This window comes from Mytilus galloprovincialis, chromosome 5, assembly GCF_965363235.1.
Source record: "Mytilus galloprovincialis chromosome 5, xbMytGall1.hap1.1, whole genome shotgun sequence".
NCBI classification, from domain to species: Eukaryota; Metazoa; Mollusca; class Bivalvia; order Mytilida; family Mytilidae; genus Mytilus; species Mytilus galloprovincialis.
Window position 1 is genome coordinate 51,337,072 of NC_134842.1, and position 50,790 is coordinate 51,387,861.

The following is a 50,790-nucleotide window of genomic DNA, read 5'->3' on the forward strand; positions in this document are numbered from 1 at the left end:
TTTTAAAAACACGCATATAAGTCCAGGGAAATATCACACATGAAGATTATGAGAAGAACATTACAGGAAAGTGGTATATGTTCAATCCTTTTGCTTGTTTTTACCTTTTAAAGCAAGACAATCATAAGAATCTAAGATGTTGCTGAATGTTTAGAAAAAAATGAATGACGTGAGGGAATGTAGTATGAGTCAACGGTAAAAGTCTACAGATTGCTTGAAAGCAATCGTATCCCAAAAAGAGCTTCACAAAAACAAATAAAACATGAATGTGTATTAAAAGTACACAGATGCCCCACTCACACTATCATTTACCATGTTCAATGGACCATGAAATTGGGTAAAAAATCTAATTTGGCATTAAAATTAGAAAGATCATACCATAGCGAATATGTGTACTAAGTTTCAAGTTGTTTGGACTTCAACTTCATCAAAAACTACCTTGACCAAAAACTTTTAACCTGAAACTTCCACTTTCATTTTCTATGTTCATTGGACCGTGAAAATGGGGTCAAAAGTATAATTTGGCTTTAAAATTAGAAAGATCATATCATAAGCAAAAAGTGTACTAAGTTTCAAGTTGATTGGACTTTAACTAGATCAAAAACTACCTTGACCAACAACTTTAACCTGAAGCTGGACAAACGGACGCACGGACAGACGAAAGGAGGCACAGACCAGAAAACATAATGCCCCTCTACTATTGTAGGTGGGGCATAAAAACAAATTAGGCAAACATCAACCAACAACTTCCACTGAATTAAAGTCTGACTTTGGACAGGCACATATAGAATGTATCGAGCACAACCTTCCCTTTTAACCTAGGGCAGTGAGTGGTGTAACAGCATAACAAAGAACAAACTTAAAAGTTTAAAACTGGCAATCTTAGTCCGTTAGAGTTATATTTATACAATTTGAATGCAACTGCCACATGCATGGTTTGAAATCCCACACACAGCTAGTGAAACAGTTTTTAACAGTACTCCAGGAATACAAATCAAGCATAAAAATGTCAAATACCATTATTATACTGGACACAAAAAAGGAAAACACCTAATAAATTTATTTATTTTATCTTCTTTGAATGTTGTTATACAGTAGAACATATAAATAAAAAACACTTTTATATAATTTTAACTTCAATAAATGTATACACAACAAAAATCTTTATATTGAAGGTGTAAATCAAGTCAAATTAATGTTTATTTTTCAATTGTTTTGCAAATATTGAGAGTTTTATGAAGAAACAACTTGCAAAAACTGACAATGTGAAATACAAAAGAATTTGTATGTAACAGGATTTATAGGAAATGAAAATGATTAAAAACACATTACAATGTATCAACGTTATACATAAATATCTAATACATATAATAATCAAGTTTTGAACATCAAACTTACTGTTATATAGTTTTGAATATCAGCACAATCATACAATACTAAGAATTGGTTTTATTTGCAATAACAACGGTGTAAGGTGAAAATCTTCAATCTTGAACATAAATTATTGAAACTAATAGTCATTAAAAAATAATTCCAGATACATAAATAGCATCAGGATATTATTACAACAGTCACAGAAAATTATGGCTTTTTTTTATCACATAATACTACAAGCTTGTAAGTCATATTTTAAAACATTAACTTACATTAGTCAAATGTGACAAGATGGAATATCTAACAGATTTATCAATTTAATAACTGATATTGCACACATCCCAATTAACATTAGGTACATTTAAAAGAAAGAAAAAAAACCCACCCATGCAAGAAGGTACTTCAGCAGTATATACAAACATAACTGCCTTAAAGTTTACAGTATGTTAGAAACTAATATTTACATACATTTAGTATCAATCAGCTAGTAGAGAAACCTACAAATAACATATATACTGGTCCCACTGAGGAAATGACATGAAATTTAAATATCTAGATTCTAGAATGGAAATGTACATGATTCTATCCATAATGCATTCCATGTTTTTTTCACACACCAGCTGACAATGTCTTCCCAGTTGGCTGTAAATAAAAGAAAAACAAAGATCAAACTAAGACTGTAAAGTATTTCAAAACATCACTTGTTTTTCCAGTTTTTAACATTTTTAACAATATATTTGGGGATAATTGTTTATACTGACAGTACTCTTAGCACAGTCTATAAATATACTATTTTATATTAAAATGAATTATAAAATGCAATTTAGCCAATCAGAGTTAAGGTGTTATAATTTTATCCCTTAAAAATTAATACTATTTGATTTAAAGTAGATTTAGGTTACTCATAAATGCATAAAGCAACCAATAACAATCATAAAACACGTTTTTGAATTTAGCCAAGTTGTCATAGAACAAGCACCCCTTTTTTATTTATTGATTAAGTTGAACTATAAATGTACATTACCTTTATAAAGACATGAGAGGGTAACATTTTCTGTACTATAGGATCTATTGTCCCTGGATATCTAACCATGTTGACAGCAAGTTTTGGTAGCAGCAGATGTCCAGCCATTAAAGGGAATAAGTTGTACATCAAATTGTATGGCTTTCCTGGTAAGACTCGGAAGTGAATCTATAATATTTTGAAAATAATAATACTATTATCATGATTATATTGTGGATTCATTTATTTTCATTAATATGCAGAAATCTCTTTTTTGTGGTTTGCCATACAATAATATTGATTGATTGTTGGTTGCTTAACATCCAGTGGCAAATATTTCATGCATATTCAGAACGAGAACAAGTTCACAATAAATACAATAGGTAGGTTGATACGATAGAGGCCATCTGGGATGATGGTCGTGGAAAATTGGACTGCCACTGAAAAATGAGGGTATATTGGATAGGGACAGAAATTTTGCCTTGCAACAGGCCACCTACAGACCCCTCAAAAGAGTTGTTGCAAGGGTTCTTAACGTGCAAAAAGTGTGGCACTCCCTTTACAAGAGGCATCGGATTTAACATCCCCCTTCTGACCGGACCTGACTGCGAACTTGATACATCCCGCACAGCCAAACGGACACTCCACTTCGGCAAGCATTTTACTGCCGGTCGGGAGAAGACCAAGTGACCATATTTCTAAACCCCAGTCACCCTTGGGGTACCATACAATTATATAGAAATTGTGTACTTCATTGAATTTTTAAATATGTGAGTCATCTATAACCCTGAAATCAATGTTCATTGGTACCCCACAAATAACAATGAATCCACGGTTTTTTGTTGAAGGAAAGCACCTTTTAAAATGGCCACAGAAAGTCTTAAAATCATCCTTAATACCTTTTAAGAATTGCTTTTAAGATGTCTAAATAGTGTCTGCAAAGATTTAGAATTGAAATGAAGTACTGTTACATTAAAAAGACAATACACTACAAACATGTCAAATGTACATCAACTTGTCCTTTAACTTTTCTTATTGATAGACAATTATAATAGTAGAAGCAGAATTATAAGGCTTATGATAGCTTTTACGTGAGCCCTAGACCTTCATTGTAATAAAATTTGACCGTAATTTATAACATGATCAAAACTGTATGAATCAACTTAAATTTCTGTTTCAGAACATAGTAGACATTTTGATGAATATATTTGTTTGAAAATGACTAAAATAGTACAAACAAGAAAGTGTCCATAGTAATATCACACTATCATTTTCTATGTTCAGTAGACCTAAAATTTGGGGCCAAAACTTGAATTAGGTATTAAAATTAGTAAGACCATAGCATAGGGAACATGTGTACTAAGTTTCAATTTGATTGGACAACAACTTCATTAAAAACTACCTTGACCAAAACATAAAAGAATTGGGACAGACAGATGAACAAATGGATGGACTGAAAAACATAATGCCCCTAGGTAGGGTATAAAAATGTATAGCAGCACACTATTTATTCATGAAGATCATATCTAAGGTTTTTTTACAATTGTGCTTCAACTGATATAATATAACTTTTATAATGATTTACCTGCTTGTTACCAGAAAACATAAAGTTATCATTAGGTTCCATGGAAACTTCCATTTCCTGTGGATAGGAGGTCCTATTGTGTATGACATAACAGAGAGGGAGCAGTTGTTTCACACTACCATAAGCTGGTAGTCGTAGATCTACTGATATTGGAATGTGTTCTATGTTGACTACAGGTAAAGGAAAGGAAGTTGTTACAAATGGTAGCTCCACATCACTGTCCCATTTTCTATGAACGAAACAAAGATAAATTAGTTTCAGTTTCATAATAGTCCATGAAAGTTTGACATAAAGTCATAGATGTCTAACATTTTTTAGCTAAAAATAAAAGTCAGAAAATGTGACAAGAATGCCAATGAGACAACTTTCTACCAGAGACCAAATATATAGAAATACAACATTAATTAAATGAACTTTTTGTAAATGTTAACTGCAAAGAAATAATTTTATCAGTATAAAAAAGCAATATAAAATTTTTTGGAGAGTTAAATGTTGATTGTCTATATTGCATGTATATACGTTATCTCAATCAAAAATATAATAAATCATTGTACCTTCTCCATGAAACAGTGTAGGTTCCAAGTGATGTTGAGGTCTGTGATGTAGATTTGGTTATCAAACAAAAACACTCTGTTGCACACTCTTTCTTGTTTAAACACACTGTAAAATACAAAAGATTTTTTTTTATAATTTCATTTGATTTCCATTTTGAAAATAAAAAATGATTATTCATATATTTAACTTCAAGATTTTCAAAGTACAAGTAGAAGTAATGTATGTATAAATACTGTGATTCATTAGTATTCGTTGGATACCAATTTTCGTAGCTTTAGTGTGTACAGGTGACCCATAAAATTAAATGTTCAACAAATAACAAATTTTCTATAACTAATATGCAGCATTCAGTAAAAACCACATAAATAAATATCCATGTACATACAAGTTTTCTGTAATCCACAAAAATTGGTTCCTACCAAAATATATGAATCCACAGTAATATTTTTTTAAACTCTGATAAAAATAAATTGAATAAAGCTATTTGTTATCCTTTTTTTATTTGAGAAAGAATAAATCAGAACAGAATATTGACTATACCTCCTTGAATCTGTGAAACTGTTTCCTCGTCTGTACTCTGTATGTTTGTTGGCTAAAATTTAAATAACTAATATTTATTATATCCAAAAATTCATTCAAGAAATAATAATTTACAATTCTTTATCAAATAGCAGTCCATATTACACACTCAAAAAGTATGCAAAAACAGAGAGAAACCTAAATATATGTCTATGGCATACCATCACATTTCAATGTGTAGCTTTGTCAAAACCTTAATATTGCATATTTTCTAACAAGAATATGTGTTCAAAGGAGACAATACATTTGCCTGCTCATCGTATCATATTTGTTTAAACCACAAAATCAAAAACCCTAATTTGACAATCATTCAAAAACTTTATGACATAGAGAATGTGTACTCAAATTTCATGATAGACTAACTTTTTATCTAACTTCTCTACCAGGCACCTTAAAAAACTGAAGAATGAAAAAATATGTGCCTACTTAAAACTATTTTAAGGTTAATGTAAATCCAGGAAGAATCCTATTATGATCATATCATAAATGACACACAATAATCATATTTACCATTTGCAGTTGACTAGATTTAAATTCTACAGGCCATGGTGAAGTACATGTTAGCTCTGGTAGTAAAATAAAAGGTTCCTCTGCTTGGATATTCTCTATTTCTTCAAACTGGAATTTAAAAAAACAAATTATAGTACATGATAAACATGGCTGTGCATCTGGTACAAGCACAGTTTAGAGAAAAATGTAATGTCATTGATTATAACATATTAAATTTATCATAGGAATAGAAGAATGTGATGGTTTTGTCTGTCACCTCAATCTCTACAAGAGGTCTTTCCAGCAACTTGTGGACTTTTATAGCTGACTATGCAGTATGCTCATTATTGGAGGCCGAATGGTGACCTTTAGTTGTTAATTTCTGTGTCATTTGGTCTCTTTGTGGGGCATTGTCTCATTGGCAATTGTACCATATTTTCCTGCTTTTATAAGTTAAAAAGACTACAACATTTGTATGGATAAACTTGATTCAATCTAAACTACAAATTTACAGACAAATGCCAACTGCATATACTTTGCTTGAACCCAAAACACAATAAATTAATTTTAAATGTCTAATGAATACCTTTAGTTTTTCTACCTTTAAAATATTGGTCCTTTAAACCTTTTTTGTAACACAGCCTGATGCCATGTGCCTGTTATTCAGTAGATGTCATTTGTTGATGTGGTTAATAAGTGTTTCTCATCTTTCGATTAGACCGTTGTTTTTCCTGTTTGATATGTTTTATACAGGTAATTTTAGGGCCCTTTATAGCTTGCTGTTCCATGTGAGCCAAGGCTATGTGTTGATGGCTATACTTCGTCCTATAGTTTTTTTACTTGTTACATGGAAGGAGAGTTGTCTTATTGGTTCCATACCACATCTTCTTATATCTGTAAAGACTGTTCTTATTTATATATCTTTCAAACATTGGAGTTTTCCATGTTTACAAATTTGTACTCACCTTCATAGACTGGAGTTTGACAGCTACATCAAATGGAGACACTGTTGTCACGGTAATGAACTCTTCCTTCTGACAAGAACATGTGATCTGTGTCTGTTTATTTGGTACAGAGATAGAATATTCAACCTGTAAATATAACATTACCAGACTTTAAAACAATCCCAAACTGTTAAAAAACTATGGCAGCTATGTTGATGACCCATTGGTGGCCTTTAGACACTTCTCTGATCATTGGTCAGATTATTATCTTTTTGACACATTCTCCTTTTCAGACTCAATTCTATGTGAATTTAATAAAATAAAACTCAATCCTTGATTATCATTCAACTACTGTAAATTCCATAGGCGGATCCAGGGGGGGGGGGAGCTGGGCTGGGGGGCCCGGGCCCCCCCTTCATGGGAAAAATTTGGTTGATTATATAGGGAATCATTGAAGCATGACTGAAGAGGCCCCCCTCTTAGGTCAGTCAGCGGGCCTCCCCTTAGGAAAAGTTCTGGATCCATCACTGAATTCTGAAATTATTGTAAGTTATATGAATAGCGCAAAATTGTAAAATATGTAATAAATCCTCTCAATTATTTCAGAATTTAGCGTACTGTGGATTCATTTATTCCCATGGGTACCTATCAGTCAGGGGCATTACTTAAACAAGTAACAATTAAAATTACCTATTCAAGTTATGTTGGAAACGAGGCTATTTTAAATATTACTTATATAAGTAACTTTTCTGAATATTATTTTTATAGGTGTCCAATAACACAGATTTTACTAGGTTTAACAATTTTTCACAGTCATCTGGTTATTTTTCCCATGACATATTAAATCTAATCCTTCTGAAACACTCATTAACTTTCTGACGCACTTATCTTTCATACCGACGTTTCTTGGTCAAAGATTGGTATCTTGGGACAATTGAATTCTCATTTTCCTCCAAAATCTTGAAGGTAGACTGATATAAATAGATAGATACTTGTGAATTGATTAAGACTTGAAGTTATTTATAATTTGTAACCCAAACCAAGTACACATGTTCCTTAAATAAGTTTTAATACTAATTTTATTAAAAATGTATCAAATAACTTATTCGAGTAATATTTTTGTCATAATTTTTAAAGTAACACTTCATCTCTATAATCCTCTCAAATATAATAAATTCCTAACTTTATGATATGAAATTATGTAAAAACTCATCAAAACTACATTTAGTCTATGTTTTATTGAAATTTAAAATAACTCTATTAAGTAATTATTTTATTTTCAAAAACAAAAATTACTTATATAAGTAACGTTAAAAAATTACTTGTTTAAGTAATGCCCCTGACTGCCTATTGTGGTGGATTAAGTAAAACTAAAATGCTTGTGGATATTTAATTTCATGGTTTTGCTGAAGTCTGCATATCAACCTATATAATTTTGTGGTTAACCTTTACCCACAAAGTACCCCAAAATTGGTATCCAATGAATAATAATTAATTCACAGTATCATAATGTTGTAATGTAAGAAAATAGTCTGTTCCCCTCTTGCTGATGCTACTTAACTTTTTGTTGGTCTAATAAAAGTTAATGTTGAAAATCTCAAATATGTAAATTCAGAAACATTCAGGTTGTATTAATGCAAATAAAGCAACTAGGTGAGTATGGCAACAATAACAACTTGTATTTTGAAATATAGGCTTGTGTGTACTATTTTTCTAAATCACAATAATAACATTTAATAAAACATTTTGGTCAACTCTTGAAATTAAGTCAGAAACCTTGTCAGTGTTTGTCTTTAGCCATATCTTTACAACTTTTGTCCCTCAGGAAATTCTATATCTTATACTGTATTACTTTTAAAAACTAGATGTGTCAAAGCGACACGAATGGCCCCGTCTCAAAAAGTTGGAAAATCTGCAATTTCAATTACACATGTGGAAACAAAAATGATGGTAGTCTCACATATCAAGAATCAGCTCAAAATATGGAGGCCTATAGAAAATAAGTCTGTATAACTGTGATTTTCAACACGTTTCAAAGGAAGGACGAAAGACACCAAAGGGACAGTCAAACTCATAAATCTAAAACAAACAGACAACGCCATGGCTAAAAAATCTGAAGGCGTTTAGAAAAAAACTCCATATAACTGTGATTTTCAACAATTTATCAAAGTCCAAAGCCCGTAATTTCGTCAAAAATTAGTGGAGCGGAAAAAACTTCAACTTGATCTGTAACTCATCAAGTTTAACTCACATACCAAACATCACCCTTATATCTGAATGCGTTTAGAAAAAAAACTCCATATAACTGTGATTTTCAACAATTTATCAAAGTCCAAAGCCCGTAATTTCGTCAAAAATTAGTGGAGTGGAACAAAACTTTAACTTAATCTGTAACTCATCATAGTTAACTCACATACCAAAAATCAGCCCAATATCTGAAGGCGTTTAGAAAAAACTCTGTATAATGCTTTGTTGCGGAATGACAGAATTTCGGACAAGGGTAAAACTACATGTATATGGCACCGACAACTTCGTTGCGGGGGCCATAAAAAACTATTTAGGAATACTAGGTTGACATATTGCATTAACATGTCTCTATTCATAAAAAAAATATATTCATTATTGGTAGACTCCAAGTTCAAAGCCTAGAAGTCTTTTGATTATTTTGTGTTGCTGGATTGATGTCTGATTGAGTTATGATCACTTCTCCTTTTTTCTACTTCTCATATTTATCTGTGATTACTGAGCTCATCTAGGTTTAATAAAGACAAAGTACAGTAAAACTTTTCAAGTTGAGAGTCCAATAAGATACAATGATTAAGTCCACATGACATAACAAGAGTTCACACAATGAAATGTCTCGCTTTTAATACTGACCATTGATTTTATGTTGATACTGTGGATTCATTTATTTTCGTGGGTATCAATTTTCGTGGATTGCTGTAAACTTGCATATTCGTGGATATTAGATTTCGTGGTTTTGCCAATCTCTGTAAACAAAGTTTTTTGAAAATATATAATTCGTTGATCATTTAAATTTGTGGTTCACCTTTACCCACGAAAATTGGTATCCAACGAATAATAATGAATCCACAGTAGTCCTAAATATAAAGCTTTATTACAACTATCCCATAAACTTAACATGACCCAGAAAATGAGGTCATGTTCAGATAAACCAAACTGGAAATACCTGTACACCTTACAATCATTCTGGACACCAAATATTCTTTAAAATTAGATGAACTAGATACCATTGAGCTGGGAGCCATCTCTGTGGGCCCCGCTGTCAATAACATGGGGTAAATAAGTTGTATGGATAATCTGATATGAAGCATTATTTGAAGTTATTACATAGTCTCATGTGTGATTTTATTCTAAGATTTCTCGAGAGGAAGAGCGGACACAATTTCTTAAGAACAGCAAACGGATGGACAGACCGACGGACGGACCTTTGACACACACTCTGGTGTCATGTACAAACCGACAGACAGACGGTCAAGTATAAAGTATGAAATATTAACGGTTCTCGAGAGGTAGGGCGGACACAATTTGTTAAGAACAACAAACGGATGGACAGACTGACGGACTGACCTTTGACCTAGGATGCATACATTATGACACATTCTCTGGTGTTGGTTAATATATATGTTAAGTTGAAAATGTTTGTCAGGTATAAAGTATGAAATAATAACAGCTGTCCTCTCAAAATATAGTGTGGATCAAATTTGTTAGCGATGGACAGACCAACAGACAGACAGACCTTTGACCTAGGAAGTTGTACATACATCATGACACACCCTCTGGTGTTGGTTAAAATGGATGTCAAGTATAATATTTGAAATCATAACGGTTCTCAAGATATAGAGCGGACACGATCTTCACCACAGGACACGGGGTTGTCAACTGAAACCAAAGTTTTTTTGACCTTGACCTTTGACCTAGGAAGTTGTACATACATCATGCCACACCCTCTGGTGTTGGTTAATAAACATGTTAAGTATTAAGTATAAAATCATAACGGTTATCTAGATATGGAGCGGACACGATTTTCACCACAGGACACAGGGTTGTCAACTGAAACCAAAGTTTTTGACCTTGACCTTTGACCTAGGAAGTTGTACATACATCATGACACACCCTCTGGTGTTGGTTAAAAAGGATGTCAAGTATAAACTTTGAAATCATAACGGTTCTCAAGATATAGAGCGGACACGATCTTCACCACAGGACACAGGGTTGTCAACTGAAACCAAAGTTTTTTTTATCTTGACCTTTGACCTAGGAAGTTGTACATACATCATGACACGCCCTCTGGTGGTGGTTAATAAACATGTAAAGTATAAAGTATAAAATCATAACGGTTCTCTAGATATGGAGCGGACACAAAGTTAAAGTGTTACAGATGGACGGACAAACTGATCACTATAGGGCGACCCGCCTAAAGGCGGGGCCCTAATAATTGCACATAGTACAGGAAGATTTAAAATTGATCTATGAACCATGAAAATCAGGTCAAGATCAAATGAAACCCGTCAGATAGAATTTAACACCTTACAATCATCACATACTTAACCTTTTGCATACAGTACAAATGTATCTAAGAAACAAACTACCATAGATACTCGAGTATAAGTCGATCCGCTTTTAAGTCGGATGCCCTTTTCAGCTTTAAAATCTAAGGATTCAGTCTTGACCCGCCTATAAGTCGGTTCAAATTTGGACCCTTTTTTTGCAGCAGAAAGTAACTGATCATCGGCAAAATCAAGAAATTAGATTGAGATTCATGTATTGAATGAATGTTTGTTTCTTTACAAAAACCTCTTGATTGATAGTTTCACCTCTTTAAGAATGGTTTACCATTCCTGATTTTTTTTCTGATAATTGAAGATTATCTCTGATTTTGAGAATGCCTCATTCATATTTCAAGTGGATCTGACATTCTGTGACTTGAAAGAAAATTCTTCTCCCATAAAAATAAGTATTATGATGCAAAAATACAGCAATGATGTCCCTGTCTTCATTAAGTCTTGTAAAGTACCCTGTACCCTTTTTATTTGGTAAACAGAGATGTAGGAGTACAACTCGACATGGTTGCGTTATTTGCTAACTGTTGATGACCATACAGGGACCTATAGCTGTTGACTTCTATGTCACATGGTCTTTGGAGGAGAGTTGTCTCAATACAAAACCACATCTTCTTATTTTTCTTTAGTCTTTAAGCGTCAAGAACATTCCCTTAAAATTTAAATTAATTTAAAAAAGTGGTTCCCTATTCATAACTCGAAAACCACAATTTTTTAGTATTTTCACATAATCAAGAACCATTTTATTACATCTATAAGCGCCACTGTTGAACTCCTGAACAGCAAAAGTGAAGAAAAAAAAAAACACACATAACCAGTCTTTAAGTGTCCAGGATTTTCGCTTAAAATTCCAATTTATTTAAAAAAGGGGTTCTCTATTTATCATCCCAAACCACAAAATTTTGAATTTTGTAGACAACCAAGAACTTTAATTTTGAAAAGAGCCATCTATCATTTGGAAACTGAAAGTCTGATGGACATAGGGCAGACTTCTGTTTTACCCTGGACTCTGATAAGGGGATGTATAAAAATACAGAAGGTTAAAAAAAACAATTTTAAAATATAACATTTAATATTTCTTATGATAATATTAAAATGACAGTGTTTATTAACTTTATGTAATTCTGGTAATTTTGTCTTATCATGTGTCTTTCTTTTTAAATCGTATTACACATTTTTTTATTGATTAAGACATGATTCATACAGGTCTAGGTCTGTAAGACTGTTTTCATTGTGCTGTAGATTCCATATTATTCCTTGGATACCAATTTTCTTGGATTTCATTGTTACAGTTGAACCACGAAATTAAATATCCATGAATATGTAAGTTTTCCTTCATCCACAAAAATTGGGAACCCACGAAAAATAAATGAATCCACAGTATACAGGTTTCAGAGTTCTATGATATAACAATTTTATCATGTGAATTAAAGTATTAGTAACTTCTTTATGAAGCATCAGTTCTATGATTTCAATGAAAACTAAGAAGCATTCAGGCTTTAAAATTCTTTCATAATTATATTATGGAAGAAAGTTTCAAAATAAAAATTCTCTCTCTTGAAAGCGCCACAAGTTGCTGATTGGTTTTATAACACAAACTACGAATAAACAAATAAACAGGTACACTTTCTGCCGCAATCAGATTGAACTTTTTAATACAAATTCCGTTGGAATCTAAAATTGTTAAACATGTCCCCGAATCATCAACCACAATTATATTTCCAAATGTTGTAGAGACCAGATCATACGGTCTGGTACATTTAGTGTATTTCCACTTCACTTTCCCATTCTGGTTCAAATCTACGACTTCATTTTGGTAAAGACAGGATAAGATTGTATGCCCGTTTATGTTTTCTGTAATTCTGTATCTATTCAAAGAAACATCCTCGCCCCACTTATATTGGCCTTCACACTTGAATTCTTGCATTCGTCTTCCATCTTTGGATAAATAAAGAAGGTTCGGTTGAATGGAGCACGAGTTTCTAATATAGCTAATACGTGGACAATCTTTCAGATAAAGTAATGAAATCTTTCCACTTTTAGTTGCATGCAAAGCCAAAGGATAATTATTACTTTCTGGCAAGGTATATAGTACCTTTGGTTCATCTTGTGAATTTATCATCTGAACAGAAGCATCTTTTCTTGAAATGAAGAGTAGATCCTTAGATTCTGAAATTGAACTATCTACAACAGACTTAAGGTCTGTGATTGTTCTAGGCTTTTTCTCTAATTGCATTTCAAACACACTTAGTTTATCTCCCACCCAAGTCTTATCCTCAGTTGCTGCTAAACTGCTTTTACTATCAATATATCTGTGCAGCTTATCAGAACAGTCTAACTGAATCTTAACTTCCATTGGTATCTTGTTACACTGCATAGATCCCACAATTTGTGTCATATCATTTATCTCCCCTGCATGAAAAGTTTCAACTTCCTGTGGAAAAGCTACTTCATGATCAAATTGACTGATGAATTCAGAAAAGTTTTCAACATCACTTCTAATGACTTTTATATTATCTTTTAATTTGGATTTCGTAATTTCTTTCATTTTCAGTCTGCATTTACTTTCATCTGATTTCAACTTTGACCTTTTCTCTGAAATGTTTTGCTTGTTTTTCTCCAAATCGTTCTGTAAATCATTTTCTAATTCATTGGTATACTCATTCAATAACTTCTTCAACATTTCAGCGTGTTTTAATAATTTAGTCTTTTCATTGTCATACTTTTCTGCATAAAATAGATCTAAATATTTCAAAGCATTGATTTTTCTGGATATCAACGGTAAAATATCTTCTTCAAACTGAGTATTTAATTGATTTAGTTCCTCCATTTTTTTCTCATGAAATTGATCAAGGGTCTGGACTGTATGTTTTCCATGTTGCCCCGACATACATTCTGGACAAACAAATTCCTTACAGTCCACACAATGATTAGTGTACGATCGATTATGGTTATGACAAGAAATATCAACAAGGTTGGGTCTCCATCTTTCAAGTCGATGTAATTCCGATCCTCTTCTTTCCAAATCTCCTACACGCTTAATTTCATGCTTGCTGGCATTCTCAGTCTCATTTTTACCATGAATTTTTTCACAGTCATCACACATTAAAATATCGCAAGTTGTACAAAGCAAGTTTGTTATTTTTTCTTTTCTGCATTGTGAACAAATTGGGAACTGAGCTTCCTGTCCTGAGCCAGAAGCCATTGTCCAATGTGATTCTGACAGTTCCATTATAGTAATGACAACAACACACAAAATAATAACATTATAAAATGAATTTTATCTCTGATAAAGTATAAGGTTCACATTTTGTATAATGGATTGGGACATTTTGTTCTTCCTGTTTTATTTATAGTTTATATGCAATTTAATTTATCTGATAAAAGTTCATATCATTGTGTAATCTAATGCAAATATGCAGTAAAATTTTATTTTTATGAAAAATTTGTATGATCTCACTAATAAAATAATATACAGAATTTTATTGTAAAATTTGTCCAATTTTTTTTCCCCAACAGAATGAATTTATATTTTGATTCTATCTACACAAATGTATATGTTCACACAAAGAAAGGGCAATGCACAATGTTTTGTTTTTACCACTGGCAAAATAAAGACTGTCATCATGTAACTAGAATCATTGCATTCTTGTCCAGTTTTGCCAATTCTGTTTTCCCCCAGATTATAAACTAGAGGCTCCAAGGAGCCTGTCTTGCTCAGCTGATATTTTTGTTTACAATTGATGCATGAAACAATGCAAAAATAGCACATTTTTAAATGAATCTTTGTGGATTAAAATCTAATTTTTCCTATGATTTTAACATCTTTCAACCCATTTACCTAAAATTTTGAAAGAAACATTCAGAGCTCTTTTTTAACCTTTTTATATCCCATAAATTTAAATGCATTAGAAGCTACATATCATGTTTAGACGCATATTTTGCAAAGATATGTAAGATATGCAGTCTAATGTTTGATAAAAGAAGGGAGTCAATGAGATTTATCAGCTCTCCAAATTTCAAATCAATTGTAATATTTATATCTTATTATGATTTGATCGTTCTTACAAGTGTTACTTAACTTTTTATACCTTGTGTCTAATGCTGTATTTTGTAATTTCACATGGGTTATCTTTAAAAATATAAAAATTACAAAAAAAAAAAATTCAAGTCTGATTACTGGACAAAAGGCTATAATTATCACTGAGTATAGATAACTATAAACATTGATAATGTGTGATGTAGTAATCTGATAAAATGTTTCAAGTGCATTTTTTAAATATTGATAATTTACATGTTTGTACTGTAATGTTTACCTCCTGTTTAAAGTGTTCTCTGATAGGGTTTGTACTAGACTTTATACATTCTATACTTAGAGAGGGTTGGCACATGACAACTGGCCTTTCTGTCATCACACTGTTATCACAACCTCTTGAATGAATACTTTATATTGAAAATGATTGAAAGTAATAACTGTACATTCTAACCTTGAAAATTTTGATTGGTTTAAACAGATATTTATTTCAATATGAAATTATATAAATTGACAATATGTTATATCAATTAAACGAAATCATCAGGTTCCCCTTCAAAAATTTATTTCAATATGATTACCTTGACAAAAACTGTTTTACTTCCTGTCTGCATGTTCTTGATGTACATCTTTCTACTGGACTGAAATAAGGAAATACAATTGGGTCACTTTTGCATAAATTCTATAAAGCATTTACTATCAGTCTTATTTTACTGAATTCAGTATACATGTACTATTAATTCAGAAATTATTCTGAGGGTTTTTATTAATGCTCATATTGCAACTGGTAGCGAACGCAATAACAAAAACTTGCTTTCTATGATCTGATACATGATTTTCCTGAATTTGCAATAATTAAACTTGCATTTTTGTCAATTCTTCAAAAATCCTAATTATAAATGCACCCAATAATATCTGATCTTTCAGTATAACAAAAAAAAGTTATCTTTTTTAAAACTTTATTGTATTATAACCCAATTTGTAACTTCTCTTGTGTCCCCTTGACATAACATGAAACCAAACTTTCTAATAGACAACTTTAGAATTTGTGCACTTTCTAATGTATCATTATCAAATGTGCATACCTTTACAACAAAGTTTGTCAGTTTTGTACATAGTTGCTAAGTTTATTTTTATCTATATAACGAAAGAAACAGTAGAAGTTTGTAGAATTCATTTTTATAAAAGTAATGTTACAAGAACATATAAGAAATGACTTACTGCAAGCAACCAATTCTAATTATATGGTCTGTTGTTAAGTTATGTGAATTTAGTATTGAAATAATACATGTAATATGAATTCTGATGAGCAGGTTCTGTTCATGGAGAATTAGACTTACCATTTTACCAGCCTGTATAACACCTATATTAGCTTCCATTCTCTGAATCTCCAAGTTACCATCATATTCTGCCTTGTCCATACTTATATGAGCTGGAAAAATTAAAACAGTTCAAGTTTCTAAATGTTGTATTAGTATTTTCAGGGTTTTTTTTATGTTGCTTTGCTGCTTCCTTCTTGCCTTATAACCCAAATATCATTTTCTTCACACAAGAAAAAGCTATTTAAATTATGCCCTATTGTAAAATAACCTTGTATAAATTTTGAGAGTGTATAGGTTGTTGGGATTTGTGCACATTAATAAATGTCAATTTTCAGTGGCAAATCACAGTGTGAACTTTTTAGAGATGGAGTGCAAAGTAATATACCAAAACAAGAAGTAAAATATGAAAATAATGTGTCATCTCTATAAATTTCACAAAAAGTTAACTTTGTGTGAGATTAATGTTTATGACCCCTTCTGTGGCCTATGAATTATGAAATTTTCAAACTGCATTAGTATGAAACGAGCAAAGATACTGAATAATAGATATGGGCCTCTTTGTACATATACCAAGGGGAAACTTCTTGTAAAGCATTAATACTCATTGTTTCATTGGTTTTACTAGAAAAAGGGAATTTGGTGAAAATAAAAACAAGATTTTTGTAGAAAATCCACAGACTTTAATACAAAGAATTTTGTTATAAAATTTAAAACGCAAGATTACTAACTTTTTTTTCTATGATGTGCTAGTGTTTATTGTTTACAAAAAGTCCTCAACAACCTTTAAATTCCAAAACACCTCGTGCTGAGTCACTTAAGTCGAGCACACCCTAGAAGGTGTACTTGAATTGGTCCATATTTATTTGTTTTGACCAATATCTAAATTTATAAACTTGTTTTAAGGAAATGCATGCAATAGTCCTGTTTATCGCTATTTTGTGCATTTTTCCTTTGATCTTTTTTGTGATAATTTTCATATCATGCTACTCGCTTGAGATGGAAAATTATCGCAAGAAACTAAGCAGGCACGTGGCGTTGCTAACGAAATGACATGAAATTGACAATGTCGTCATAGGTAAAATAGCGATAAACAGATTATCATTGGTCATCTCAACTTGATTGCCTTTCTCGCTTTCACCGTGCCGGCTCAAGCGAGAAAATCAATCTCGTTGAGATGATCAACAATAATCTATAAATCTATCAAACATTGAATTGCCAAATATGAAAGTACAAGGGGAAAGGCTGTGGATTTTCTATAAAATTTTCATATGTTTAGCATTGAATCAACACAAAGGGTACATAATTCTTAATGCAAATCAAAATCTTAATAAAAAAAAGTACACCTATAGAATCTGTAAAAAAATACTTTGAAAACCATAGATTCTATTTTGAAAATGTTAGCAGAATGAAAGAGACATGTCATTGTTATTTAAGAATTATCTAATTACAATGTACTACAACTTATAATTTTGAGTAAATTTATTAGACATACTGGCATTTAAATATCAAGTAGGTGAAGATAGTTAAAATATGAGCTGAAATCAATATTTGTTTTATTTCATTGGAACAAATTTTGGACATAAATTAAAACGGATGATTTCAAAATCATTAAAGATTTTTTTTCAGAAATCCATTTTTCTCTTTCATATTGGACATCTATATTATAAACATGTACCTGTTTGTTCATTTGTGGTATTCTGGCTCTGGTCTTTTAAACCAAACGATAACCTGTAAATAATCAAATTCAAAACTAACAAAATTATGGAACCTCAAGGTGGAACAAAATCATAAATCAACTGTTGTTGAATACAAGCTGTCACAGTCTGCACCAAAAACTTTTTCAACTACTAGTCCGAAGACCAATATTCTGACATTTTTCTTATTTGGCCAAACAAAGTTTTGCAAAAACTTACTAGTCCGAATGAAATTTTACTAGCCTGGGGCATCGGACTAGTGGCTAATCGTTCTTTCACAAGAGTACGATAAAAAAAAAAAGATGGGTTTTCAAAATATTTTATGTGTTATCTATGTTGTTATGCTGACTTATGAAAAATATAAATTATTGTTGTTTGGTTGCACTTTCATTGATATGCTCCACATCTACCTTGATTCATTTTAGTATTAAACAAGAATGTGTCCATAGTACACGAATGCCCCACTCGCACTGTCATTTTCTATGTTCAGTGGACCGTGAAATTGGGGTCAAAACTTTAATTTGGAATTAAAATTAGAAAGATCATATCATAGGGAACATGAATACTAAGTTTCAAGTTGATGTAACTTCAACTTCTTCAAAAACTACCTTGACCAAAAACTTTAACCTGAAGCGGACAGACAAACGGAGGCATAGACCAGAAAACATAATGCTCCTCTACTATCGTAGGTGGGGCATAAAAAGAATAATTGAAGAAAACCTGTACAACATGAATTCATCTTGTAATCAATCCATTGTTGTTTTTGAAATAATTTTGCTACAAATGTTATATTTCTTAAAGGCTTGCACAAAATTTGACAATTTTCGTACAATTAAGCTAAAACCATATGCGGTTACAAACATAAGCCATGATGTACTGCAATAATCTTTTAATACATTTTAAAATTTAATGCAAAAATCTAAATGACAATCAGAATGCTTTATTATTAAATAATCCTACCTGACATCCATAATATCCAATGATTCCTTATTTTCTACATCTATCACTAGTTGGTAGAACTCATTCAGTAGACATGGTGGCTCATGGTGTAAAGTAAAGTTTACATTTGCTGGTCTGTGGGTCACTCTACAAATTAAAACAAGTTTTTAATATTCAACAGTTAATTACTATTCATTTATACTTAAACTTTGACCCTTTAAAGTGAAAGCATTTATCTGACACTCATCATACTGTTAACAGAAATTCATTGACAGATTGGGTTCTGCTTAAAGTCCAGCACCAAATATGACTATAGATTATTGCGTTGCGTTGTGTATTTGATCGTAAGCTAACTAAGGTGTTAAAGATAGAACTACGTCTGCCATTATCCGTTTCTATTCAATACAACATAAAGTACCGTAGATACTCGAGTATAAGTCGATCCGCTTATAAGTCGGATGCCCTTTTCAGCTTTAAAATCCAAGGATTCAGTCTTGACCCGCCTATAAGTCGGTTCAAATTTGGACCCTTTATTTGCAGCAGAAAGTAACTGATCATCGGCAAAATCAAGAAATTAGATTGAGATTCATGTATTGAATGAATGTTTGTTTCTTTAAATAAGTACATAAAATTGATGTTCATCCTGATAATTTATTATGTTGATAATAATAAAGATGTATTCATTTCTTGTTTCTTGTTTTTATTCACTGTTTTGCCTCATGTTGTTTACGTAATGCATCAATGATTTTGTAGTGTATGACCAAACACCTATTGTTTGAGAAAAACGAATATAAACCAACATGAACCTGTACAAAATAAAAGTCAAACGAAAAAAATAAATTAATCCAGTTAATCATTCATAACAGATCAGTCATAGAATAAATAAACTGAGACAAAGGATAGACACCATCAATTAATGGATTACAGAAATCAAGGGACACTAACTAATTAACCTATTAACCTGTTACTGACATTTTTCACACCTATAGTGAATACAACTCTTTGTCACTTAATTAGGGGTTATTCGTGGATTATACTGGCTTGTCAATCAATGTAGTAATTTTTAATAAAACAATGATAACACAATTAGTCGGTTAGATACATTCTTTTTATATATTTAGTACATTATTATCTTCTTCTGATTTCTGGTTCTTGGCTCTTCCTTTGGGATGATACAAAAACCATGTGGCCATGAAAAATCAATACACAAAACGGAAACGGTGGGAAATTCAACACAAATGTTAACAGAGAACAAATAAAACACAAAGACAGTATTGTAGTCATTTATTTTCAACAAAAGCTATTTATTTAGAGATTTATGTAGGTTTGGATATCACAAACGTAGTTTTGGTCAGGAAATTCACATCAGACCACCTTTTTTGAGCTTTGATTTTTCCTCTGGTCTCGGGATCTCGCTTATAAGTCGGTACCCCTCTCTGGATTCTGAATTTTACTCCCAAACTTCCGACTTATAAGTGAGTACCTACGGTATCACAATTACGCGATGTCACAAAGATAGTGACCTTACTGCAAAAAGGTATGTTAATATTAGCGCAATTCTTTACAATGACATGTATCCAGGTTGATCTCATGAGATATACACATTAACCCTGCTTTGTTTTAGAATATACCGAGTCAGATTTGATATACAATGTATGCTTTCTCACAATGTAACAGGAAGACATGTCATCTTTCACAACAACAAGACATAACCACCAAAGCATTTAGTTTGACAAAGAAAAAATAGTCAAATCAAACCTGCTCAAAATTTATTTAAAATGAATAAAATATACCCGAAACAAATTTAATAATCTCTTAATAAAATTAGGCATGCTTCTTTTGTAATCAATAAACACAGAAATGTCTGAGAATCTGGTTATAATTTGTGCTATAAAACCCCACTTACTTGATGGCAGATTTAACATCAATATTATCCCACTCCAATGGCCCCTGGCTGTTTACATGTTTTGGTAAGATAGACAGAGCCGTCTGTAAGGGCGTGACAGCATCACCACCCCCACCAACCCACTTCAACTTTCCTAAACTTCCTGTCTCTGAACCAAACTCTAAAACAACTGCTGTTATCTGAAAAGAGCAAATATATTCTTGTTCTCAATTTAACTTAAAAACACCAAATCATCTGACAAGGTTACTAGTTCGTTTTGATGAAAGATAATTTAAAATTATTGTTAATCAATGTTATAACAAGAATGTATCCCAAGTACACGGATGCCCCATCCGCACTATCATTTTCTATGTTCAGTAGACCTTGAAATTGGGATAAAAACTCTAATTTTAAATTACAATTAGAAATATCATATCATAGGGAACATGTGTACTAAGTTTCAAGTTGATTGGACTTCAACTTCATCAAAAACTACCTTGACCAAAAACTTTAACCTGAAGCGGGATGGACGCATGGACGGACAGACCAGAAAACATAATGCCCCTCTACTATCGTAGCTGGGGCATAAAAAACAACATACTACTTCAATTCAAAAACACACAGTTCATCTTAAACTTAAAATAGGTCATAGCCAGGTAACATTGAATAAACTATAGCTAATGAGTCAAGACATTTCCAACTGATTTTTATAGTTTGTTCTAATGTTGTACTGTTACATCACTGTCCAAGGTTAGGGGGAGGGTTTGGCACTTGCAAACACTAATTCAGTGGTTGTCATTTGTTGCTGTATATCATTATTTTTCGTTTATTGTTTTGCACATTAGTCAGGAAGTAAGATTCTCGTTTTAGATACAAGAAGATGTGGTATGAGAGCCAATGCAACAACTCATCGTTTTAGGGCCTTTTATCAAAACTTCATCAAAAACTACCTTGATTAAAAACTTTAATCTGAAGGGGGAAAGACCGACCAATGAAAGGATGCACGAAAGGATGGACAAATTGATGAATGAACGAACGCACAGACCAGAAAACATAATGCCCATTAATGGGGCATAAAAACCAAAACATCCTTGTCCTTCATCAAAAACTACCTGAAGCAAAACTTTAGCCTGAAGCGGGACAGAAGGACTAAACAAACGTACAGATCAGAAAACATAATGGCCATAAATGAGGCATAAAAAATAAGAGTTCTATGGATTCATTAAAATTTGTGGAATATGCAATTTTCTGGGTTTATTAATACATTTGTACATGTTAACCACGAATTCAAATCTTCCACAAAGGCCTGAATGCTGACTTTGGCAAAACCATGAAAAACACAAATTCTCATTAATCCACAATAATAGGTACCTATGATAACTGATGGATCCAGAGTGCGTTTACTTTTCTGCATTGGCTAGAGGTATAGGGTGAGAGTTGAGATCTCACAAACATGTTTAACCCCGCTGCATTTTTGCACCTGTCCCAAGTCAGGAGCCTCTGGCCTTTGTTAGTCTTGTATTATTTTAACTTTTAGTTTCTTGTGTACAATTTGGAGTTTAGTATGGCGTTCATTATCACTGAACTAGTATATATTTGTTTAGGGGCCAGCTGAAGGACGCCTCTGGGTGCGGTAATTTCTCAATGCATTGAAGACCTGTGACCTTCTGCTGTTGTCTGCTCTATGGTCGGGTTGTTGTCTCTTTGGCACATTCCCCATTTCCATTCTCAATTTTATATCAAAGAAAATCTTTGAATTTGAATTATGAATTTCTGGAACATGGCAAGCAATTTATTCTTATAATATAGAATTGAGATATAAAGAGCTTATGTCTAAAGAGTTTGAGATAAAAAGATTTTAGATATAAAGAATCAATTGTATTTGCAACTTGTATTTATAACACTGCTTACCTCTAGCTGTGTGTCAACATCATCTTTCACAGGTAGAAAACTAAATTTATAAGATTTGGGTTTTCCTGGTACTAAATATAGATCAGCCCCTGTGCTTTCAGACTCTGATGCAGCTGATACACCATGGCCATCAATAACAATACAGTACTGGTTGTATAACTGTAAATATTAAAAGATTGTTGTTTGAGCAATGTCCAGTGTAAATACTTCATAACTTCTGTAAACCCACTAATTTTCATGAGGGCTATTCCAGAAAAAAATGTATGGGGGGGGGGGGGGGGGGGGGGGTTGGAAGGCACATTATATTAATAATACATGGGTGATGGGTATCAGAGCAACTTTTCACACTATAATGCATTAAAATTCTCAATTACAATTGTCTGGGTGGCGGGTGCTTACAAAAACTGCCTTCCAACCCCCCATACATTTTTTTCTGGAATAGCCCTGAACGATTTTTATGATTAGAAAGATAAAGCAAAAATAAATAGTTCACTGTTGCCAATATGTAAAGCTTCAATCATTAATTAATCAAGAAAATGGCGAAAAATTAAAATGTTCTTAAGTCAACTACAAAGGGTTAATGGTGAAACAAAGTATCCATAAAAATCCACAATATCTTTGTTAATGAATTATTATATATTTATCACAATAACTAAATGAACTTTATCTTTAATATGACAATCATATATTTACATACCTGGTTACTGAAGAAAACTGACAATTTTGAAAATCTCACTGGAAATTGACAACTTGCTCTGAAAATAACAAATTAAACTTCTTTTAGTAATTAAAATAGATGTGTGTCATAAGTATTCAAATGAAAACAAAACTATGTATTTCATCAACAATCTGTTTCTTTCAATTAATTCCATTCTGAAAATTCATATGTCCATTGAAGGCATTAAACAAATTATTTGAAATGTCTGATCACAGCCTCCACTGCAAATAAATTACTTGCTATAGATCTAGAAAATCTAAACTTATTTTAAAACTAAGCTTTTATTTGCCATTTCTTTGTGATTAAATTTGTGGATTTTTGCACCTATAACACCATTTTCTTCCAGGTTATAGATGTCTCTTTGACATTGTATACATTTTGTATTCATATTGTGTCATAGATCAAATCTATTCATTCAGTGTATGTTTACTTGTTTTTGTTATTCGTTTTATCGAGTTAAACCATTTCAATTGATATTCTATAGTGTGCCTTTTTATGTTGTAATATTACACTAATGTTTCAAGTTAGGGTGAAGGTCAACCCCTGTAAAAATGTTTAAACCAGCTGCATTTGTTTAATAATTAATACATACCACATCTTCTTATATCTATTTACCTGAGAAACACATCCAACTCTATTTCTTTATCTGCAGACACAGTATCAACAGTAAATCTAGCTTTACATTCAACTGTAATGGTGAAAAGCAATTGTTATGAAAGATATGTGTGGATTAACGATATTTATTGCTCATAATATCATTATGATGTACAGCAGATACAAATGCAAAAAGACTCAACAGTTAAAAGTTAGAAATAAAAGTAAAATTAAAATAAAAGTTTTATTTCGCATACTTGTGGTTATTACCGGTAGTTGGTTGCTTGTCTGAAACATTTGAAAGAAAACAAAATAAATTTGAAACCACAGACTGCCTCAAGATGATAATCATCATCTTAAGTTTGTTCCATACCAATAGACTTCAGAGCAGGGTAAGAAAGATGAATCGGAAATACAGCTATTTATCATCAAATTTTTCTTAAATGAATATCATTAGATTTATAAGATATAATCTGCATCTTTAATACATTATTTATCTAATAAAACATTTCCTTTATATATTTGCCATAGTCTAGAGTAACTCTACAATTATTTTTTTTAAATAATATAATTTTTAATTGATGCAATACTAATTTTTAGCCCATTTTTGGCAAAATTAAAACAAAATAAAATTGCAAACTTTAATAGTCAATGCATTTGTGATTTTAGTAATATCAGTAACTAGAGTATATATAGTCATATGGTGGGTAAAATTTTATAAAATATGTATTACAGAATTCTATGACTTTTTTGGCTAGGTATAGAATAGTTTCATACCAAAAGGAACAATATTCTGCATTTCTATGGTGAAGGTACAGGGAGTATCCATTGTAGTCTGCCATAATCTTCTAGCTGCTTCTGATCCCTGAGGGTCAAGACCTGGCTCTGGTTCAGGCTGGTCATTCTGAAAACATAATCACAAAATTGAGAATATAAATGGGGAATGTGTCAAAGAGACAACCCTACCAAAGAGCAGAAATCAGCTAAAGGCCACCAATGGGTCTTCCAACCCAGGAAAAAATCTACACCCAGAGGCGTGCTTCAGCTGGCCCCTAAACAAAAATGTGTACTTGTTCAGTGATAATGGACATCATACTAAACTTCGAAATATATAAATGATTTAAAATTAAAATCCATACAAGACTAACAAAGGCCAGAGGCTCCTGAAAATATCTTATACCTTTACTCTTTCAGAAATAAATACTGTTACATTTATTCCAATGGAACAGGGGTTATTTATTTATTTTGCCACTTGAAGTTGAATTTTAAAACACGAAAGAACACCTAATTCATTCCACAATAATACTTTTACTCCTGCTGCTTCTTACAGTAGGTCAGTACCAAATGTCTGGGAAGATTATTCCAGAAACACGTGTTACTAGAAATAAGCTGATTTACCTATAGAAAATACATGCAAAAGTTGATAACTAAAAGTATTAGGAAAGTAAAGAATTTCAAAAAATTATAAAGTTATCTTACATATCCTAACGTCCATAAATAGACAGGTGAATAAAAACAAAACTCTATAATCAAAGAGCAGAATGCTCTGAGGGATACGATTGCCATATAGTTTTCATTGACACATGTATAGCAGTTCTGCTAACTTTTCATTAAGCAAATTCGTGAGATTTGGCCAAAATAGAAAAGATCAAAGAGGAAAAAATTGATCCAAGGATACTGCTGCAAAAAAGCATGAACATGCGTGAGTCTCACGCATTTTTGGCAGCCCTGGCCTTGATAGTCCAAATAATTATGACGTCTTGAAAGGCTATATATATATATATTATATTTTTTTTCTTTGAAGCCTTACTTCGACGTCGAAGTAAGGCTTCAAAGAAAAAATTATAATAGCCTTCCAAGACGTCATAATTATTTGGACTATGGCCTTGAAGGCATAAAACTTTGCTCAGTGCTTGGAGCATAAAAATCATGCTCGAAACAAGAAATCAAGCAATTTCATTGGTTGATTTTCGAGTATGAGTACAAAAAAACTGACTCGAAAGTTTTATGACCGCAAGGCCTGGTACAGCTGGATAGTATTACTTTCAAAACTAATTCAACTGCACATGCAAAGGTATTATATAAATCTGAATAGTCACTCAACTTTAAAAATAGCTAATCCTGAATACAAGTGTACGAGCAATGTACTTATTGTGTTTTATTTGTGTGCTATCAATTCCAAGTTTACTTTCCACAGCAGTCACTGAGAGAGAGAGAGAAGGTATTTCATTTCATAGTTCGAGATTACTCTGATGTCCGACGGCTGATTTGCCAGACAAGCTGGGACCGTGGGGGTCTTTTATGCTAGTATACTTAAATTACAAACTTAAATAGTCCCAGTCCCATATTTTATATCAACTATTATTGGATGCCGAATTGAATTTTAAATAGGTGCCGATTTGACTAGATGCCGATTTAACCAGGTGCCGATTTGACTTGTACCGACTATTCACTTCGTATCTTATCACCGTTAATTCTAGGAGGAACCCCATTTCCCAGTCCCATATATTATATCAAATATTATTGGATGCCGAATTGACTTTTAAATAGGTGCCGATTTGACTAGATGCCGATTTAACCAGGTGCCGATATGACTTGTACCCAGTAATCTCGGACTATTCACTTAGTATCTTATCACCGTTAATTCTAGGAGGAACACCATTTCTAACCCTTTAATTATTAATTTCCTTTGGGTCAGTGGGCATGAATCCTTCGGTACACACTCCTCTGTTTAAATTGAGATCGTTCTTAATATAATACGACATTTATCGACATCTAACGAGTTAATTTTTCTTGACGATTTTGACGGGAAATACTTCTGAAAGGGAGACAACTCGAAACGATGATATGGAAGACTCCATTTTTGGCTAAAGGGGTGTTATAGGTAAAACTTCATTGATTTTAATTTAAATGATGCATATGATTTTAAATTATGCAAATACAATATTAAACCCTCAATAGCAGGCAGACATAGAAAGAATCCAATGAGTTTCAAATTAATTAATAAGCGGGGAATCCAGAAAAACCACTCAATCTGATACCCCTTGAAATCAAGAAAACTACGCATGCGCATTAATACATAAACAAACCCGCGACGTGCGATTTGGAACAAGAACGTTTATTTAATTTATGATATGATGAATGAGTCTCAATTTCTTTATGAGAGTACAGTATTAGTTTCATAACGGTAAAATATAGAAAACTCCACTTCAGTTCGTATATGACAGAAATAGAATGTATCGGAATTCAAAGAACTCTCGCATTTATCAAAACTGGGGAATTCCCTCTGACGTGTTTCTAAATTTATAAAAACACTACATATAAATACTGCTTAATTCTGATTTTCCGTGTTGTTAAAAACACGCATATAAGTCAAGGGAAAAATCAAACATGAAGATTATGAAAAAAACATTACAGGAAAGTTGTTTATGTTCAATCCTTTTGCTTGTTTTTACCTTTTAAAGCAAGACAATCATAAGAATCTGAGATGTTGCTGAATGTTTAGAATAAAACGGTTGACGTGAGGGAATGAGCCCTGAGTCAACGGTAAAAGTCTACAGATTGCTTAAAAGCAATCGTATCCCAAAAACTACTAAATGATATTAGACTAATATTATACATATTTCAGTTCTTATAAAAAATAAATTCAATTGACAATGTCAAGGGAGATAATTCTACTCATCTTTTGGGGACTACCTGGGATGATGGGACCTTAGACAAATTATACATCAGTTTTATTGACATGCTAATTGAGATCATTCTTAGTTATATTTGTATGTACACATTGAAAATTTTGCTTATTCTGTAATAAATGATTTTTTTTCAAATTGAAAATTCATTTAAACAAGAATGTGTCCCCAGTACACGGATGCCCCACTCGCACTATCATTTTCTATGTTCAGTGGACCGTGAAATTGGGGTCAAAAGTCTAATTTGGCAATTAAATTAGAAAGATCATATCATAAGGAGCATGTGTACTAAGTTTGAAGTTGATTGGACTTCAACTTCATCAAAAACTACCTTGACCAAAAACTTTAACCTGAACGAACGAACAACGGACGGAAGGACGGACGGATGCACAGACCAGAAAACATAATGCCCCTCTACTATCGTAGGTGGGGCATAAAAATATCTTTGTCCTTTGGACTTTATAGATAGTTGTTTCACAGACACTCATACCACATCTCTTTATTTTGATATCTCAAAATCAGTTTAAACTTTGCTGATATATCGTTAGAAAATGCATTCAAAGTTAATATCAGCTAAGGTTGAACTTGATAACTTTTCTTGGCTAAATTTTGGCAAGATGAAATATTTTCTCATGTATCTTTACCCAAACTGAAGAACTTAGAGATTTCAAACAGGGAAATGTGGATTTTTAAGCCATCAAACCCCAATGTTTTTTTTTTTTATCAGTAGTGATATTGAGAACAACAGTGTCTTAGATTAGAATTTTACTCACAGACATAACTTTGATCAGATTCATTTGGATTCTTGTCTTTTCTTCCACACTACATTTAGAATCTTATAAACAGTTAAGGTCTATGCCATTTCAATTACAATGTGGATTTATGTAGTATTATATGAAAAGATAAATCTAATTAAATTAATATAAAAGCAAATCTATCTTTTTTTCCCATTAAAGAATCCAAAATATTTAAATGTTTGAATTCAAAAATGGTTAAAGGAGGCAGGCTACGTTTTTTGCCATCTTGAATTGGAAAATATAAAAGTTTCAGAAGACAATATTGATCTCATGAAAATACAATTAACTAAATTTCTAGTGTCTTATCACCATTTCTAGAAAAGATTTTTGGATTTAAAATATTATCTATTCAAACTTTCATCTTTTCAAGAGTAACCAATGCCGCTCTTTTTAGTTTGAGCCATTTTTTCTAAATAGCTGTTTCCTCAATCAAAGCCATTTCTATTTTCAGTATTAAGGATACATGTTCCTATCAATTCCATGCAATTAGAGACATAATCTTGCACTTTAGCTGTTAGGTAGGCACATTTTAAGGAAATGTCCAGTATTGAGGTCAGTAACAGCCACCATCTTTCTGCTCTATAATCCCACATAACTTTGTTCAACAACCTGAAAAATATTAAAGTCAACAATTAAAAATAAGAATGTAATTCTATTTGAATAAATGCTATTGGTACCATGTAGCTGAACAAAACTACTGCAAATTAAGAATAATCAATGTACTTTGTGATGGGTTCAAATTATATAAAGTGGCATTTTAAATAAACAAGTGTTTATATGTTCCAGATGTCTGTATGTTGCACATATTTTACCCAATAGATATATGTAAATTTACCATTTTTGGTCAAATAAGTTAATAATGATATTTCAAGTTATTAAAAAGTTGATGTCATGAGACCAAACTATGTTTCCTATATTCTTCAATAAACTAACATAATTATTGAAAGAATTGAAGAAGTTTACTATGGTTATCATTTCAAAAGACTTAGTATATCTCATCAAAAGAAGCATATAATTCTAATAAAATTCACTTGCATATCTTATAAGCATTTAAGAAAAAAATATACCTAATATTATTTTTTAAGAATATGGCAATGTGTATCATTTGTTTGGGGAAACTCCTAAGTAAATTAATTAAGAAATACAATAGGAGGTGCAAAATGGCATAAAGAACTTCGGAATTTTAGAAATATTCTGACAGGTCATATGAATATATACTTACATCAAAGATTTACTGTAGTCCTTGGCATGGAAGTATTCCTCACCCATCTGTACCACTACAATGAAATAGAATATATTACTTTAATATTATTTGAGGTAATCAGGGTTGACCTTAAATTTTAAGGAGTTTTGACCTTAGTACACAATGTGCCTATCTGTCATAAACAAGTACATATTTTTCCTTGGATATTGGAACATACTCTTGAAGAAATATGGAGAACTGTACATGCATCTTATTTATGCTTTATTTTTGTGAGTTGTATTTTAAATTTAAACCTTCATTTACTATGGACTCATTTATTTTCGTGGATACCAATTATCGTTGATAAAGGAAAACATGTATGTTACTGGATATTGAATTTCGTGGTTTTGCAAAGGTCTGAATTTGTTACATTTTGAAATTTGTCATTTGTTGAACATTTAATTTCGTGGTTTACCTGTACTCACGAAATCAATGAAAATTTGTATCCAACGAATAATAATAATAAATCCACAGTAACCTTTTGTAAGATCTCATTTAAACAAATGGTTAAACACTTTGAGTGTTACTTAAGTAACTGTGAGAATTATTTGATATGGTATTGTTTATCATTGTTTTCCAATGCATAAAGTATAAAAATCTTACTTAGATATCTCTTCATCCTTGGAGACTTGTATTTCTTGAACTGAGCCACAGCACTACTCAGTAATGGTATAATCAACCACTGAAATATATCATAACATTTATCACTGTAACAAACTTATTTTTGTTAATCGTTTTATTGCATGTGGTTATTTCTACCGGATTACACAATATCTAAGAGAGATTTTTCTAATTTTTTGGACTTCATTTTAAATAAATATTGAGATGCCCCAAATTCTTTTAAACACATGTACATAGGCAATTTTCTAATAGAGTTTTGATTAAAGAAACACTTAAAATATGCTCTGACTAAAATGAATTTTTGCCATACAATCAGCATACTGTTTCAATTTTTTATCACAAAAAAATTTCAACATCAAATACAGAAAATTTGGCAAAGAACAAAACAAGTGTGTATACTTCCATTTTTATAAAGTCTCTGTTTTTAAGAATCAAAGAGATTTAATTTCAATAATAACAAATACTCATTGCATTATAGCATACATACACCTGATGTTCAGGTGTTGTCGGTTGTTGATGTGGTTCAAAAGTGTTTCTCATGTTTTATTTTTTACAAAGATAAGACTTGATTTTTCTGTTTGAATGCTCATTTTTAGGGCTCTTTATAGACTGCTATTCAGTGTGAGCCAAGGCTCTGTGTTGAAATTTTTGGATGGAAAGTTGTCTCATTGGCACTCATACCACATCTTTTTATATCTATCTATGGTCTATTTCAATTCTTAAACATGTTATTCATGGACTCTTTGTGAGTATTTCATGCTTATAAACGATTATTTCTAAAAACATTACTGATCTGACACCTACCGAATGGTCTTCCTGTACTTCTAAACTCTGTAAAGCTAGAACACCATCCTTTTCTCTTTGTAGATCTGGAGCCTCAATACCTATTTAAAATTTAAGCATCATCAAATATTCAATTTGAACTCTATGTAGTATGAACTTTTACATGAAAATATAACGATCCTGCCACATTTTTTTGTGCCAGCACCAAGTAAGGAATTTCATAATTGGTTTTATGAGCAATTATAACATTTTATGTTTGATCTATTTGCCTAATATTTCTTTAATAAGATCATAAACAGGATATAATACATTAAAATATGAGACTAAATAAAACATGCTTGTGGTTCCTATCAAATGTATGGAGATTTGATAAATGAACAAAAATGTTTGTGATATTGTGATAGTTTATATCACCATTTTACAAATATATTTGTACATTCACAATTTCAATTCACAAATAATGGAAACATAGGAGGTATTTTAATTAATGCTGAAACAATGATTTCAAAATCTAAAATGCAAGTTTTTATTTTTGCGGAACATTATACTGTTGCAAGTATTCATAAAAATACGAGAACACCCCAATACATTCTGAATATACAGTATAAAGATACTAACTCTGGTGTCCCTGTCTCCAAGGTCTTTGTCCATAAAAGTCTAATTTATACAGGTTTTCTAATGGATCAGGATGAAGAACCTGTGTCAAAGGCTGAAAACAAATGTTACATAATGTTCAAACAATGTAAGAAGTAACTGAATATTTTTTTAACAATCTCCTCTTTGACAACTAAATAAGATTAAATTATTATGGTTTTATAAGTAAATAATACCATACATAGACAGGTTGGTCTAACTATTATTTTCTTGCAGAACAAATGTTGAACTTTGCTTTTGAAACTTTTTAGCAGATATAATTTGAATAGACTGTCAAAATACATAAGAATAAAAAGAGATGTACGTGTATGGTATAAAAGTATTACTTAAACAGAGACCAAACTATGTAAGACTAAATGATATCAGCTCTAGGAGCATATAAAATTGAGAATGGAAATGGAGAATGTGCCAAAGAGACAATAACCCGACCATAGAAAAAAACAACAGCAGAAGGTCACCAACAGGTCTTCAATGTAACGAGAAATTCCCGCACAAGGAGGCGTCCTTCAGCTGGGCCCCTAAAAAATTATATACTAGTTCAGTGATAATGAACACCATACTAATTTGCAAATTGTACACAAGAAACTAAAATTAAAATAACACAACACTAACAAAGGCCAGAGGCTCCTGACTTGGGACAGGCGCAAAAATGCGGAGGGGTCAAACATGTTTGTGAGATCTATAATATGTTTAATAATTGGTAGTTTTAAGATAATTTTGTTATGATAGTAGACTTTATCTATTCTTCTTTTATCTGAAAATCTATGGGTAGTAGGAACACATACCTTTTATGTAAAAAAAAATGTTTTGAGAAAACTAATTTTTTTAACACATATAAAGTTGTTTTTTGACTAATCAGCTTAGCTAAACAATTTCCTTCTTCTAGTATCTTGAACTAGGACAGTTTTATAACTATTAAAGACTTGGTTTCTTTACCTTTTTTTTTTTAAGTATGTGACCCCTAGACTTTTCCTCTTACCTTACATAGTCCTCTACACAACTGTTTTCTAGCGACAGCATGATTGGCAGCTTGTTGGTAGTAGAACCCTGGACCCTTCCTCTTACCTTACATAGTCCTCTACATAACTGTTTCCTAGCAACAGCATGATTGGCAGCTTGTTGGTAGTAGAACCCTGGATGTTGAGTTTGTATGGCCGTTAATCCTAACTTGATTGCTTCATCAAATAAGTCTCCAAAAACTTGAAACCTAAACATTTATTCAAACAGGGTAATATTTGAAACCAAATATATATCATAAACATGTACTGCAAACTTAAATTTTGCAAGTGATTTACTTTTTTGTAATTTTCGAGAAAGAAAATAACGTTGTTTATAACTCATTACGAAAATGTAAAATCTGTAATCTTTCCTTTTTTAAATATACCAAGAAACTAAGAAAATAAATCACTGCAAAGTTGGCTAGAATTGACATAAACTCGAAATAAAGTTTCTAGAATGCATAATTCTAAACTTATCTTAAAATGTACATGTATAGATAATCACAATAACCAAAATATATGTTTCAACTCACAAAACATGTTTAACCCAGCCACATTTTTGTGCTTGTTCTAAGTCAGGAGCCTCTGGCCTTTGATAGTCTTGTATGTCTTTTTAATTTAAAGTTCATTTTATATATTTTGGAGTTTGGTGTGATGTCCATTTTCAGTAAACTAGTACACATTTTATTTAGGGGCCAGCTGAGGACCACCTCTGAGTGCAGGATTTTCTTGATGAGTTGAAGACCCATTGGTGACCTTTTGCTCTTTGGTCAGGTTGTTGTCTCTTTGACATATTCCCCATTTCCATTCTCAATTTTATGTTATTTTTAAAGTTGATATACTAACTGTTTTGACATCCATGCACTGTGCTCAAATGCTAACTCAGCAATTCCAATCTTCCCTTTAAAGAAGTCAATATGTTTCCTAAACTGTGCTATAGCATCTAGAGGAGCATTGTGTTGGAAAGATAATCTACAAATCTGAAATGAAAATTTGCTTTTTTTAAAATACCATTTATTGGAATTTAAGACTATGTTTTACACAACTTAAGAAAAATACTGTTAAAAGAAATCACCAAGCAATTGATTTTTGGAGTGAATAAAAGAGATGTCTGGTATAAATAAATCAGACCTAATGACAAAAAAACAACCTTTCTTCTTCAATTAAAAAACATGCAGTTCGTCTTAAACTTAAAATAGCCAGGTAACATTTTATAAACCAATGAGTAAAGACATTTCCAACTGATTTTTATAGTTTGTTCTAATGTTGCACTGTTACACCACTGTCCCAGGTTAGGGAGAGGGTTTGGCACCAGCAAACACTAATTCAGTGGTTGTCATTTGTTGCTGTATATCATTTTTCATGTTTATTGTTTTGCACATTAGTCAGGAAGTAAGTTTTCTCTTTTTAATTGTTTTAGGGCCTTTTATAACTTGATATGTGGTATACTAATTTTTGAAGGTTGTACAGTGACCTATTGTTGTTTTAACTTCTTTGCCATTTGGTCTCTGGTGGAGAGTTGTCTTATTGGCAAACATACCACATCTTCTTATTTCTATAATGATAAATGACTATAATGTTAAAAATCTAAAGTACAAACTTTGTAGTTGATGAATCCTGCTATACTCTTAATCTCCAACAAGTTGGTGTCATGCATTCTAAGTTCCAGTAAGTGTCCATAGGCTTGTTTATAGTTCCTAAAATATAATCAGATGATTTATAAAATATGTACATCCCAATAGTAAATTTCATATATTTCCAAGAATTTTCACTCAGATTTTTTTTACTGCTAATTATATAATGAAAAGGTATTTTCTATGCTCAATCCAATAACAAAATTACAAATAAATAAATTTAGGTCCTACATTAATATTTAAATTTTCAATTATACTATATTCAAATTGTGTTGGTACTTATTTGTACTTGTAGCAAACTTACTGTTTAAAGGTTACATGACAATAAACATTTGAATTATAATTGAATGAATGAATGAATATTTTATTTGCGAAAGCATAAATAATATGCTATGGCAATACATAAACAAGTATATACAATGTGACAAAACAACAGACAGCAGAGAACAATACATAATATAATAAAGGTACAATTAATTCACAATACATGATCTAATTTTCCAAGCATATTTCAGATAGTTACACAGTTTAGTTGTGATTGATTTTGATTTTGCTTGAAGTAAATGAAAAAGTTTAAAATTATTTGGCCAAGAACAATAATATTTTGGCAAATGTTCTTGTCTCACAGTTCTGTAAGCTGGACATACAAGTATAAAGTGGTATTCATTTTCTATACAAGCCATATTGCAGCATATACATAGACGCAGATGTCTAGGAATATTTTTATATCGCCCTAATTCCAAATTCAGTTTCAAAGTACCACTTCTCAATTTTGTAAGTAAGTTACTATTAATAAAAAAATCTAAATAATTCTCTATTACAAAGTCTGTTTTGAGGTGTTTATAAATACATAGTTTTTCACAATCATTTATTGATGCATACCAAGTTTGTAAATACTGGTCCTTTATACGAGTTTTTATAACATCTAACTGTATATTAACATAATTCTGTGCAGTCCAAACATAGTTCAAACCAAGATTAAACAATAAATCACGAACACTAGACGCCCAGTTCTTTTTACCCTTGTTTGCATCTTCTAATAAAAGTTGGTAAACATCATAAACAATAGGCGGCTTATTTACAATAATATGAAGCCAATATTTCAAAATAATTTGTTTTCTTGAGACATACATAGGCAAATGACCAAGTTCACCACATAAAAAACTTAAAGGAACATTTTTACCTAGTTTTAAAACAAATCTACAGAAACGGTTGTGTATTTGCTCTATATCATTTGCACGGTGGAAACCCCATATTTCAGATGCATAGTTCAATACGGAACCAACCATACTATCGAACAGTACACATTCTTGACTTGTGGATAAAAACACATGTTTTAAAGAGTTCAGAAGTGACGAAAGCGCTCTTGATCCCTGTTGAGATAATCTTTTTTGGGTATGTAAAAATTTTCCATTGTAATGAAGTAGCATACCCAAATACACGTAAGAGTCCACTATCTGTAGTTCTTTACCCTCATACACGAAACTGAAGTTAGCTGGCTGCCATCCATTTCTAAAAACAACAACTTTGGTTTTGTCTGTATTTACCTCAATGTTCTATTTCTTACAATAGATTGATAGATTATCTAGTAATTTTTGTAACATTTCAGGAGACTTACTAAACAATACAGTGTCATCAGCGAAAAGAATTAAGTAAATTAGAAAACCATTCAGTTGTACAACGTCATCACTAGCATTTACGGACATATCTTCTATAATATCATTGATGAAGAACAAAAATAATAAGGGAGACAATGGGTCCCCTTGTTTCACACCAAGTAAATTGTTAATTGCGTCCGAAAGTAAACCACCAGATCTAACTCGTAGCTGGACAGACGAATAAATAGATTTGATCATATTAACGAATTTGCTACTGACACCATTTTGTAGAAGTTTATATAATAAGATCCGTCTGCTTAGTTTATCAAATGCTTTACGGAAATCCACAAAGGTACAAAACAGTTTCATTTTACGTTGCAGGATATGTGTAATAATTCCATGGATAACAAAAATTGCATCTATAGTTGAACGGCCTGGTCGGAATCCAAATTGGTTATCAATTAATTTTTCCTCATCTTCTGACCACGCCAGTAAGCGACTTGTTAATATAGACGTAAATAGTTTAGATAAGACACTTACTAATATAATAGGTCTATAGTTGTTTGGGTCCGTTAAATCACCACTTTTCGGAACTGCAATTACAAGTCCTTCTGTCCAGAGTTCAGGAAAAATCCCATTTTCAAATACATTATTAAAAAGTGTTTTTAAGATCGGCGCAAAAAATAGTGGACCCGCTGAGAACATTTCACCTATAATGCTGTCGTTACCCGCACTTTTCCCGGATTTCAATTTGTGTATTGCTTTAATAACTTCTTCATCAGTAATTTCAGAATCTAAAAAGTCAACGTGGGATTCACTTATTTGTATATTATTTAGTAAGTCTAATACTTCGTTGCAGATATCTGGTGGGCTGTCCCCAAGAATAGTTTCAAAATGGTTAAACAGTACATCATTGTCTACTACACAGCGTGATTTAGTCTTAGGTTTTATGGTTGACCAAAATTGCTTAGGGTTCGTTTTGGCAGTTGCACATAATTCAATTCCTTTCCGACGCTTAAATCTTGCCCTGGCTTGTCGTTTCGCTTTATTAAATGAATTTCTGGATGAAATATAGAATGTTCTGTTAATATCTGTCGGATGACGCAGAAAAGTGTTCCGAAATTTATGAAAATTCTCTCGTTCATTAGCGCACTTTTCATCAAACCATTCATTGTTTTTACGAATGTTATTCTCATTTTCATTTATCAAAACAGATCTTCCGAAAACTTCAAAAGCACTGTTATAAAGTATTTGAGTTATCTCCCTTACCGAATCATTGACCTCGTCCAAGGTAGAAACATCATTCACTAGTGAAAGCAATCTGTCTTGTTGATTATGTAGTAATTGGATATAATCAGTGTTTTTATTGTTATCCCATTTGATATACGTGTGAACTTTTGGTATATTGTGTGACGGACGATTGTTCGTAAAATCTAGTTCAAAATAAAGTGGCGAGTGGTCTGAAAACTCGTTCAACTGTAACACTTCAAAATTACTAATTAACTCGTAATCACAAGGAGAAACAAGTAAATAATCATTAACACTTCTTCCGTTAGACGTACAGAAAGTGAAATTACCGTGTTTGTCGTTTCCGAGTCTTCCATTAGCTACCGTGAGCCCAGTGTCATAACACATCTGTAAAAGTTTACGACCAAAAGAATTGACGAATTTGTCCATAGAGCACCTATTTGAAATAATGGGGTTTTGCACCTGCTCAACACTCTCAACATATTTATCTAAATTATCATTAGACAAAAAGTCGTTTGCTTCACCTATACGACTATTCAAATCACCACAAACAAATACAGTCCCTTTTTCTTTTAAATCTACAACAATACTTTCAATTACTTCATGAAAATCATGTTCACATATTTGATAAAAATTAGATTTTTCATGAGGAATATACGAGAAACACATATAAATATCATTATTAATAGCAAAAAAATCTCTTTTTAGTTTAATTACAACAATTCCATAGTTCAATTCTTTTTCAATAGAAATACCATCACACAAGTAATTTTTACAAAAAACAGCTATACCTCCTTCATTTCTAGTACCTATATTTTTACAACGATTAATACAAGAAATGTTAACAAAACCATTAATATTAATTAAGTTATTTTCTTTTAACCAAGTTTCACAAACGAATAAAATATCGTATCTATTAACTAAATTAAGAAAATCGTTATCATCATAAATTGATACAAGTCCATGCACATTCCAACACAAACATTTTAAGTTTTCAAATTGTTCTCTGTGTAAACCCTATGGAGTATATTCTTTTCCACCAACGAAAATCTTGTCCTTTACAAAGTAGGCTTTTACATCTTGGTCACGCAACTGTTTCATGATAGGTAGTTTCTCTTTCCTGCGTTTTTGGATCTCTAGAGGGAGTTGTTCCGAAATTCCAAACTCTAATCCTTTTAGGTATTTTGCTCTTTTTTTGACGTTGTCCCTATTCTCAAAAGATGAAAATTTAACAAGGATTGGCCGGATTTTGTTGCCCTTTTTACCTAAGCGATAAGCATCAGTAACCACAATATTAGATGGATTTTCAATTTTCAGTTTTTCCTCACAGAATAAGTCAATGGTATGACGACAATTTTCATCATTAATTTCAGGTATATTATAAAATATTAAATTGTTACTCATTGCTTTCATCTGGACTTCAAGTAATTCATTTTGCAATCGATCATTCTCCCTTTTCATATCATTAAGCGATGCACTTAGTTTTTTATCAACAGTATTCACACTAGAGTTATTGGTTTTCAATTGGCCTGAAATTTTATTTAATTCCGCTTTAATATCGGTGAAATTTTGTTTGTGGTTGTCATATTCATTACTCATTAACTGTGTGCTCTTTTCGACTTGGTCTAGACGGTCATCTATGGATTTGGTACCTTTTTCCAATCGTATAACCTTTGCATTTAAAGAAGTTACAAACGAGTCAATTTTTTCTAGTTTATCAAGCTTGTTTTCAAACTGGTCCATCCGACGGAATATTTCGTCAACCCATGTAGGACGCTGTTGCGTAGATGCTGACTGGGTAGGAGGTGATATATGTTGCATGTGATGCATAGGTGGTGGGTACATCCCGAGGGTTGGACTGGAGCACAAGTGTGGGTTTTGTGGCATGAACCCAGCGTTCGGGCCAGGGTTGTAGGTATATACAAAGTTTGGATCTTGTGAAAAATTTTGTTGGCTCATATTAACACTTGTGTTCATTGTATCTAAAACATTAGAATTAGAAGGTGTATTGGGTGGTTTGTTTACATTTGTAATGTCACCTGAACTGTCACCTGTGTTGGCACATGAGTTGTCTTCAGTAGATTTACTTTTATTCTTCTTTTTACTCTTTTTTCTAGACGGTTTTTTACTTCCAGAGTCATTTAGAACACTTGTATCACTAGTATTAGTCCGTTTGACGCCTTTTCCAGACCTTTCTCCAGGCATTATCACACATTTTTAGAAAAAAATTCTCTCTGTTCAAAAAACACTACTACCCGCCATTATGTCACATTGAAATATTTTGTTTATATTTGCACTACATATTCTTAAATCTGTACTATAAACTTCTATTGTGTAATTTTTTAATTTTTTTAACAGCTTGCAGATTCCTGATAATCTTGCACAATACCTCCAGGGTAGCTATCATCAATCTTATTAATAGATGTACTAGGTACTTTAATTTTACTTTACTAAAGTTGTTAAGAGATTTTTCAAAATAAGGACATTTTGGCAGTGAAATCCTAGCTTATTCTCTATATTAATACTTACTTGATAGCTGTGTGACTGTCCTGCTTTAGTTCATTGAAAAAGGCAATCTTAAACTGATGTCTCACAAACAGGAGCTAAAATTACAAATACAGTCTTGTGTCAGCTCAAACTTAAAAAATTAAAACTGCATTTATTTTTGTCATAATTAATATAAAAGGCAGAGAAGCATTAATCAAACAAATCAGGTTTGTCACTCACACATAAGAATTTTACTATTTTGTGCTTTCCTAAAGTACTTCCATTTTTTGCAAATTTTAAATTTTACGAAAAAACAAGGCCTTCCCACATGGATGTAAAATCTCAATCAAACCATGAACTGCAATAAACTATTCCCTAACCAAAGTGGAGATATCTTCTTATATAGTTACCTGGTGTGTAGTCTTGTTGAGGAAGTCTCTATGTGACTTGACTTTTCGTGCTTCACTATGATAGTAGCTTTGGGCCAATTCATAAAAAGCATTTTCTAATCTGTAAAATATAAACTTTACTGTAATATATCCTAGAAAAATAGTAAATATTAAATGAATGAAGTTTTTAATTAGGTCACAGTCAAAGTACTGTAAATAAACTAGGTCACAGATTTTTGTAAAATTTTACAGCATTTGCTTGTTGATCTATATCTAAACATAAAAAAAAATTGCAGACGTCACTAAATTTAAAAAGTTTAATGTGTAAACAAATACTTTGGTCACATTAAATGCATTGTCAATTTTTTTTTCATTTTTTTGCAATATGACTGTTTACAAATAAGGATTCAATGACAATATTTGCTATTTTAGAGAACTTTGAGCTAAGGAAGCCAAGTCATATTATGTCTTTGCTGTTGCACATGCCATATAAAAAATAAATAGAGCATTAAAGCAGATGATGCCCCTACTTGCATATAATGTTTTAAATGAGCATAACTCCAGAATGGTAAAAGTGAATCCACCTAAATCGAACTTGATCTGAGTTTTGTAGTAATAAGCAATGTGTATAATTTTCATAACCAATTTCGAGACATATGTACGGACAGACAGACAAGGGTAAACCTTAATGGACCCTTCACTAAGATGAGGGCCTAAAAATCCTTTCTGTTACACTTAGATGATCTACATTGTACAAAGTCAAGGGTTTATTGTTTTTCTGAATCAAGTAATGGTTCATTTAATCTCAGTTCTCCGATGACAATCATTCAATTGTGACCTCACATCTTACTTACTAACAATTCATTTCATTTTAAAAGTGTTTTATCATAAAAATGAATGAGGATACTAAAGGAAGAGATGACTAAAGCAAACAAAATAAATGTAAACTTCTGTCCATCATAAGAGATAAATACTTGACATTTTTAAGTAGAATGACTGAGAGTGCATATATATATGAAGATAATCAAGAATTCATTAAATATGTAAGAAGAATGGATATATATATACACTATGGAACATGTCATTTGATATAAAAGATTGACCCTGACTCCCAGATCAAATACCAAGGTATAACTACACCATTCTGACTTTTTTCAAGTGGAAAACTATATGTCTCTTGTGGAGAGTTTCCTCATTGACAATCATACCACATCTTCTTATTTTTATATGTAAAGTACAGACTTTGTTGAAATAATTCTACTCTGAATTACCATTGCTAGTGTTAAGTAAACCACTGTGGAAAAGATCGAGTGGTAATGATGTAGATCTATGTAGAGGCTACAATATTGAACACTGCCCTTGTTATACTTTCATTTATGAACTCATCATATTTGTATGATACGTGTACATATGGATTATGCAGAATAATTCTACAGAATGGTACATATGTATTTCAGAGTGAATCACACCCAATTGCCAGCCTTTGTAGTGAAAATCACCACCCAACAATGTAGAGTTTTAACTGAATTCCCTTGTGTGTACTGTACATGTAAGACTAGCTTGTACCGTTTTGCACAATTTTATTATTTCAAAGTTTGGATCAAAATGGGCCAGTTGTTCAGGAGATGAAATTTAAGGTAACAAGACAGCAATTAACAAAGACAATTGCAAAAAAATCCAGCAATGACTGACACTTTCCTAAATGGGACAAGAGAACTAAACAAGAAAATTAGCAGACATAATATAATGAAGCAGTTCAAATTATACTGTCACTTACACAAGAATCTTAAGCCTGTTCAAAAATATATTGTTTGAGTTTGTGTCATTATAACATACACTATTGCAAGTTCAGTAATTTGTGTGTGCTTTTATTATTGTGATAGATAAAATGCTATTAAATTTTAGACTGCTAAATTCTATATTTGGGAATGAGATCCTATAGTAGTCAGGGGTGTGGAAATGCTATGCCTGACTCGCCCGACTCGTACATTTGAACAACCGGACAAGTAATTATTTTTGTCTTGGTTGCCTGTGGACAAGTAAAAAAATATACAAAACAAAGTTCAATTCCAACAAAAATATAAAATTGATTTCAAAACGAATAAAAATGTTTAATTTATGTAAAAGAAACCAATGGTCAGCAAGTAAAAACCTCAATGTTCATGATGATAAATATTACATAATACCGGAAATAGATCGATTACCAAAATAAATTAAATAAGTATACGAAACCCGAGTCGCGTAAAACTGCATTGGCTTTGTGCATTGACCCAGGATCATCGATTAGGTTTTATCCATCATTTACCGGAAGTGTCATTTCTTTAAATTTTGTATTAAAATTCAGATTGATAAATACTTTTAAATAAAAAGCTGGGCAAGCAAGACAAAAAGAGTAATAAGTTGAGTAGAAAACATAAAACCCAAATGGAGGACACAAGAGTATTTAAAATAAAAAACAGAGAATTTCAGACATTGTGGACATCAGATTGCCCCTGGCTATCTAGGATGGAAATTCGCAAAATAAATTAAGTTTTTGTCTTATTTATTGATGAAAGGTCAATATTATTTGTTGTCAAAGTGGTAAATTAAAAGGGACGCTTTAATTGATCATCAAGACAATAATAAATAATCAATAACAAGAGAGTCAGTTGAGAGAAACACCACAACATCAATAGTTTATCTATTATTTACTAGTTTACATTTCTTCAATTACTGTCCTCTCCTCAAATTGAGTATATGTACCTACTGGCTACAATCTTTATTCAAAAACTGCTGCAAAATTGTCCTTTACATGTCATTTCATTGGTTGGTTTGCTGTTAGGTTTCTGTCCCATTGATGTTAACCCATTTCTTACTTTCCTAATTTTTTTTACACATATAGACAAATGGATTTCATTTGTTTGTGAGGCACAATTTTAACAGTGATTAGTAAGAATCACATATTAGCTAACAAGAAATACTTCAATATTTATTGGGATCATCAGGGCAAGTAACCTTTTTTCCGGACAAGTAAAATTTATAGTTTTACTTGCCCAGGGACAAGTTCTCACAACAAATATTTCCACACCCCTGGTAGTTTTCATAATAATTAAATCTTACAAAAAATTGTCAATATACAATAAATAGTTTTTCATTTACATGATTTAGGACAAAACTTAATTTTAGTTTTCACATTATTTTACAGCTGATTTTTTCATGAATGAAATTTATGTTTGTTTGTGTGTCTGGTATGGTATAAACTAATGCTGTCTATTTAGTAAACACCACTTGTAATTCAATGTATCGGAAAACAGAAATATTTGACAGATCCAAAATAGTGTTCAAAAACCATATCGTCAATGCTTAGCTGCTGACATTACATCCCTCCTACCTTATAGTATATCCTATCAGATGGTCTGTGTGTGGAAGCACATACAGTTGTTTTGCTGACAAATCACAAGCACTACAGAGGGAAGCAGCTCTCTCAGCAGCAATCACATCTTCTCCTGGTGGTAAAGGAGCATTTTTCTGTATCAATACAACAGCTACTTTAGTTGATCTGCCTTGTAAACTGTTTCTGTAATGAATTAAAATCTATGAAACAAGTTTCATGAAATCTAAATTGTTTAACCAATGCATATACATTGTATATATACTTAAGCTAAGTCTCACCTGCACGTTTTGTATATTCATTACCTATCTATAAAGGACAAAAATCTTACCTGACAATTTCCACTCTGGTAGCACATTCCATTTGTCTCTCTTTCCACATTGGTTCATCCCAGTCAAGGTCAAAGAAAACCACGACAACAGCAGGAACTTCCTGTATATGTTTGTGCATCCATCCAGTCTTAACGATACCCTTAGGTATGTACCACTCATATGACTGTCTCTGCAATATACATACAATAAATATAAGAGGGTCTATATGGAGTTTACAGTATAGAGAATAATAGAACAAAAAAATAAAGATTGAAAAAAAGACATTAAATATTTTAAAGAATACAGGAATGAAGGACCTTGGCTTAGGCCATTAGTTTTCTTGGTTTATATATTTCATGTAGGCTAGGGGTCTTTATGGCTTACTATACTGTATGGGTCTTTAACATTGTTGTAGGCCATATGCTGGCCTATAAATGCTTACTTCCACTTATTTTTTTAACTCTGGTGAACTGCTGTCTCATTGACATTCATACAACATCTCCCCACATTAATAAATACTAGTAAAAATACTTTTCAGCCCTTAAAATTTTTATTTGATACATTTTTCCTTTGTAGCCCAAGGTAAACAATGGATAAACACTGACTTTTCATCAAAATCTGTAGCTTAGACTTAAAAACTTTTTTAGTAAGTTTTTCAGGTAATTTTAGTTAAAATATGAAGTTTAAATATGTATAAAAAAAGTATTTTAAACTTTTAAGGCAGTAAGTAATGTATAAAAGATCCACAATAATTAATGAAGTCTTTGAAAGCTGCAACTTTTGTATACATATATCAAATAGATGTCTACAATGGATGTGTCTTACAAGAGCATTTTGTTTTACTTACCTTGTTTGTTCTACATTTAGGGTACTCATGATCTCCTGAGAAGACCTTAAACTGCAGTGGTACACGATCTGGTCTTCTGTTGTTACAAAATGAGTCCCATATCAGTTTATGAATTGCATTATAAGTAACATCCAGACCAGTCAGGACTATTAGACTAGTAGGTCTACATAGAAGTTCTTCAGGAAGCAGACAAGCCCAAGACATTACAAATCTGAAATTAGAAAAGATTTACATTTTCACATTATGAGAACAAGCTAGATATGAACAAAAGAAAGACTTAAACAATAGATGATAGTTTATTCTCATAAAACCATGCAAGTACAAATTAAAGGTTACAGAGAAGTTAAAAAAATAATATACATAAAAATAAAAAATGCATTAAAAATGCATAAAATTCAAAATTTGAATGAGTGCCATGGAATATATCATGCTTATGATCAATAATGATGTGTTAATAATCAGTAAAGACATCTATGATACATAGACAATTCAACACCCTGCATGCGGCTTATTGCCCTGTTGTGAAATTTTATTTTTACTTATTCATCTTACTTGTTATGGCATGTTGCTTTACTTTTACTATGTTTCTTCTATATTAAAACATTAGGTAACACACTGTCATTTAATAGTTGTTTTTATAATTTTGGAAAGATTGTCTAAGAAAAGGTCTGTTCAACAAAACATTGATTGATTGCCGAAACACAGATGTACAGATAATTACATATTTACAGATTCATGGATTTTTTTTTGTATGATATATTACAAGAAGTAAAGTAAAGAATCATTGAACTATATGGCATCTTCCATTTTAACCCTTGGAATTGAATCAACACTTTGACTGACATCCATTACAAATGCTATATACTTCCTGTACTATCATTAGATATAGAACCAGTGACGGACATATCTTCTCAAAATTTGAAAAGGATGTCTGCTGAAAAAATGGTGACTAATCTGCAGTTTCTGTAAATCTATGCATCCATATTTCTGCTATCATGGTTATTGACTGGTGTTTTGAAAATAATCTGTTCACCAAGACAACAGATCATTGAATGCTTTACAATTCTGATTTATTGTTGCCTCATGCAACATTTTATTGGTAATTTTTGGCATTCAAAGAACAAGTCAGATATGGTCAGTATACACCTTATCACTATTTATCCGCCATTATTGAACAAGGCAAAGGTTCTGGTACGTAACATTTTGAAGCCACAATGGAAAACTTATTGTTGTATGACATCAATCATAAGTTCAAGGGGCACACATTCTCTGGTAAACATGGTAATCGCAGCAGATTTCAGAATAGCAGTAAGGTGTATTGGATTTTTCTGCCTTTGCTCAGTTACTCACATACATGTACGTGTACATGTACAGATTTAACCTTATTCTTATCAGATTAAATTTCATTTCTAAATCATAAATGTAATGCAACAGTATACTTGGGTGATGTGTTTTCATATTAATAACAATTTTCACTGTTGAGTTTTTTTTTACATGTTTACTCAAATTTTAAAAGCATGTTCTGTCCCATGTTTTTAGGTATTTAGATTTTTTGGTCAAGGCTTGCTACGATTTTTTACTGTTTCCCATAATTTGTGATTTTGTCTGTCAAAATAATAGCTTCATATGCTTTACGTTGGAATTAAAATTTGGATCAGTACACAAGCAGGAAATGACTATAAAATTCCGAAATGAGTATTTTCTAAAGGCTTGGTTCTGGTGATCGCTTGAATTATAAAAAAGTTATTTTTATACTTTTCAGTACGTACTAAAAACAACTAGTAAATAGTTTTAGTATGGTGTTTCAAGTGCTGAAATTGTGATTTTTTTCAGATTGGCACTGGGATTCTACAAAGGACATTATTTTTTGGGGAAATATAAAGCAGTTTTCAAAATTTGGGATTTATAAATGTATAAAGTTAAGACTGTTTTCAACTTTTAATATGTATCAAGGATGTATAAAAAGAATTGTCAATAGAATATTGAATAACCATTCTATATACAATGTACATGATATAAGAACAATGATATGACAACTTTGACTTGATGGTTTGTAATAGAAATGACCAAAAAAACCACATGACAGTCACATGTCTTGAAGATCAGGTGTCTGACTGACAGAGGATATAGCTATACTTCATCTTACCCCTCAGAACTGCAGAATTATTCTCGCCAACTATTCTCATAATTTTAACATTAAATAAAAATGGCTGAACAGGTAAGTTTAATTTATTTAGTTCTTATGTCTTAAAAAGCGACTTTGTATATGTCAAACATTTGTCAGGTTGTAAACGTAGTATTACTGTTGTTCCAAATATAGAAACAGAAAAAACACACAACAATGTATGCGTGTGCAGTCGAAACAAACGAAATGTGGTTGATACGAAAACATATGTCGGTTAAAAGCTCATTAGAGCTTATGTTTGTCTATGTTTTATATACCATGCCGACTCTAAATAAAGCTTATTTATTTATTTATTTATATGGCATGACGATATATATCATAAGCATAGTGGTGTATGAACAGATGAAGACAGTAATTTGTAAAAAAAAATATGCATCTTTCAGGAGCAGATATGCAGATTATTTACCACACTAAACTGGACTGAGTATATACAATACGATCATCTATTTTAAATAAATTATTGGTGATCGATTTTTTGTGATATTATCGTAATGCATTAAACCTACGCTTGTTTTCCTTGACATCAAAGGTTGTTTTTTTTCAAGGAATGAGTGTCGTCTTCACCGGAAACGTCTGATCGATGTTAATTGAAGATCTATAACGGTGAAATATGTAATTCCGGATTAGTTGCTTCTTTCTTCAAATAAACTCATCATAGATACCAGGAATATAAAATTTTATATTTACGCCAGACGCGCGTTTCGTCTACAAAAGACTCATCAGTGACGCTCGAATCAAAAATGTTATAAAAGGCCAAATAAAGTACGAAGTTGAAGAGATTTGAGGACCATCAATTCTCAAACGTTTTGCCAAATACAGCTAAGGTAATCTATTCCTGAGGTAGAAAAGCCTTAGTTTTTCCAAAATTCAAAGTTTTGTTAACATTTAATTTATAATTATAAACATATCAATGATAACTCAAGTCAACACAGAAGTGCTGACTACTGGGCTGGTGATACACTCGAGGAAATAAATCTCCACCAGCCGAGTGGCATCGACCAAGTGGCCGGGTTGCAAATAAACTCATCATAGATACCAGGAATACAATTCTATATTTCGCCAGACGCGCGATTCGTCTACAAAAGACTCATCAGTGACGCTCGAATTTTTTTTTTTATAAAAGGCTAAATAAAGTACGAAGTTGAAGAGATTTGAGGACCAAAAATTCCTGAAAAGTTTTGCAAAATACAGCTAAGGTAATTAATCTATTCCTGAGTGATCCTTCATTTATTAGAGATTGTTCGCTGGTCATCGGCTATATGATTGAAATTTGATAATTTACAAGGTAACCAGGAAAATAGAAACAAAATCAAAATAATTTATGTACAGTTGAAAAATAACGTAATAATATATAAAAACTATACATACATTTCACCGATAAAAATAATAGTTCCTGTAGAAAAATGGGATGAGAGCAGACACTGAGATCATACTCTTGAATCCCTGTTACGTGTACTATACTGCATGCGAGAATTTGTTGTTATTAATGATTCCAATCTATAATTGTAAGTGAATAAAAGGAATATTTATAACTATCTTTAGATCACGGTTTGTATTTGCCCGAATCTAGAACATATATCATATCTATAGATTCACATTGATTCAACTTACTGTAGAAACTGGACGATACTTCCAGAAATGAGCGTATTTGTACTATGTGTGATAAGAAAGTAATCGAAGACGAATATCATGTTATATTAGAGTGTGATAAGTATGTAAATGTCAGAAGTAAATATATTAAGTCATATTGTTATAGAAAACCAAATTAGTTCAAATACTATCTGCAAGACATATTAAGGAATTAAATAATCTGGGTAAATACCTTTATTAGACGGAAAGAATTCGTAACACTTGATTGTTTGTTATGTACCTTTATTACCAATTATGTAAATTGTATGTCAAACTCCTCTATATGTTAGAAATAGTTTATGACATTAATGCTGTACATATGTATATGTAAACTGTATACTTTGTGTATCTGTTCAATCCTATGAGCCGACTCGGGCAAAATAGTCTCTTAGGGGCTATTTTACTGACTCCGGCAAAATAGTCTCCTTGGCGCTATTTTGCCGGCTCCGGCAAAATGGTGATTTACATAGAATTTTGCTATTTTGCCGGTCTTAATTAAGTTTTTAATAGAAGTATAGCAGTTAAGAATAGAAAAAATATAGAAACATACACTTTAATAAGGAATCTCTATACCAAAATGTCTTCTTTAAAAAATTATTTAAATTGATATTCTTTACTTTTAGAATAACTAGTCAGTCTTTTTAAAAAGAAAAACATAAATATCAAAATTGATACTAGTACTTTTTTCTTTGATAGGTAGACTAAAATATATTTCTTAAAAAAACTACCATAATATATACACATAAGAAAAGCATACAAACCCATAAAAAAATCGATATTCTGATTAAAACTTAAAAAAAAATAAAAATTTTAGTTTTGAAACAAAAAGTAACACCCAGCAACTTCAAACTGATGGACGAGCGTTACAAAACCAGTGCCTTGCCTTTTTGTGATTTATTTTTTAGTCTAGCACTAGAAAGGTGCTGCTGCTGCAGACACGAACTGAACACAACACTTGTTTCTTTTGCGTCTGCATCACTTTTGCAGACTGAAATGCAGATATATATATAGACTATATACATTTTAGTATTTAGCATTCATAAAACTCATAAAATAAATGCTGTCAATAGCTAGATTTCTATGCATTGTTTGTACAATATTTTTCCATTTTGTATTAATCTTAAACGTTTTGTCTGGTTTCCATGATTGTTGTAGTCCTCGTTTCACGTTTTCTCAGTTACACATAGTTGTCGTTTTCAAAGTGCTTCAAAACCTGCTATCTGTCGAAAATCAAGTTTGGTTTATAACATCATATTTTTGTTTTCTATTTTGAACGTTTTACTGAGAGTTATTTATGGATCGTTGAAGTTTCGTTTAAATGTGATACTAGTAGTAAGTTAACCCTCCATACATTACAGACTTTCATCATGAAAGTAGCAGGTCAGACATTTGATTTTTATGCGTGTTCACATTTTTCGAATTGATTAAAATAATTTCCGAATTTATAGAATACAGACTTCAGCAACGGTTAGATGTAATATAAAATTAAATGTTTGGACTAGCACTATGGGAAATTATGCCAAACAATCAAATTTTGATAAATTAATTCATACCTTGTACATATAATATACGAAAATTTATATATTTTTCAAATATATAAAAATTACTTGAAAAAAGTTGAACCTTCAATCTTTAATTATAGTAAGGGTCTCACTCTCTTCAAGCATTTATTTTGAAATGTGATAGACAAATAACTCCTGAATGACAATACACATTTGGTATGGATTTCTGTACTTTTGTAACGCAAAATATTATATCATGAAATATTGTCCTCCTCTATGAAATTATGTCTAGAGAAGGACATATCTTCATTGTGAAATGATGTATATAGACAATATTTCACAGATGAATATTATGAAATTTTGTCCTGGTAAGTGGTAAGGGGAGGTCATTTTGTGTGAAATGAGTCCTTATGTCCTAGACAGATCTTCATGAAATTTTGTCTCATGAAGGGGAAATGAAATACAAGTATTGGACAAAGACATTCCAATTATTCGTCTACCCTCAAAACGCCTTCACAAAAGAGCCGCCAATCTAGTATATAGACATATTATATGTACGTTCAATTTTGGAATGTCGGTAAATTACTTATATGTATA

General features: G+C 31.7%; 1 protein-coding gene across 2 annotated transcripts; it reads right to left on the reverse strand.

The window, feature by feature from the left end:
* Nucleotides 1-1,049: 1,049 nt before the first annotated feature.
* Nucleotides 1,050-47,642, reverse strand: LOC143075991 (trafficking protein particle complex subunit 11-like). 2 transcript variants are annotated; one of them, XM_076251603.1, is made up of 32 exons: nt 47,569-47,642; nt 44,878-45,088; nt 44,051-44,220; nt 43,720-43,905; nt 42,127-42,141; nt 40,371-40,470; nt 40,003-40,076; nt 34,594-34,690; nt 33,840-33,973; nt 33,061-33,202; nt 31,960-32,050; nt 31,363-31,442; nt 30,541-30,619; nt 29,917-29,971; nt 29,158-29,303; nt 28,671-28,732; nt 24,986-25,112; nt 24,230-24,302; nt 23,594-23,651; nt 22,897-23,055; nt 21,007-21,185; nt 19,122-19,247; nt 18,143-18,195; nt 16,486-16,577; nt 15,727-15,786; nt 6,551-6,676; nt 5,607-5,714; nt 5,058-5,109; nt 4,517-4,622; nt 3,963-4,191; nt 2,399-2,566; nt 1,050-2,016 (listed from the first exon to the last, which is right to left on the reverse strand). In XM_076251603.1, the coding sequence occupies exons 2-32, from the start codon at nt 45,079-45,081 to the stop codon at nt 1,984-1,986; spliced, it is 3,384 nt and encodes a 1,127-aa protein (XP_076107718.1). In that variant the 5' UTR covers nt 45,082-45,088; nt 47,569-47,642; the 3' UTR covers nt 1,050-1,983. The 2 variants fall into 2 exon arrangements, with proteins under 2 accessions (XP_076107718.1, XP_076107719.1); XM_076251604.1 differs by lacking the exon at nt 42,127-42,141.
* Between the last annotated feature and the right edge of the window lie 3,148 nt (nt 47,643-50,790).

What these genes read in the sequence shown, in the direction of transcription:
- LOC143075991 (XM_076251603.1), bottom strand. Translation starts at nt 45,081, where the DNA reads ATGTCTTGGGCTTGTCTGCTTCCTGAAGAACTTCTATGTAGACCTACT. An exon ending in GACTACAGTAAATCTTTGAT is followed by an intron (nt 29,304 to 29,916) that starts GTAAGTATATAT and finishes AATATTTTTCAG; the next exon opens with GTTGTTGAACAAAGTTATGT. An exon ending in GCAGAATATTGTTCCTTTTG is followed by an intron (nt 24,303 to 24,985) that starts GTATGAAACTAT and finishes TCACCATTACAG; the next exon opens with TTGAATGTAAAGCTAGATTT.